Source organism: Setaria viridis, chromosome 8, assembly GCF_005286985.2.
Source record: "Setaria viridis chromosome 8, Setaria_viridis_v4.0, whole genome shotgun sequence".
Lineage (NCBI taxonomy): Eukaryota > Viridiplantae > Streptophyta > Magnoliopsida > Poales > Poaceae > Setaria > Setaria viridis.
In genome coordinates this window covers 13890765-13962158 of record NC_048270.2, presented here as the reverse complement: position 1 = coordinate 13962158, position 71394 = coordinate 13890765, and the positions used below count along the sequence as shown (strand labels likewise).

General features: G+C 46.6%; 3 protein-coding genes across 7 annotated transcripts in view; 1 reads left to right on the top strand and 2 right to left on the bottom strand.

Annotated features, from left to right (window-relative positions):
- Nucleotides 1-15850: 15850 nt before the first annotated feature.
- LOC117866951 (exocyst complex component SEC3A) lies at nt 15851-33493 on the bottom strand. Its single transcript, XM_034751258.2, has 26 exons — nt 33002-33493; nt 32836-32906; nt 32648-32728; nt 32360-32427; nt 32178-32280; nt 29479-29624; nt 29049-29166; nt 22267-22371; nt 21220-21321; nt 20921-21058; nt 20252-20380; nt 20088-20168; nt 19900-19974; nt 19554-19721; nt 19334-19469; nt 19167-19231; nt 18871-19041; nt 18701-18780; nt 18526-18604; nt 18260-18357; nt 17992-18100; nt 17817-17885; nt 17251-17316; nt 17067-17156; nt 16724-16850; nt 15851-16614 (listed from the first exon to the last, which is right to left on the bottom strand). Exons 1-25 carry the CDS (start codon nt 33183-33185, stop codon nt 16740-16742), a joined length of 2643 nt encoding a protein of 880 aa, XP_034607149.1. The 5' UTR covers nt 33186-33493; the 3' UTR covers nt 15851-16614; nt 16724-16739.
- A 23542-nt stretch (nt 33494-57035) lies between these two features.
- Nucleotides 57036-57572, bottom strand: LOC117834324 (uncharacterized). The gene has a single exon (XM_034713929.1). The coding sequence runs from the start codon at nt 57570-57572 to the stop codon at nt 57036-57038; it is 537 nt and encodes a 178-aa protein (XP_034569820.1).
- Nucleotides 57573-64413: 6841 nt separating this feature from the next.
- Nucleotides 64414-71394, top strand: part of LOC117867091 (mitogen-activated protein kinase 14) — an 8104-nt gene continuing 1123 nt past the window's right edge. For 2 of the 5 annotated variants that reach the window (XM_034751422.2, XM_034751421.2), the window contains exons 1-9: nt 64418-64617; nt 66274-66681; nt 68574-68701; nt 68791-68850; nt 69375-69524; nt 69610-69765; nt 69856-70067; nt 70576-70677; nt 70772-70911. In XM_034751422.2, the coding sequence (XP_034607313.1) occupies nt 66285-66681; nt 68574-68701; nt 68791-68850; nt 69375-69524; nt 69610-69765; nt 69856-70067; nt 70576-70677; nt 70772-70911 (1345 nt within the window). In that variant the 5' untranslated portion in view covers nt 64418-64617; nt 66274-66284. Of the gene's footprint in view, nt 64618-66273; nt 66682-67406; nt 67480-67553; nt 68702-68790; nt 68851-69374; nt 69525-69609; nt 69766-69855; nt 70068-70575; nt 70678-70754; nt 70912-71394 lie in introns of those variants that run through there. The other 3 variants (XM_034751424.2, XM_034751423.2, XM_072295483.1) reach the window with 3 other exon arrangements.

Below are 71394 nucleotides of genomic sequence, written 5' to 3'. Positions count from 1 at the left end.
CCATTCCGCGGCGTCATCCAATGTGAAGAGGGGCCTCTGCGGCTTGTCACGGGATGACCAACGCAGGACAGACCCTCTCCATGCTTTGGGAACGGGAGTTGCCAAGGCAGAGGCGGGAGCCGACCTCGACGCCGCCATCAAGACGGGCAGCACCATCCCGGAAGCCGCCGGTCTCACCGACGGTCCCGACGCATGCGCCCCTGCCCCCGTCGAGGCCGCCGCGGGCTCGCCCGTCGGCGCCACCACCTTTGACGCGGGTGTCGGAGCAAGTGTCCCTGTGGCCGCCTCGCCCTTCGTCGCGACCACCGAGGCAGGCATCCCCGCCCCCATCAGGACCTCCGGAGCAGGCACCTCCGCCTTCGCCGCCGCTGCCGCCGTGGCTTCCCGGGCAGAGGTCCCCATCTCCGTCACCGCCTCCTCCTCCGTCGCAGCCGTCGGGACGGGTGTCCCCGCCTCCTCCGCCACCGCTGTCCCCACCATTGCCGTGGGGGTAGACTCTCCTTCCCCCATCGTTGCCACCGTCCCCGACCCTTGGGGTGCAGCCCCAGAACTCCTCGGGGCTGGGTCCCTGGCAAGCTGCTCGCCCGCCTCGTCCCCCACGGCCGTTCGGGAGCGCGTCTCCCAGATAACAAGCACGCTCGACCAGGGGGACAGGATAAACTCCTCCTCCTCCTCTTCCTTCTCATCGTCATCGTCATCGTCGTCATCGTCGTCCATCATGATCTATCCTTGTTACCTCCGCTGGAACTCCTTGGCGGCCCTCTTCTTCTTCTTTGCCATCTCCTTGTCCTTGCGGTGCTTCTGCTTCTCGGCAAGGAGACGGTTCTGCTGCTGCCGCTCGGCATCCTCCGGCACCGGCGGGCGCGAGTCGATGACCCGGGTCAGGCTACCCTACAAACACAAAAAACCCCGTGTCAGAACGATGGACCAAGAAACACGAGAAAAGGAAATGGGCGCACAAAATCCTTACCAGATCGATGAAATTCTCATCCGGGCGCATCGGAGGGTGGCCAGGCACTGGGTAATCGGCGTCCTTGTCCTCCAGCGCCTCCCGGATCCGCTACCGGATCTCAGATCGGTGGGTGCGTTTCCATGCTACCAAATATGTGTTACTGGAAGATGGCTTGTTCTATCGAACAATCGATGGCGTCCTACTCAAGTGTCTAGGAACGGAGGAGGCTAAGACTCTGATGGGAGAAATCCATGAAGGAGTGTGTGGAGCCCACCAATCGGCACATAAGATGAAATGGATGATTAGGAATAATGGGTATTACTGGCCGACGATCCTCGAAGACTGCTTCAAATATTATAAAGGATGCCAAGATTGTCAGAAATACGGGAATGTCCAGCGTGCACCCGCATCGGCCATGAATCCCATTATCAAACCATGGCCGTTCAGAGGTTGGGGAATAGACCTCATCGGCCAAATATATCCTCCGTCAAACAAAGGGCACAAGTTTATTCTAGTGGCCACTGATTATTTCACCAAATGGGTGGAGGCAATCCCGTTAAGGGCCGTAACATTGGCGGCTATGGTTGACTTCGTAAGAGACCATATCGTCTACCGTTTCGGCATCCCCCAGACTATCAAAACCGATCAAGGGACAATGTTTATATTGGGAGAATTCGAGGAGTTCACGGCCGATATGGGAATCAAATTGTTAAACTCATCTCCATATTATGCCCAAGCTAACGGCCAGGCCGAATCCTCCAACAAGGGGATAATAAAGTTAATCAAGAGGAAGATACAGGAGCAGCCAAAAAAGTGGCATCTATGTCTGACTGAAGCTCTATGGGCATACAGGATGGCTTGCCATGGGGCCACCAAGTTGTCCCCTTATCAGTTGGTGTACGGTCACGATGCAGTACTACCATGGGAATTGAGGGCGGGGTCGAGACGCACTTCGCTCCAGGACTAGTTGACGGCCGACGACTACTCCTCACTCATGAAAAGGGAACTTGATGACTTGGCTGGCCAACGATTAAGAGCTTTGATAAGCATCGAAGAAAACAAGAAGAAAGTGGCCAGGTGGTATGATAAGAAGGTCAAAGTCAAACAATTCTCTCCGGGGGACCTGGTTTGGAAGTTAGTGTTGCCGATTGGGTCTAAAGATCCTAAATTCGGTAAGTGGTTCCCTACATGGGAAGGGCCGTATAAAATCGGCAGATGTGCTCCAGGAAACGCTTATATTCTGGAAACAATCGAAGGAGAAGAGTTTACTAGGACCCTGAACGGAAGATACTTGAAAAGGTACTACCCTAGTATATGGGTCGGAGCATAAGGATCGACCACGATGAACAACACACAGCCGATGCAAAAGGATTCGTCTAAAGAAAACACGTAATCGTCCAAATCGGCCGATATATTTCATTCGGTACGGACGGTGGGTTACACAGCCGACAAGGTACAAGTCGCCCTTAGAACAAAAAATAATTAATCACGCTTTTTCTTATGCTCTCTCTCAGCCCGACCTAGTGCTATCAGAAGACAGATGTACTCTTCTTCTATCGCTTTCATCGAAGCCTCCGCTTCGACTTGACGGGGGAGAGGGTGACTCCGGTCCATGGCCGGGCGTGATGTTCCTGCTGCTGCATCTTCGAGGACAATTTGATGGGGAAGCAGATGACTTCGGTCAATTTGAGGTCACCGGTGGTCGTTGCCATCCAGGAAATCCCAGATTCAGCGGACGTCAGCAGGGACGTGCTCTCGAAGTTCGTTGCGATGAGCCCTGATTAAGTCCTTGTCTTCTTGCGACAGCGGTTCGTCGGAATGCACGAGTCCGATGGCTCGTTCGAGTTCAGGGCTAAGACGACGCGGCTGCGGAGAACAACAATATACGTATAGTCGCCGAAAAGGTGATTTCCTTCGGAGGAGTCAAACTAAGAAAGAGAATGAAGGCAAATCTTTTACCTGATTAACAGAAGAGGTAGAAGATGAAGAAGACATGACTGAAAGGCGCACCGACGAAAACAGGTTGGGAAGATGAATCCGAGCTAGACAGGTGCTCTCGGAAAAGGTAATAAATAAAGGGGGCGCCACGAAGGACGGTCAAAGGGGGCATTAAATGTTTGTACAAAAACTGCCAGTACTTTTACAGGTTGCCCAGAAGGGCATCGATAGCTGCGACCGCTCGGCGCCGGATCTGATCGGTAGAATCCAGGACCCATTGGTCATCCTCTGCCGATCCTGGAACTTCTGACATGTGGCGGTGGAGTCTGAGGGCTTCGTGAGCCAGGTGCTGCCTCTCCCGTTTCAGATCGGCAATGACGGAAGGGAGTTCTTGAAGCCTCTTCTCTTCGGCATCTATTGCTCTGGTCACCTGCTCCATCTCCTTGGCAAGCTCTGCCCTTTGGCGTTTTAGGCGATCTATCGTGCCGACGATCCCTGGGCGAGAATCTCCTAGAAAGTGAATCCGTTGATGCACCTCTTGAGCTTGACGCTTGTACGTGTCTTCTTCTTCATGAGTCTTGGTCAGCTTGGCGCGATCGGCCATGTGGCGCAGGGCCCTAAAGACCGGAATCCTCATCGACTCAATGTATGCGGCCGGCGCCAAGGCCTCTTCCGCTTCTTCTGGTACTCGCCCGCTGACGTCACCAAAAAGTTGCCGAATCAGCGAGGCGTCTTCTACTAATCGGCCGATGTCCTCTTGAAGAAGGGATCGGATGCTTGCGAGTTTGGCACGAACGTCATCAGGAACAGAGCTCAAGGTGACCTGGCGAGAGGCGACTTCCTCATCATCAGAGAGTGCGACCGAAAATGAGAAAAGGCTGTTGTTGGGGGTGTCCTGTTCCTGTAAAATAGTAAGTCAAGAAGAAGAACAAGTCAGCCGATGATGATAGCAAATCGGCCGAGTAAGGGGGAGAAGTCTCTTACCTCCTTAAAACGAATTTCTTCAAGCAGCGTTCGGGAGGCTGTTATCCTCGATTCAGGGGCTGGTTCCGTTGGTTCGTCATGAGTAGAAGATTCCACCATGATTGGTGCTTTGCTCGGGCCGGCATCCTGAAAGATGACCATTGGTTGGTTAGATGGGGTGCTAAGCGTACCGGTGATCTGTGTCAAAAGATTGAAATAAGAATATTATCCAAATACTAGGAAAATCGGTTGAAGGGTAGTATACCTCAGCAGATGGAAGTGTGAGCGTAATGATGACCGATTGGGTTGCTGCCGATTGTTGCGAGTCCATAGGAGTGATTTGTGCAGTCTAAAACAAGATGAGTCAGTATGAGGATGGCAATCGGCAGGATGAGACAACAAGTTTACCTGCATAGCCTCAACCAGTAGATGCAGCGGCCGCCCCAGCTTGCGTGATGACTTGAGTATCCACTTCTCCAGCAGCTGGAAGGGGCAATGTGGCCAAAGTTTCTGCCGATGTGATCATAGGAGGGTCGGCCGGTTCTATACGAGTTTGTACTCGGCGACTGGTCTTCTTGGTAATCTTCTTCCGCGCCTGCTTCGATCGGCCGGCAATCACATCCACGGAAGGGGCATCATAGCCGATAAGGGGGAAGATGGTGTATGGGTGATGATCCTCTATCGGCCGGCCACTCTAACTGTGTGTTGGGGGAACGCGGTTTTCAGACTAAAGTAACAGCAAGATGTTAGTGCACATATTTAACCGCATTAATAAAGGAATGAAGATCGGTTAGGGGAAAAATACCTCGGCGTTCGGATCGATGTTGGCTGGATCCAAGAGATTGCAGTATGTCGATGCGGAGGTGCAGAACAGGTGTTGTTTCCATTCGGCCCACCATAGCTTGAATTGTTGGACAGCAAAGGGGGCTACTATCTAGTCATTCAAGTCTATGGTGCTGGAGTCTGGTATCCGATCTCGCAGCCGACTATAGTCAAGGCCCTTGGTGAGCTCATCTCTGAACTTTGCTCGGCCGACAAAGTATGCCTGAATCGGCAGTTGACCCATGCCGAATTGCCGTGCTGCAACAGAGGGGTTGTAGAATTCATATGTAGGGGCATCTTTTCCTGAGAAGAAGTTGGCCGGTAAGATCCCCGGTTTAATTAACTCATCTGTAAGATCTTCGTCGAATCGGCCGGTGGTTGAGTCGAAGCAAGAAGGGAGTTCAAAGATTGGGTCATCTCTCCGATAAGGGAACCAGACGGTTGCATCCTCATTGAAGCCGTTATAAAAACACCGGAAGTATTCGGCCACCTTGGTCGCAGAGTACGAGCAACCAGAGAAGGCTGATGCCGCTTCGCCGAAAGACATACACCGACGTCGGACAGTGAGATTCTCTTCCGATTCGACGCTGGGGAATGTCATATTTTCCACTCGCTGCTGGGAGATCTCGCTCATATACAAGTTCAATCATAAGTTAATGAACCACCAGGGCCCACCTGGGTTTCCAATCGGCTCCCCTTGGGATAGCTTGATGCCGATTTGGTGAAGCATGTGGTAGACTGCTCCCAGTAAGTGCTTTCCAAGAGGAACAGAAGTCCCTATTGATAGTGCTTCGGCCAGAGCTTGGGTATTGGTAGATGGACCAGCTGCTCTCCCACAGAAGAAGTGCTTCTCTAGCCACATCATCAGGAAGGCCGTATACTCTCTGTTCTCGACAGATCCAGCCCTTTTGTTGCATCTGATGAAGCCCTTCCACCCGCCGATTCCCCTTGTGTCCAGCCGATGTGATGTTGCGGCTATAAGGCGGAAAGGGGTGTCCGGGGAAGAGATGTCCAGGCCGGTCAGCAAGACTACATCGGCCAATGTGGGGGTCATGGGTCCGTGTCCAAACAGGAATGCGTTGAGAGCATCGGACCAAAAGTAAGAAGCTGCCATCACTAACGGCTCATTCCGTTCCATTTGGGACAAGGATAGATCGATGCATTGGCCAATTTTGAGCTCGTCCCATTGGACCTTCTTGGAGGCGGCTATTCGCTGGTACCATTCCCTCCAACCAGGAGTTTCGTTCGGCCAAGACCTAAAGGTACCCGACCAGTGATCTAGGTCCATAGTTGATTGTTTGAAGGGGATCCTATGGGTTTCCAAGTTGATTAGGTCGGTTGGATCTGGGTTTCCCATGGGCCCGAGGCAGATAAGGCCGAGGCTTTCTGTAAGGCGAATGGTGATGCGATGCCTAACTGCCTAAAAAAGAAAAGGGGGTGCGAGGGTAAGAAACATATCTAAGGTAAATGCATTGCTAATAAAGGAAAGTTTTGGTAATGACCTCCGGGATGAAGCTCCTCGTAATCGGCGGAGTCGCCGGTGCAACTGCAGATGATGAGGCTGCCAATGGGATTTCGGATGAGGCTTCAGCTTTCGTCGATGGAGCTCCTTCTTCCGTCAATGAAGCCGCCGTTGTCGCTACTGGAATCTCCGCCGAAGGCACCATTTCTGGAGCTTCACGCGTTTGTGAGGTGCCTGAAGGTGCCGCCATTGGAAAAGTAGGAGGGAATGCGAAGGGAAGGAGGTGCTGGAGAATTGGAGGATTGAGGAAAGTGCTGAAGGGGGAAGAAAGCCCGTGCGCTGAAGAAGAAGGACGTGAGCTCGTAAGGAGTACGGGATGTGCTGATATTTAAAGAAGGTCTGAGAAGGGGTAAAAGCGGAATTTTTACCACGCCGGCATTTCGAGTTTTTTGGGAGTAGTGGTTGTCGTGGGCGCCCGTTTCAAAAAGATTGCAATCATCAGGTTGGAGACCGCGAAACGGAAGGATATTTTCATGGCGTCTGTTTCGGATGGGAAGTTGAAAATAATTTCGAAGTAAAGGCTATGTTTTACTCCGAAACTGGGGGGCATATGTTGACGCCAGATTTTGACACGAGTAAAATTGGCGTTATGAGAAGAAGAGATTGGAAGATGCGGCGAGATACAAGGGCAATGATTGGAAATCGGCCGATTGGTGCTACAGTCAAGGATCGGCCAATTGATGCTACAGTCGAGGATCGGCCGATTGATCCTTGGAGTTCCGCCTCGCCCGACCCCTGAGGTTTGGGATCGGACACGCCCGACCCTCCAAGGGAGGATTTCCGCCTCGCCCGACCCCTGAGGCTTGGGATCGGACGCACCCGACCCTCCAAGGGAGGATCTCCACCTCGCCCGACCCCTGGGGTTTGGGATCGGACGCGCCCGACCCTCTAAAGGAGGATCTCCGCCTCGTCCGACCTTAGTCCCCAGGGTCGGGATAAGTCTGAGCCCTCGACGTGTGGGTCCTGATCGGTTACCCCCTTGCCAAAGAGGTGATCGGCCGATTAGGAGGTTAGAATAGTTGGGCCAATGTGGGCTTAAAAAAGATTATGAAGATGAAGAAGGAGTCAGCCCATGAAGCGCGTGAAAATAGTACGAATCGTACTTGTAAATATTCATTTTCCGTTTAAACTTAGGGATAAAGTTCTAGTCGGATAGGAAGTCGTTTTTACGGGGCTATAAATAGCCACCCTTATGGATCTGTAATCATCATCAACTCAATACAACAAACTACTTTTTCCTCATACTTACTTTCAAGCAGGCGATTTCGCCAAAACTTTTTCTTCCTTTTCACGAGTTCGTACGAGTTGGCGGGGCTGCATCAACTTGACCTCCGGCTGATCTTGTAAGTTCCGTTTATCGAGTAATTTCTAAGCTTTAACTTCGGGCGCATCGCTGTCGTTTCGTTTAGATTTATTCACCAGTTATCGATATTTACTAGAATTCTAGGTTTTACCTGTTGTTCTAGTTTTATCACCAATTTATCCAGCTAGGGACTGGTACTTTCGGCTTTTCTTATACTTTGCTGTTTAATCTACCTATTTCGTGCATAGCCGATCAGATCTGTTCCTAGTGTTGCTGTTGTAGCGTTGTTTAGATTACTCTAGTAGTTTCTTCATAAATGTTGCCCGGTAATCGGTTGTATTATAGCCGATTTCCTTATTACCGCAAATCGGCTGATTCGCTGATAAGCTTTCTCAAGATCGGAACCTTAGCCGATCGCAACCCCTGGGAACTAACACGTTTCTTTCCTTGCCAATCAACAAGTCAGATTGGCTGGCACGCCGCGCGAACCGCACCAGGGCAATCACCCGAACAGGAGCTAAGAAGATTCTCCCGGGTCGTGTGTCCGATGCTGGGAATTCGGTCAGTTGATTTCTAGCGCCAACAATAACTATCCTGTCACGGCGTAGCGTTTGATAGCCCCTAAGTATGTCGATCCACATCTTGAATACATGCGACAATCTCAGGTCTAAGGACAAAGCGTATATGTTGTTTAAAGAGAGAACTACTTCTCGTGTTGGGTCAGTCCTAGCACATGTCACCACATGTGTCCACATTATTAGTTCAACATCTCCATGTCCATGACTTGTGAAACATAGTCATCAACTAATATATGTGCTAGTCTAATATTCATGTGTGTCCTCACATGAACTCCGACTAGGGACAACTTTAGAATAACCATACAAGTAAAGAGTTTCACATACAATTCACATAATTGCAAATCAATTCAAGTAGCCTTTAATGGATATTCAATGAACACAATATACAAATCATGGATACAAATGGAATATCATCATCTCTATGATTGCCTCTAGGGCATACCTCCAACAGTGATTTCTTGTATTACAAAGATGGTTGGTGATGAAGAAACCCGAGACAAGATATTTGGAGAACTCAACATGTATCAAATTCAGCAAGGGAGTTTTGGGCATGAAATTACCAAAAGGCAGCAAAAGAACAAGAATTTCAATACAGGTGAACAGCTGAATATGTGAACTTAATTTGATTGTTGAATATCATATTTTTGTTGTAACTTGTTTAATATTTATGCAGCAAAATGGTGGCTGAACCATGGCACAAGCACACCAAATCTTAGGAAATTGGCAGCTAGGATTCTGAGTCTGACCTACAACTCCTCAGCTTGTGAGAGGAACTGGTCAGTATTTGAAAAAGAAATTTGTGACATGCAGCTTTGTGTGCATGCTATCTTTTTTAATTATAATGTTTCTTCATGGAATTTAAATCTGACCTGCAGCCTTGTGTTCACTACTTGACTCATAGGTTCATACAAAAAAGTGCAATAGGCTATTTCATGAAAGAATGAGAGATCTTGTGTTTGTTTAATTTAACTCTAAGTTAAGGAATAAGAGAGAGAAGAAGGATAGAGATCCCTTGGAGAAGGAAGTAGATGATGTTGTGGCACATGGTGATAATGAATTCATTACTGGTATTATGCCTTTGCCAAGTGAAATGGAACAACAATGTGCACAAGAATCACAGCAACACACACCACAAGAAGCACAAGCACAAGCACAAGCTAAAAGGAAAAGATCTGTGCGCCCTAAGAAGAGGAAAGTCAGGAGCCTGCAGTCTTTGATGAGAAATGGTCTAGTGCAGCCTGAAGCTCCATCATCTGACTGAGAAGATTGTGATGATGGTATTCCAATGCAGACTACTGACTTTGATAAGTCTTCCTCTCCCTCACCCTATGTCTCTGAGTCTGATGAGTGATGACTAGAAGAAATGAAGATTGCAATATTGCCTCATATTAGTAATTTAGTATCCACTATCCAGAACTCTTGATGACCTTTGTGTTGTACTGTTGTCTTTATTCTAGAATGTTGTACTTTTGTGAAACTGATGTTTCAGTATTCTGTTAGCCACTTAGCCTGTGATGTAATGTACTCCTATGAACCTGTAATGTACCCCTTTGAACTGGTTATGTATCAATTGGTAATGGTTATGTAGTTATGCTAAGGTCATGTCTTTTTTTCTATTTTTCTTTTGCAAAAACAGCTAAATGGCATAGCTGCAGCTATCTCCCGCTATAGCTGTGCTTAACTGTTCAGAAGGCTAGCAGCTGAGAGGCATAGCCGGCGATTTAAAACCTTGCTCAAAACACGTTCGAGTATCTCTGATGCGCGTTCCACGAGTAACAATGAGTTACAATTTTTTATGTCACAGTTTTATCTAAATTTAGTACCAATTCAAGGATGTCATTTTTGTTAATAGATTAATATACCCAAAGCATAAGAAGCCCAACTACTCATTGCTACGAAGAGAAGTTATGTGCAGAGTGAACAGAATAATAATGAACATATTCAGATAGTAAGGAAGTCAGAGTCAGACATACTTAATAAATAGAAATAATATGACGTATTATGCAAGGAAATTAAAAACATTTCTGGTTTATATCAAATTTTGGAGTGTTGAAAAACCAACACACATTTTATCATCTTCAACGAGACTCCAATACCCAGGGGATGTAAACAATTTATGTGGACATTGGTAATTTTTTGTCACACACAAAAGTTATCAGTGCCATGAGCTACGAAACCTTGGGACCATCCTAACAATAAAAAGTCTTAGCCCTTGTTTACTTGGCAAATTTGGGAGGTGCCAAATTACTGTTACAGCACTGTAGCACACTGTAGCGTTTCGTTTGTATTTGTGAATTATTATCCAAATATTGACTAATTAGGCTTAAAAGATTCGTCTCGCAAAGTACAACAAAACTGTGCAATTAGTTTTTAATTTCGTCTACATTTAGTACTCCATGCATGTACCGCAAGTTTGATGTGATGGGGAATCTTCTTTTTGCATAGTGTCAAAGTTGGGAGTTGGGGGTGAAGTAAACAAGGGGTTAATAAGTTCACTCAATCCCGCGTCTTGATTCTGCCATTTCATATTGTCTAGCGCTAAAATAGAGACAAATGCAGGATATGAGAACAACCCAATTTGATCTCGAATTAAGTGAATTGACGGTTATGCCAATAGGATGAGAGCCCACGCTCACACGTCTTATGACATGTCAAGTGGCAATACACACATAGGGACGCAAGACTCGGTGCAATTCAACTTAACAAGAGACAAATCCGGTAGTCCTAGTAGGTGTTCACAACATGCCCAAGATCGAGCAACACCAACCGTACAAATTGCACATCACCACATGAACCATAAAAGAGCAATTTTAAACATTACACAAGTTCAATAATTAAGGTTACAAGTTCATTACACACATGGTTCAAATCTGAAATTTAATTTAATGTGCTCCAAAATATAAGTATTGGACTCATAACAACCACAACATGAAAATAAAAGTTAAGGCTTAAGTTTTCCCAACATCTAACCCATAAAAAGAGCACTACTATGCAGCGGACATGATAGAAAAATGCAAAAGACACGATGGTGTAGTTGTCCAAGAACACCATCGAAGCAACAAATGACCGCTCTAGTCACTCATCACCCACCCTCGGATCGGCGGGGTAAAAGTGACCGAACACGGCCTCCGGTTCACCTGCAACTTTAGTGAGCGATAGCAACATAAGTACAAAAAAAGTACTCGCAAGTCTTACGCAATTATATAACAAGGATCATGCATAGGGTTGAGCAAGGAGTAAGGCTTTAAGGTTAAGTAAATTTTGCAAAAGCCTATCTCATCCTATTCTTAAATTTTGACCATAAGCAAGTGAATAACACCCGATGGACAGCTAGCAAGTTTTATTAATCTTGCCCAAACCCACTTCAAATTTTAGTTGGAAATAATTGCATCATCATGATAACATAGAGCATAAATAGAAGAATAAGTATTAAAAGCATCCGATAACTCTACGATGAATTCATGGGACTTGAGATTGTTCATAACCGAGAGCGCGGCAATTCAAATTGATTTAACCTTGCAAGGGTGTACTTTTTACCCACAAAACTCGAGGACCTTGCGGCTCGCACACCCAGCCAAAGGTGTGCAAGGGGGTACTCATGCCAACCTTTCCCAAACCGCCTCAAACTATGAGTAAAACATGCCTAGCTTGTGTGGAGGACGACCTAGGTCCACCGGGGACACTCCTAGGCTCCTCTACATAGTCCAAGGACCACACATCTAGGGTCATGCCTCATAGAGCAACTCAAGTAAGGTATTAGGCTTGTTCTTCCCGTATTGGAACATGTGGTAGCACAAAAAAGGGTGTTCAAACTAACGTCAACAACGGACGGTCCTTAATCGACTCGAGCAGCCTATGTCACCGAGACTCCATTCTCGTGATCCTACGCACCGCTCAAATCTCGTAACCAGAATAAACCATCATGTTCATTTATTCAACAACATTAAAGAGCCTTAATAGAATCGGTGTTGATTAACCTATAACCATTTCCCTTACCAAGTGGTCATTCTATGACTAAGCATGGCTAAATAATTACAAGATTAATTTATTATAACCATACTACTCGAGCGACAAGGTATGTGATAACAAAGCAAGGGAGGTCATAATAACAAAAACATAGGTTCTAATAATGCAATAAGATAACCCACATGCAACCCATAGCTAGACATAGTAACAATTTCATTTCAAAAAGTAGGAGACAAATATGCTTAGCTGCTTGCCTTGATTCTCCTCGGGCTCAAACTCGACCTCTACACCGGCCTCGGCTTCAGGCTCAAGGGTCACGTTCTCCGGCAAACTGCTCTCTAAAAGAATGAAATGTGTGCATGCATTAGAGATGATGCTATGAGTGCAAATGCTCAATTAAGCACAAATGATGCTCATGTTAACATGTTAAACTTGTTTCGCAACTTTAGGTCGTGACACTGGAAGACAAATGAGAAGGGTGGGAAATGCAAATCAGATGATGACAATAATGTAATAACAAAGCCAAGACCGGATGTAATAGTTTAGATAAACTATTCCCCCTTGGGATTGGAGGGGATTGAGATTTCCTTATAATCGCCTTCTATCCCCCTCAAATCCACATGGGGATTGAGTTTATCCAAACAAGCCCTAATGGAAGTTGCTTGCTAACAGTTCTTTGCTCGCGCACCTCATTGAAGTCTAGCAGAGTGGGTGACAATACTTAGAGGCTTGTTCGGTCTAAGGTGTTGGCTTTAGCTGAATCCCTATCATCTCTTGCCATATGGTTCATCTAGATTTCCTACTTCAAATTCGTTTAAGTAAAATTTATCGATCTACCTGCTAGGAATAGTGTCCGATGTTTGAAATCCTAGTACCCGTCTCTCTATAGTATTGCTCGTCAAAGATATACTATATATGTTTGCAGAAGTTATTAACTCATCACCTTTTAAATATATCCTTTAAGAGGGCTTTAGTAGTTGATAAGTTACAAAAATGGCATAACCTGATATCAAGATTAGTAAATATAAATTTGAAGGAGGGAAGATACATGTATATGGTCTTTACATATTCTCAGTACGTTCGATATATGCATAGCATCTTGTCAATAGTGAAATTAAAGTCACTCAAGAAATTTGCCACACCAAGTTACCATTAAAAAATCAAGATTTTGTTGCGGTACTCAAAGAATAGCGTTATACTAACAAAAGATAATCTAGCAAGAAGGAATTGTAATGGTAGTAAATTTTGTTGTTGCTTATGAGGGCTGTACATATTGTGCTTGGTATTATTCCTCCTTTTAACACCAATGATCTATTCAATAACCAAAACAGGGGGCAAAAACCAAACTTAAACTTATTGATAGGGGTGGTGGCTTTGGACAATTTGGCTAACAAGAAATGATATAGTTTTGAATAAATGTCAATTGAAAACTTTTATGCAGGTCTTATTTAGGGGAACCTATTAGCTCCGACAATGGGCGCAATTATAGTGTCGTGATGAGCAAAAGGATATGATGATGCAAGCATGCCGGGCTTGGGTGCTTCATTTCTTGGCCTCCCATAGATGGCCTTTTAGTTCACGGATTGGTTTTTAATCATGTGTGATGAACATATGAACAATAGTCGAATGAGCATGTAGCACATAATAAGTGTAATAATTTCGAATGAGCATGTAGCACATAATAAGTGTAATAATTTGTGGGACTGATGATTCCTTCTCTACGATGTGGTTGAAGCAGGATTTTTTTATCGATAATGTATCTAAAAGAGGACTTCTGGCATTCCTTTTGTGGTCTCCACTGGATGTATGCTTCCCCTCCTTCAATCCTATTGCAGCTTCTTTGTCGTATCATCACGCCCAAGAAAAGTTAACCTAGACGATTGTCGACAATGTTGCTAACTTCAAAGAGATATTCAGTGTGTGTAGCGGGGAGGTGTGTAAAACACAACAAAAAGGTTTGTAGCTACCTGGTAGTGAATTATCAGATATAAGGGGAGCGGCCTCTGCCGCCATCAACTTAGTTGTGCTTATGGTAAATAAATGCATGTACACATCTAAAAATCTGAAAGTACGCATGCACGTAAATAAGGAAATGCATACTGATCGTACAACTTCTTTCTATTAAGAGACATAGAAAGCTCAGTACTACATTAATCCATACAGTGACTTCAGTTACCCAAAGGAGTATATATCGCTGGTTATCATCCATGCATTACATGAAAAAATTATAACAGACATTTCGACTTACAAAATAAGAATCCAAGATCATCCGTATATCGAGAAACATGACTCCGGTACAATTATTTAATTTCTATTATATGCTGTAGTAATTTCATTAGGATACGATGGGTAAACAACGCCACCAATGTAGGTGTAACACTTAATGTATGGGAACAATTACCTACTTGTAATTGTTGTACCTACCTACACTACTCCACATACCTTCATCACCGCCGGAGCCCCCGCCGCGCCGCTGAAGACCCCGCCGTGCTGCCAAAGCCCCCCGTCATCCCATTGTCACCCCATTGTCACCCGGAGAGAGATTCATCACCGCCGGAGCCCCTGCCGCGCCGCTGAAGACCCCGCCGTGCTGTCGAAGCCCCCCGTCATCCCATTGTCACCCGGAGAGAGAGAGAGAGAGAGGGAGAGAGGGGGGGGCGAGGCGACATACCGAGGCTGAAGCGGGATGCGCCACCGTCGAAGCTGGATCTCGCCGCCGCCGCAGCTGGATCCCGCTGCCGAAGCTGAATCCCGCTGCCACGAGGTCCTAGATGAGCAGGGCGCCCGTGCGCCTTGCCTAGCCCCCCCCCCCCCCCCCCCCGCTACTCACCACAACCACGAGGTGAGGGGCGCGTGGATGGGGGAGGAGATGGGTGGTGAGGTCTTCTGCGGAGGGAGAGGAGCCGCTGGCAGAGGGAAATGTGGAGGGAGTGGAAGAGATAGGGGCAGCAGAGGGGAAAGGTGGAGGGAGGGGAAGAGAGAGGAGCCGACGGCGGAGGGAGATGTGGAGGGAGGGGAAGAGAGAGGTCCGGCGGAGGGGGAAGGTAGAGGAGAGATAGGGCTGGCGGAGGGGAAGGTGGAGGAGAGATAGGGTCGGACGCGAGGTTGTGGTTAACTTCGGTTGATAATTTTTTCGGGTCCGGATGCACTCCCTGCAGCGATGGGTTTGTGGTTGAAACCGGCGGTGATATAAACTTTCACCGCCGGTTTTAGTATTCTCTACACCTGCTAACTCGATAACCGTTGGTGAAAGTGTATCACCACCAGTTGTATTAAAACCGGCGGTGATAGGCCGACTGGGAAGGCCTTTTCTATAGTAGTGTTAGCTCTAGAGGAGGGGATTACCACCTCTCCCTTACCTGTATCACGAGGGATTTCTTGGAGGCTCCCCTCATTTGGTTTCCTCACTTTAGCTTTTCCTCTCCACCTCTCTCCCCATCTCCAATTCAGTGTTATCAAGATAATGCTAAGCTGGGTGCCTGAAGAACGTTGTCTCAGAAATCTAGCACAAGGGGTTACGGTGGAAATGTAATTTATCTAGGCATCATGCACGAGCCTGACAGAGCAATGATGATGGCAGAACTCACATATACCACATAAAACATATAGAACCAGTGAAGTACACAGGACCATGTACATGTAAGCACATACAAATGCTACACAGTCACCGCGAGATATGTACACACAATATGCTTAGGAGGCTGAGAGCCTGAAACGAATATAAGTTGATTTTTCCATTTGGCTACGCTATAATATTGTTGGACCAACATCTATCACTGTTTTATGTGAAAAAATATGTCCTGTGCAGCAAAAAAATATTAAAGTTGCGGAGGAGCTCATCATACTGTAGCAATTATCTTGTACCAAGCGGCAAGTATGCCCGCTACATCACTTTTTTGTAACAACAGGCAGCACCGGATTGCAACATCTGTTACATCCCGCATTGGACTGCCAAATCCAGTCATGCCGGTGGTTTATTACATTCGTATGTAATAGCAATTGATTCAAAATGTCTAATAAAAAATGAAAATTGGGCTAAATATCAACAGCTAACGAAGTCCTAGATGTGCTGTATGAGTGTTAAGACCACCATTCTTCACAGGTAAAGATATTTCTGTCATCAGAGTTTAACTTCTTCAGTACAATCCGACTGTCAATGCGCCATGTTTGTTTTCTTCCCTAGAAGCCAAATGTACTATCTAACCTCTGCAACCAAATACCCCGGCAAGGGAATCTCCATTTCCTTACCAAGTGATAATTCTCCTCCAAATCATCTGTATACAAGACCATTTTGGTTTCACATGCCTTATATTTTGTTCATCTCTGTCAACAATAATAGTGTCTCAAAGTTCCACTCCAATCATCATGTCTAATCTTGACTTGTACATATTATTGGCAGTACAAAGCACAAAGAAACAAAGTGTTGAGATTTAATGTCAATGTCAACCATAGTTCATTTACAGTTACTACAGCCATGAATTGGATATCTGGTTCAGCAATCACATACTGGATAGGTAGTTCAGTCAGATCACAAACCTGAGATGATGAGAATCAGGTCTACTTGTGTGACCTGGCACCACAAAAGCAAACCATAAGAATCATTGCCATATTCATCAATTAATAATGCAATAAAACTTGTAGCAGGATGAAGCAGCAGAAATCAAAGCACAGAAAGTCACCTTGTGACAGAGACTGCTACAGCGAAGCTAGAATATCTCTCATTTCATTCACAGATGTCACTTTTTCATCAGGATATATTTTCGAAATCAACTTGAGGAAGGTTGCATATTTGTCAAGAAACTCTTTCTGCAACAACCGACACATCAAGCAAGAAAACATTAGCAGGGTGTTTCCCTAACTGTAAAGAAACTAATATGGTGTTTTCTCATAGAAGACGAATTAGGGAAATATCAAATACTACAACAGGTACAACGCTGCTGCATCTCACTAGCTTTGACAGAGATTAAAAATAGCTCCTTGTTGATTTTACACTTGGAGATTTACAGTTGTGAAAAAATATACCTTGCATTTTTCCCATAGTGAAGGCAGCAATTCCTCAGCAGTCATATTCTTCTGAAGTTTTCTATACATTGCATTTATTGTCTTGTCAAGCTGTCAACCAGATAAAATTAGAGTAAGGGACAATGCTTTATGACTACTTCATGGAAGTTCATAAATGTAAAAGATGAATTTACTATCAGCTTACTCCAGCTAAGCTAGACTTCAACATCTTGCGAAAATCAACTTTTGACATTCCAACTTGGAAAGGTATCTGCTTGCAGTTAGAAATATCCAACAATGAACACTTCATTCTTCAACAAACAGAACATACTGGGGACTAAAGCTATAGGGTTGGGCTTCAAATAACTTCGTGAGCAAAATGCATCAGATAGGAAGCAGGATTTAATCATGGACAGTATAAGAGAGATTACATAGCATCACATAGCATAATCCTAGAACAATGGTTCATTGGTAAAAGCATCAAGAATATTTCAATATGGATATTTCTATGGAAGCACGTCTTAATTGATTAACATGTCACTTGGTTGTGCTACCTAATTGATTTTGCTCCTCAAGGCATAGAAGGCACACGATCAGGACATGGAACATAATCTGAAAAGCACTATAGAATATTGTTTTAATATCATAGAAGTCCAAGCTAGTATAATGGCAGTGAATTTGAAAGCGGAAATAATGCAGCTCTGAGATTAGGTCACTACATTACATAAACTTTCAGGTAGGTAGAAAACAGAACCAAATCTCATGACTCACCTCTTCAGGGCTCATGTTGTACATTAGTTCCTCAATTTTCCGAGCGAACTGGAATAGTTTTTCAAAGTGCTGCAAAAAGCAAACATGCATAAGTTCCATAACATGCAGTAAACTAAATGTTAGTTTATACTTTGGCAAGGGGGGATGGAACCAAAAGGAGTTACAGTTAACTTACAATATATATGACCAAATTGATATGGCGTGAACAAGCTTGTTCGTAGGCTTCACTAGCTTGATGATAATATTTAGCAAGCGTTGGCACAACATTTGCCAAGTCATACAAACTGCACATCCAATTAATTATATCAAATTAATTAGTTCTACAAAACATTAGGTATGTATGTAGAGGATAAGCATCATTATAGGCTGCAAATGCCATAAACAACATTAGAGAGTAATACAAATGTACATGGTAATAGAGCACCGTGAGAGAAAAAATAAACCTGTGCTGAAAAGCTGCATAGTTCTCCAAAAGTACAATATCAACATATTTAGGTTCCACTTGAGCAATTTTCTCCAGTATCACAAACATAATACTCACCTGTTTCATTCACAAATCTGAGGTTGACAAGGAACATGGTTGGTAATACCAATGTAAATTGCAGTGATATAAAATGGTCAACGTTGGTGTCAAATGCATCAGAGGTTGAACCTTAAATTTTCAAATTACTTTTAACATTGAATAGTCAAGGTTACTGTAAGTCCTTACAATTTTAGTATATGCCTGGTCAACTAGATCCCTGGATCCATTGATATACTGCTCCATACGTGCCGCAAGTTGTGAGAACCTATATAAAAGAAAAGAATATGGCATATACCACGTAAAGAACCATGGCGTTTATGTTTAGATTTTAGAAATATATTTTGACAACATAACAACAGACCTGGGAATATAGGGCACAACTCCAATTTGCCGCACATTGCGCTCATACTTCTCAATCTGGTAGCAGGCATCATCTACAAACTGCACTGACAAAAAAAATATGAAAGTGTAAGGAGCAAATGGAAGAACTCTCCAATGTAGAAAATGGCTAGGCTATTAGTAGAGTCAAACCCTGCTAAACAAAATTGTTATTCTTGTCTCCAAGTCATCAAGCAACACATGTACATATCCAGACACCTCTGCTTTCTGACCAGAAAGATACCGATCAGTTATTCCATGCATCGATATACAACTCAGTGGATCTAGCTTGAATGCCCAGTCAACGAGTGCATAAAAGTCTTCCTGAAATTGAACCATAAAACAAATGAAGCCTCAACAATGCAGTATAAATTTATTAATTTAGCTATCTTCTTATCGGTATTTATAGTCTAGATTATAAATTTGCAAGGAAACATAACAAGGTCAACCTGAATACCGTCAAGCAACTCCTGAAGGCATTCGTTGAGCACTCCCAACTCAGCTGGATTGTTACCTGGAAAAATATGAACCAACCTTTACACCTTTCTGAAACAAAAAGAAAAATAGATCCACATCATGAAACATTGTTAACTTGGCAGGTGGTGATTTATCTTACTTGCTTTGCCAATGCTTGAAGAAGCCTCTAATGTGACCGAAGGAGTACTAGTTGCTTCAGAATTAGGATTACTTGAGGAATCTGATTGAGAAAGTGTAGTGACTTCAAAGCACATTAAATGTGCAAGGAATGAGCTCTAATCATAGATGTTGATGAACAGAGTTAGGATACTAGTATTATTAATGTTTCACAGAAATAACACAAAGAAATACAGAACAACCTCATCAATAATAAGTGGAATGAAAACAGTAATCATCTTTGTGTATGCATCTGCAGGACTATCGGTAATACTTGCTGGCTGGTTTGCACCGGCAGGACCCTCAAACAATGGTGTGCTGCTCTTTGATGCTTTTGAACTATTACGGAGTTCATTAGAAAATTCACGGGACTACAAAACAAATGTGAGGCTGCTATGTCAGTCCTTTGTTATTGTTGTGATTTGTAAATATTGGCTCCTAGAAAGTCTAAAACAATTTTATAATGTATTAAGCACATATCAATGATTTTAATTAACTTTCTGGATTGAGGAGAAATTAAAGAAGCAGCAGAGTACTTGCAGAACACACCTCACGTCGAATTAGCAGGTTCAATGAATGGCAGTAAGCTTTCCGTAAAGGTATCATACAACTCTTGTCCAAACTCTTGACAATATAGTATAAAGGAAGAATTAGAATTTACTAATTTTACTACATAAAACCATTCAGTCCTCGTTTTCAGAAGGCAAAATTTTCACACCAAGATATCATGCAAAAACCTTGATGTGTTGTAGAAGCCGTGCATATGTCCTGCATTTGTATCTCATATCAGCATGGTCAGGCCTCTGCAGATGACCTCGCTGCAAGTGTTTAGGAGTACGATCACACAGATTCTGGTTTTATCCCAAACTTCTATATTTGCAGATACTGAAGTGAGATTTACCTGAGAGAAGTTTCCTTTGTCATTTAGCATAGAATCAATCAAACTAGGAAAGTAATTTCTTAAAAATTCTGATGCCCTCCGAACAAATGTGCACTTAAGAAGTACAAATTCCGCACGTTTTTCCCTGACCTGTATGATTTATTGCAAATAAGATGAAATTTGTTAAGCCACACCTTTATTTCAATACTGCTGAAAATTTACATAAAAAGTGCCCATTATGCATAGCTCTATAGCCATGGAAGGGATGGCATATTTTGATTCGAATAGAAAGTACCATCATGAGTGGAATCAATTTTGAGGATAAATACAAAGGAAGGAAGGCAAGAGAGATTTTCCTTCTCAGTTCTGATTGAATCAAACTTCAACATTATTTTAGTAAAACAACTTTAGTTGGCATTCTTTATGTAAGATAGATTTAATTACACACAAATCATTTTGACTTTCCATATGAAAGAAATTTAGTTGTGTGGAAAGTTTTTTCTCTGCTCAATCTACTTATCTTTCATGTTCCTAGAAGTCCTTCAAATGCTGCAGGAGCAGCATACTAATACTTATATCTGATAAAGAATAAGTTAAATCTCAATTGCGTTGCATATTAAAGGAAAAGCTCAAGCATGTAAAACTTCAATAGGAAACGAAATGCTGATGGTATTAAGATAGAGGACATACAGCACGCAATTTAACATAGATTGGATCTAGATTGGATGCTTCTAGGTTCTTTATAGCACTGGTTAACCAGTCACAGGCTTCAATGTTCTTGACCATATTTCCCTCATCAAATGATCCACCAGTTAATGATGCCTCATACTGCAATGCAATCAATTGCATCAGGAATTTCAGTATTATATTAACATGAATATTAATATAGGGGAAAGAAGTTTGTCAAAAATATTTTTTTTAAGTTCGTTGAAAATTAAGTTTGTCAAGAAAAATATAGGGGAGAGGAGTAATAGGTATAGAATGCACACTTCAGGTGGAATCTGCAGGAGCTCAAGCAATTTGTCAAGCTCATCAATCAAAGCCACATTACTGTCAGATTGCAACTCCAGCCTGTTATTACGCCATTCTATCTGCAAAACAATAAGGTATATGTGTTTACCATACTTACTTTTAAACGTCAGGTTGACAATTTTTATAAATAATGTTTCATTTTCATAAGATAAGTGATGTAATCATGACCGTGCATGAACTCAGAATGTTCGGCACCATTGAACTTAGTGATATCTATTCAGCGAGATAGTTTAAGGCATTTTGAATTCAGATTCTGACAGATGGTGCATATCTATGTAATTTATAACATGGAATGAATGAACTAAACAATAAATAAGACTTAAAATACACACAATGACCGAACCAATATACCCCAGACCCTGAATTGCTTATGTGAAACCCCCACTTTGGACAGTTCTACGCACCACCTGTAGTAACTCTCTTGCACAGTTGTCCTTTCTTCCTCAAAAGAATAATTTCAGAGTGTTACACATTTTGATACTCAATTATTAGATGTAATATGCTACTACCAGTAACTTTGATCTCCCAATATGAAACCCAAACCCACCACTACTGCAGACTACAGAGGCTGCATTAAATTTTGACTTGTGTGCCACATTATCATATTGCATAATCACCTTCTACAACCCCAATGTGTACTATTAATTGGAATTCTATGTTTCTAGTCACCTGTAATAAAATTGAAGGGAAAATCCATCACAGGTCTAAAAACTAAAGAATGCCACTTACAAATGAACAATACTTAAAACATCTAAGAATACTGTCCTAATGTCTTCAGTTGGGGTAACAAATTTGTACAACCGACATGTACTGTTGTATAAGCTAGCCTGTAACAGACAATTCAAATATTGTTTGGTTCAACTCTTATTAGCTTCTTTCCTTCAGACAACCCTAGAGTTTAATTTTTGGACAGACGAGGCATTAAAAAGTGAAAATATTTTCATCACAACAACTAGGAAATATGATTTGGACATATACATTAGTAAAAGTGAAAGTAAGCGTACAGATTGTATATCCTCCCTCATATGCCTGAGCTTTATATTGAAAATCCCTAGCCATTCATCCATATCTTCAACACATATACTGGCTATTTCTAAACCTTGCAATACCTGCAGAGAAAAAATACACCTGTGATGTATTGGAATTCTACTCAAGAATAAAATAATTGTATAACCAGTAAAACATTTTAAGAACAAGATGAAAATTTAAAGCAAACATATTGAGAAGAGCCTACCAAAGGTTAAAAGTTTGTCATATGATTGGTAATCAGTTCAACTTATATATTTCACCATAGAAGACAAATGATGTTCCTGTACAGTGTTGTGGCCCAAATTTGAGAAAGGAGAAGAATGTAGGAAATATAAGCACAAAGTAAATGGACCTGGAAACAAATACTTCAGCTCAGGCACCACTTGGATGTTAGCAATGCCCAAATCGAGGCCTGGGGTAGATGAGGACCTCTCCTAATATTCCTTCTATGATTCCAAATTGTGTTTTACCCTAATGGATGCAATCTACTATCTTTACGTGACTAAAAAGTAGTATAACTCTATCTATTCTTACTGATATATCTTAGAGAAAAAGTTCCAATATAATTAATGTAAAGATAAACCTGCAGCTGAACCTAACCAAACAGATATCCTAACTAACTACTGGAAGAATGGATGAAGTCTTTTTGTTTCCGCAATCCTTTTGGGGAGCTTAAGAGGAAGGGGAGGGAGGATAGCATCTGGTTTGTTCAAAAAAGTTATTTCTCTTTGAATATTTATCCACCAATATGTGCAAACCCTGAAATGGGTAAGGGCATCCAGATTCACTTGCAGTTTATAACATCTAACAAGTTATAAACTTCAATGTTAGAAAGAGTCCTACTCCTGTAAGGATTAGGTGCTGCACCTGGAATAGTCCTGCGCCTAGCTATATTAGTGCCGGCCGGACTCTGTCTATATTGATTAGGATAGAGATATGGGGAGGAGTCCTGATCTCTTAGGTTTCCTTTCGCCTAGGATCCTCCTTCCCTATATATGTAACTGTATTGTCTCTTAGATAATCAATCTACTATTTCCACGCATCTCCTTTGCTTTCATGGTATCACGAGTTTAGGGTTCTTCTCCTCAACTCCGCTTCCGCACCAGCGCGCTGTTCCCGGCGCAGCTCCAGCGCGCTTCTCCCCGGCGCTGCTTTATGGTCGGCGCCAATTCTGGCGCTACCCCTGTTGACCCTGGCACGGTCCAGGACCCCAACCTCGTCGCCGACGCCGCCGCGGATCTCCAGCACGCTGAAATCATTCGCACTGCTGACGAGGAACGCGAGCGCGCCGATCAGGCCCAGCACGTGGCAGCCCTCGCCCTCACGGCCGACGCTGACTGCGAGGCTGCCCTCGCACAGCAGGAACGCGACGCGGCTGATGCTCGTCTGCGCGATGCCCAAGAGCGCGCTGCCCGCGAGCGTGCCGCCGCTGCGGTCCCGGCGCCCGAGGATGACGCTGCCTCCCCTGTGACGTTGCGGACGGCGCCACTGTCCCCCTCCTCGACGTTGCCCTTCTCCAACATGAAGCCGCGACCCTACTGAATCTGCACGCTCAGGCTATTGCTGTGCAGAACATCCGGGCTCTCGTGCCGCTCCTCCTCGACGTCAACTCCACCTTCTACGCCCGGTGGCGTGAGTCCTTCATGCTCACCCTCACCAAGTTCTCCCTAGAGCGCCACGTCCTCTCCGACGATGTCGCCCCCGCCTCACCAGATTGGGTGTGCAAGAACGCCATCGTTCGTACTTGGATTCTCGGCACCATCAGCGACGACCTCGCCAACACAGTGTCCCACCGCGGCGTCCCTGCCCGCGTCCTCTGGCTCGCCATCGAGTCACAGTTCCTCAGCAACCGCACCACCCGCGCTCTCTACGCCGACTAGGAGTTCTGAGCCTTCTCTCAAGGGGATCTTCTTGTTGCTGAGTACTGTCGCCGCTACAAGAAGCTTGCTGAGGACCTTCACGATCTTGGCGAGCCCGTCTCCGATCGGACCCTCGTCATCGTCCGGGGCCTCAACGAGCGCTTCCTCGCGCTCGGCCTCCACATCCGCCGCACGAACCCACTTCCCAGCTTCCTGCAAGTCCGTGATGATCTGGCTCTCGAGGAACTCACCATGGCCAAGGCTGCCCCTGCCACCGCTCTCGTCGCGGTGCTCGGCTCCAGCGGCTCTGGTGGCCCCAAACCGCCCACTTCGCAGTAGCCTCCCCAGCGCCCTCAACAGCAGCAGCCCGGGGGTGGCGCCGGCGGCTCCGGGGGTGGCATAGGTGCCTCGGGGGGCGGCTCCAGCTCTGGACAGCAATAGCAATGTTGGAAACGGGGGAAACGCGGTGGCCAGAAGTCTGGCAACAACAGCAGCAACTCCGACAACTCCTCCAGCGCTGGCGCTCCAGGCCAGCCTCCCTCCGGCTACAGCTATGTCAACCCTTGGACGAGCGCCATCTACATGTGGCCTGAACAGCGCCCGCCCTCCGCCCCGCGCCCGCCAGCTGGGACTGCCCAGCAGCAGCCCCAGGCCTTCTTCGCCGGCCCTCCTGGTCAATGGGCGGGCCAGTGGGGGGTCCTTCCTGCTGCCTATGGACCGCCCCCCAGTTATGTCAGCGCCCCTCCCCCAACGGCTGGGTGGGACCAGCAAACCTTGGCCGCCAACTTCCAGACCATGTTGCTGCAGCAACCTCAACAGCACGAGTGGTTCCTTGACACTGGTGCTTCTAGTCACATGACATCGGACACTGGTATAATCTCCCCCACTCCTTCCTCACATCATCTTCCATCTAACATTGTTGTCGGCAATGGGCATCTCATCCTCGTTACCTCCTCTGGCACTGCTCATTTATCTCATAACTTCCGCCTTAATAATGTCTTGGTTTCTCCATCCCTTATTAAGGATTTGATATCCGTTCGCTAGTTCACCACTAACAACAATTGCTTTGTAGAATTTGACCCTTTTGGCTGCTCTGTGAAGGATCTGCACACTCTACCCATTGCGGCTGCCTACTTCTGCTCTCCATGTGTCCACATCGTCTCTTTGGCACTAGCGGCTTGGGCATCGGGCCATGAGGCTCTCTCCAAACTAGCGCATTCGTCGGCTATCTCTTGCAATAAAAGTGATCACAGTACTTTGTGTCACACTTGTCAGCTAGGTTGTCATGTCCGCCTTCCTTTTCATGTGTCATCCTCTCGTGCCACTCATCCTTTTCAATTAATTCATTGTGATCTTTGGACTTTTTCAATTAATTCATTGTGATCTTTGGACTTCACCTGTCATCAGTGTCTCGGGTCATAAGTATTATCTGGCTATTCTGGATGATTTTTCTCATTACTTGAGGACTTTTCCCCTTCAGCTCAAGTCTGACACTACTCTACGCTCACTAACTTCTTTGCCTACGTCCGCACACAGTTTGGCGTCACCGTCCAGGGCATTCAGTGCGACAATGGCCGCGAATTCCATAATCTCCGCACCCGCACATCCCTACAGTCACACGGTATCTACCTGCGCATGTCCTGCCCCTACACCTCTGCTCAGAACGGTAAAGTTGAATGCATCCTTCGCTCCATCAACAACGTCAACCGCACCTTGCTGATTCAGGCGAGCATCCCTCCCATCTATTGGGCCGCGGCGTTAGGTACTGCCACATACCTCTTTAACATCCTTCCAACCAAAACCCTCTCCTTCTCAACGCCACACTACACCCTATTGGGATCTCCACCCTCGTACAAGCATCTTCGTGTTTTCGGTTGTAAGTGCTATCCTAACCTCACCACCACCACTCCACACAAACTTTCCCCTCGTTCTGCCCTATGTGTCTTCCTCGGCTACTCCCCTCATCACAATGGCTACCTTTGCCTTGACCATCATTCCAACCGCATCATCATATCGTGCCACGTGGTCTTTGACGAGTCCACCTTTCCATTTTCGGAGGCGTCTTCTCCCCCCACGCGTGCAACCTTTGATTTTCTGGATGAATTGACTAATTCGGTTCCAGTTCCCTTCGAGCTGTTGCCCCCTTTGTTTTCTGCAGGTTCAGGACCACTCCCCGGTGCCTCCCAGGGCGCTTCCTAGGCCAGCGCCCAGCTCCCTACCTGGCCCCGCCATGTCGGCTCCCTCGCCAGGTGGCCCGCTGCGCCTGTCACTCTCGCCGGCCGACGCTGCTGCCTCGTCGTCTCACTGCATGACGCCCGCAGGAGCGCCCCCAAGCCTCCCTGCAGCCCCGTCGCCCCTTCCTGGCTCTTCCCCAACACCAGCTAGAGAGGGGTGCCCGTCCCTGAGGCCACCTACGCCCCTGGTCCTCCCTGCAGCCCCGTCGCCCCCTCCTGTCTACTCGTCGACACCAGCTAGGGATGTCTCTACGGCGCCTCCACAGCTCGTGCCGGCCCCTGAGCGGTTCCGCGGACTGGTTTACTCGCGTCGTGACCAAATCTCATCGTCGCCGCCCGTCCCTACACCACCCCCGTCGTCTGCTGTTCCTGCTGGCGCCGTGCCCATCACCCCTGTGATAAATCAACACGGCATGATTACCAGGGGCAAGCGCAGCATCAGGGTCCCTGCTCTCTTCGAGGCCTCAGCTCTGTCTCCAGTACCACGAAGTTATCGTGCTGCTCTCGCTGATCCGAACTGGCGCGCCGCCATGGAACTTGAATATTCTGCCCTCCTCGCCAATAACACTTGGGATCTCGTTCCTCGACCGCCGAGCTCTAATGTTGTGACAGGCAAGTGGGTATTCAAGCACAAATTCAAGGCTGATGGTTCCCTTGAGCGATATAAAGCACAGTGGGTGCTCCGCGGCTTCACTCAATGGCCAGGCATTGATTTTTCAGAAACCTTCAGTCCAGTAGTCAAGCCTGCAATAGTCCGTATTGTTCTCTCATTGGCTCTTTCGCATGGTTGGCCGATTCATCAACTCGATGTCAACAATACCAACCTGCATCAACTCGATGTCAACAATGCCAACCTGCATGGGAACCTGACCGAAATAGTATTTTGTATTCAGCCGTCTGGGTTTGAGGACTCTGCCCGTCCAAGTCATGTATGCCGCTTGAACAGATCACTCTACGGCCTCAAGCAAGCACCTAGGGCTTGGTGTAGCAGATTCACCTCCCATCTCCTAAAGCTTGGGTTTGTTGAGGCCAAGTCGGACACCTCCCTGTTCATATAGCGCCACGGGGAAGATCTGATCTATTTGCTGCTCTACGTTGATGATATAGTTCTGACCGCCTCTTTAGCATCTCTCCTGAAGCACACCATCGGTGCTCTACAGCAAGAATTCTTAATGAAGGATCTCGGTCAGTTGCATCACTTCCTTGGCATGCATGTTCAGCAGACCCCTTTGGGTCTCTTTCTCTCCCAACGATAGTACATGATCGATATTCTTGAGCGAGCTGGCATGAGTGATTGCAAGCCTTGCACCACTCCGGTCGACGTCAATCCAAAATTGGCTGCAGATGGTGCCCCACTGAAGGACATTATAGATTTTCGGAGCCTGGCAGGAGCACTTCAGTATCTGACTTTCACTCGTCCGGACATTGCATACGCTGTTTAGCAGGTTTGTCTACATATGCACGACCCGCAGGAACCACATCTGGCTACACTCAAGCGCATCCTACGCTGTGTTCGCGGCACTCTTCATTTGGGATTGCTTGTACGCCCCTCCTCTCAGTCCGAGCTGGTTGTCTACTCCGATGCAAATTGGGCAGGTTGTCCAGACACTCGCAAATCAACTTCTGGTTATGCCGTGTTCCTCGGGGACAATCTTGTGTCTTGGTCGTCCAAACGTTAGAATACGGTCTCTCGTTCCAGTGCTGAGGCTGAATATCGGGCAGTCGCCAATGTCGTTGCTGAAGCTACATGGCTCCATCAGCTGCTGTCAGAGATGCATGTTCCGTTGCACAAGGCGACTCTGGTTTATTGTGACAACATCAGCACGGTATACATGTCTTCCAACCCTATCTAGCATCAGCGTACGAAGCATGTGGAGATCGATCTTCACTTTGTTCGAGAGCGTGTTGCCCTTGGTGATGTCCGCGTTCTTCACGTGCCGACGATGTCTCAGTTCGCCGACATCTTCACCAAAGGACTGCCATCTTCAGTCTTCACTGAATTTCGGTCCAGTCTCAACGTTCGCTCCACGGACGCTTCAACTGCGGGGGGTGTTAGAAAGAGTCCTACTCCTATAAGGATTAGGTGCTGCGCCTGGAATAGTCCTGCGCCTAGCTATATTAGTGCCGGCCGGACTCTGTCTATATTGATTAGGATAGAGATATGGGGAGGAGTCCTGATCTCTTAGGTTTCCTTTCGCCTAGGATCCTCCTCCCCTATATATGTAACTGTATTGTCTCTCAGATAATCAATCTACTATTTCCGCGCATCTTCTCTGCTTTCATTCAAATGTAAAGTCACACGGCATATGCATCATGGCCATTACCATGTCAATTTACCATACATCTAGTTCACTAATTCTCGAGCCATCCAGGACCACAAACTATCCTAACAGCTTAGACTGAAAATTGATAATTACACATTTTTTAATGTAACATAAGTAGTCATATTTTTTTTCCAATGAAGAGGTATCTTGTAGAAATATAGAAGTAAAAAATTTGGCTTAAGAGTTACATCTAAATGTCTCCAAATTTATAAATTTTATATGCAGGCAGTAATGAAGAATCCAAAATTTATATGGTATCTTAATTAAATGCAGGAACAGATATTACATAATCTCTAACAGGTAACCGAAAGGCATTTACAAAATTCAGTAGAATGCATACCTCTTCTACCACTGATTCTGTTTCCATGAGGGCATAAACGTTTGCAGATTCTAGAGCTACAAGTTCCCTCTTCATTCTTTCTGAAAAAGCCTCTGCTTCACCAATGGCCATGACATAACTACAAAAGAAAAAACAAAGTTCACTGCATCAGTTATATTGTAAAGCAAACGTATACCCTAGGTAAATAAAGAATCCATCTATACTCATGCCAAAATGAAATGATTACAAGAACATAATAGCAATTACAAGATTCCCTGAAATTTCATGGAACAATGAGCTGATATGAGACAGAGCAAATTAATGTATTAGGTCCAGCATATCCTATCAATTGGTACAAGATGGATAATCTAAATGATCAGAATCTGCAAGCACAGAAGGTGGGGTGCCAAGTACACGTCTGATGTAGGTTAGTTCATATTCGATAGCTTACTTGCCAAGAAGAGCCTCAATGTCCTCCTCTTCTGCCTGAGAAACGAGGTCCTTCTCAACAGTAACATGCGATTCAGCCTCTAACACTACTGATTCAACTGGCCCATCTTTGCTGATCACTTGTGTAACTTTTGTTGTAGTGTTCTCCTGAAGTACAAGGAAAGATAAACATATTCAAACAAGTAGAACACAGGCACAGCAGCCTTTGCAGTCATTACCGTTGTTAACATCAAATGGAATCAGTGACACAGGATAATTCAGCATGTATATATGTACTACTGCTGCAGAAAATATGATAAAGATAATTACATAAATAAGGACTAATTGCAAATCTGTTGATACCTTTTTGCATACAGGGGACTAACCTATGTCTAAACAAGGCCAACAGGCTTTGGGCTGGGTTAATAAAACAATTCTTTCAATGAAGTATTTCATTGAACACCTTCCAGGCAGCAACCTACGCCGATGGCTAGTGAGATACCAGACAGCAGGGCTGATTCATCTCCCATCCAGTAGCTCCTGGGCTAGATTGAAGGGGCGAAACAAGGACTACAGGCGCCATGGGATTGCAGTACTAAACGGTGCGCGGGGCTGCTACCTGTCAACGGCTTGGTGAGCGATGCTGGTGTTAGTGAGGGTGCTGGCAGCAGGCATAGTGTGCGGCAGTCACCTAGGGATGTGGCGGCTCCACGACCCATGCTGCTGCCACTGTGTTTGCGCCCCACGCGGCGTCGCGCGACCGCGCCGCCACGAGGCACTAGTGAACAGGCGAAGGGAGACATGGTGTCAAAAGTTCTAGGCAGACAATCTATTTCTGGATTTTATATAATTCTTTTGATCTATTATTAATTGTATAATTTATTTTTCTCATGGGAATTAATCTATTTTTAATGAAAGTACTATGTTTTTGTTTGCTATGTTTTTTTCAAAAGGTGCTCACAAATCGTATACATATGTGACCCTACCCCTACGAGCACCTCCGAAAAACTGGATCAACAGATCTTGATTAGTTATTGTATAATTTATTTTTATGAGAATTAATCTATTTTCTATGTGTTGAAGTATAAGTGAATTGTTCATCTTTCCCCATCAAACTTAAACTTTTGGGTTGAACTGGTTGGTGTATGAAACTCAAAACTATGCTCTATATTACTGTTCGCTATATTTTTCTTGAGACTTAGTTCTGTGCAGATACACATACGCACACTCGCACCTAAAAAAGACACGCACGCAACCCTACCTCTACAAGCACCTCCGAAAACTGGGATGGCAAATCTTAAGATTCACGAAGTCACCGTTGGTTTCAACAAGGCACTTCCCCTTAAACATATTGCCATTAAATTCACAAATAATTCCAAGAAAATGCACACACCTTTGATGGTCAAGGCCCCATCCCGGTGGGTAGGTTCCACCGTATAAGGAACCTAAATCGCTAAACTATGCTCAGTTCTGTACGATTCGATCGCTATGTCTTGGTCATTGAGCAGTTGCAATTTGTCATTTTAATTTAATAAAGAAATTTGTTGTTGGGACTTGAAATCTTGCGTGGAATCACAACACAAGCTAATAATTTATAGTTTAGAGATAGGGAATTTTTCATTAATAAGGTCTCTAAGCTTACAACACATTATTACCACATTCCATAATATAGTCATCAACGGATTTTCTTTAAGAATCCTCCAAAATACATCATATACATTTTTTATAAAAAAACATTTTGATATCTATATAGCCATTTCAAACTGTTATTTTGGTAATTTAGCCACTGCAGATGATTTATCAAAAGTCCATTAGATATTTATTTGGTCATTCACTTGGAGATGTTGACTACGTCCTCTAACTTATAGGGCCATATCACTGACCTCTCCAACTGACAGATGGATAACATTGACTATGCAATTTTTACCCATTTGTATTGACTCTTTTTTACGTAGGGTCCTTATCAAGTTCTTCTCAATATGATAGAGGCGATCCCACCTTATAATCATCAAGCATGTGCATTAGTAGTGTCATGGGCAGTCGGAGGCTGGTGATCCGGATTGGTGGTACGGTAGTAGACCTACTAGAATTAGGTTTAGATATGAGATTAAATCTATTGCTTAGGCATTAAGTAAGCCTGCCTATACAAGAAGAGGATTTGTACCGGTTGAAGGCAAGCAACGAGAATGAGTATGTACTTATTTATTTTGGTGATGTGAGTATCACAACCACCTGATCTGCCAATTCTTAGTGGCAACATTATATTCCCTCATCCTCATCGTTTCTCACTACATTTTCACATAGTATGTTTTCAAATACGTTTTGTAAAAAATTATCTTGGAAAGTTTCTGCAGGATGATTGCGAACAAAACATGACGCAAATTTTTCAATCACAATTCTTGTTGCAGAATTAATTAATTTATTTTGCAATCACACTTCCCTAACCAACTATATATGGTTGTGAAAAGTATCCCATTTATCAGGTGGCTATCAAAGAAGTACATGATATTTCAGTGAAATCAAGTTGCAGTGATGTCAGAAGAGAATTTTGACGATGCCGTGGAAACCATGTAGGACAATGAAGATAAAGATAGGCCAATTATTTTGTCATTGTAACCAAACATCTTAAGCGCATACTACCAGTATTTTGTCATTGTAACCAAACACCCAAAAAAAGACATGTTTAGGCAACCCCCTATTTATTAATTAACTGACACATACCTTTGCCCAGATGGCCATCTCGACCACATCCATGCCGACAACTTTGGGGATGCTACCCAAGTGCTCTTTGCATATATTGAGGATGCACATCAGCAGACGGTTCCTGCAAAAGATAAATGGCATATTCACAACCTTCAACAGTGGTGACATACAGGATGGGCGCCGAACCGTAATGGCATCACCTGTCCTCTTTGTTGCGCATGGTCCATTGCGGAGGCGCGACGCTCTGGCTTCTCAGGTTGTCAAACCCCTGGGAAAATTTTCAGAAGCCACAGCACCCGATTTTGGTCATGACAAAGAAGGAGAAAATATATATGCAATGAAAAATTTAAAATATCTGCTTCACATACAAACCATTTATGCAACTTATTACAACCAGTTAATATTTGTAACTCCAATTCAAAATTTCCAAAATACTCTGGATCCATTGATCTTCTGGTATTATATTACGGGAGTGTGGAGTGGCATACCAAGAGGAAGGTGCAGCCGCTGGGATCGTTTTGCACGACCTCTATCTTGTGGAGATGCTTTATCTTGTACACTTTTGCCGGCTGATGCGCACAATCAGAATGCGATCAATCATCCATCTTTATACAACTTTCCGATCTGAAGAAACAACCAGAAAGAACAAGAACGAATGCGACTGAATTAAGATCACCTCGAGGACGCCGCCATTGGAGTACTTGAGCACCCGCAGGAAGGCCTTGGTCCGCTGCCCTTTCGCCTTGGCTGCGCCATCATCAACGGGTGGAGGAGAAGAGGGAGACGGTCAGGAGCGCATGGATGCAAGGATGGAGAAGAAACGAGCTGAGCAGGATACTGACTGGTGACGGCGAGGACGCGGGGCTTGGCCATGTGGCGGGAGGCGAGCTTGCCGGCTTTGCCCCAGACGCCGCGGCCCTTGGCGACGCGCATGGCCATCATCACCTTGTCCCGGTCACCCTTCGCTTGGATGCCGGCCTCGCACCCCCGCTTCAGCTCCATATCGTCCGCGCTCGAGCGCGCCATGGCGCCGCCGCTGCTGACGCCGCCGACCGCCGCTCGGCCTCAACGTGTGAACGGAAGGATATATCCTTAGTTGCGTCGCCGGCGGCGACGCTCCTGACGGCCGACAGGCTTCAACTGGATTCAATCAAACCGGGTTGTTGCCGGCGGATGGGAGTGCAGTGGGGTAAGGATGGAGAGGATGGGATCGGGATCAGGCGGACACATTCCAAATAAAACTCTTGGTTTGCCATTTCCAGCCCTCACCAAGACCTGAAATGGTTTTCCTTTTCCCGGTAACTGACGAACCGTTCGTTTGCTGCATGCGCCGGGCCTTGCCCGATTCCTCCTCTCTTTTCTCTATCTATTCCGGGCACCAGTTGATTTGAGCCACCATTCGAGGTGGGAGAGAATGGAGCGCATGCCACGATGTACTTCAGTTGGCATGCATGATGCAGTTCAGAACTATATTGTTTTCGAACTGATTCTTTTCTACATTTTATTTCAGCCACTTTTTTGTCCTGCAATAAACATCAAGTTAAAATCATCAACTGCCATATACATTTAGTGCATATATATTAATCAGGTAATCAAGGTTCCACAGTCTGAGTAATCCCTCCTGATTCCTAAAGAAAGTGTTCACAACCTACTGACAGCTCTTTGAAACAAGCCCGTGTATTTGCTCTCTTACAACACCATGTACTTTTTTTAAGCTAACTATGCTTGTGCATATGGGTCATAGGCTAGAGTAGCCTCCTGCGTCACCTGGACCATAGACACTAGGGTTCGTATACCCCGGCCCGCCTTCTCTTCACTCTATGGGGCACCGTCAATTAGATTCACTAAACTCATATAGCCTTTTGTGATGAATACCTCGTGACAACGGATAAAAACGTCATAAGCTCATTCCCTTTTATAATGTTATGTTGGGAGAGTACAAGTTCGTGACAAAATTGAGGTATTCATCGCCAATACGACCAATCTGAAATCGTCAAAAAAATAATTCCAATGTTGGATTGTGACGAATGTTCTTTCATTGTTCCGTAAGCTATTCTTTAAAGCAAAAGTGTATCCCACTATAAACTGATTTAGTAGTCCTACATTTATTTAGGTGTAACTTAATTTTTTAATGAATTGCATCTCTAGTAAATACTAGCTACCACTACTAGAGAGAAAACTTCTCATCCTCCGCAAAAATCTTGGACAGAATTGGACCCGAGGCTTAAAAATGCTTTAGTACCAGGTTTAAATTTCATAATCCGTGGAGACCCCTTTAGTCCCGATTTGTAAACACAAACCTAGACTAAAGACGGGTTTGTGTTACAAACCCGGACTAAAGCCATTAGTCCCGGTTTGTAACACAAATCAGGACTAAAATGGTCTTCATAGGTTACTTCAAAAGGAAAAGCATATCTTACTCCATCACACGTGCTGTGAAGGTGAGATGGATTGCGCGAGGCTTGAGGTCGTGGGTTCGAATCCCACGCACCGCGCAAACACATATTTCACATGAAAAATCACGTACCTTGTGAATTTCTAATATATTTTTGACGCAACCAACCGAGACTAGTTTGTCTTTAGTCCCGAGCGTCTCTCCAACAGAGACTACAACTCAGTTTTCCACCTGTGTGCATGCCCGTACTTGATACAGTAACAGTAAGTGCAACATCACCATGTAAGCTCCAATAATTTACTCATCACATATTTGCATTGCTCGTAACCTCGACCATTTTTGTTTACTTGGGCACTCGGCAGTTATAATAATTTCTTTGCGTTCGATTCAAACATTTGCAGGACAATACAAAAGTAGACAGAAAGCGAGTAAACTAACAGAAGACAACAATGCTCCACTATTAAATTCAACAAATTGACAACCCGCCTTGTCCTGAAACAGTAGAATAAACCAGATAATTGTTAGATATATGGGCTTAATAAATATTAAAGGCCCATTAACGTTAGAGGGGTACATCATCTATTAGTCCTATATTGCTAATAGACGAGGGTGTGGGGAATTTTCCTCCTTATAAATAGGGACCATCCCCCTCATGGAAAAAACGCACCATAGACTACTATACGGGAAGGCTCCTAGGTTCAGGTATCCCTAAGGTCGTCCATACGAGTTAGCTTTTACCTCTTCTACATTGCTGCGTCGCCACTATAGTCTTCTCCATTCTGTTGCGTCAGCGTGTACCGGCAAGCGGGAGAGCAGATCTCTGGAACTAGTCGTCCTTGTGATCCTACACGGGAGAGGGTGACAATGTGGGAAAACGCGCATTTAGTCCTAGTTGGATAGGACCATAAATCCCGAAAATCAAACCAGGACTAAGTTTTCAAGACAAAAGAGGGGTCCTTTAGTCCTGAGTCATTCACCCGGGACTAAAGACCACCTTTAGTCCCAGTTGTTATTACCAACCAGGATTAAAAAGGTTAACAAAAATAAAAAAAAAGTGGGCTGGCGGCCTCCGCCCGCGCCGCGCCCGCCGGCCACCAGCCCGCCCCCGCCTACCGCTCACCCTGCCCTCGCCCACTGCCGCTCCTTACTGCCAGTGAGGGGTGAGCAGAGGGGGAAGAGTAGGGGCAGCAGAAGGGGAGGGGGCAGGAGAGGATGGTAGAGAAGAGAGGAAGGGGAGGGGGCTACAGTGGCACAGAGAGGAGAGCGGAGGAGAGGGAGGAGAGGAGGCGCCGATGGAGGGAGAGAGGAGGCGCTATGCAAGGATAAGTGAGGGAGGAAGGGTAAAGAGAAGATAAGGTGGAGAGAGGAGGGGCATGTGGGACGGGTGACGTTTTGTCCCAGTTGGAAACACCAACCGGGACTAAAGGCCCCTCTTTAGTCCTGGTTGGTATCCAACCGATACTAAAGGGGGGCCTACCAACCGGGACTAAAGGGGGACCTTTAGTCCCGGTTGGTGTTTCCAACCGGGACAAAACACCCCCTCGTCCCACTAGCTGTTACAACCAGGACTAAAAGGGGGGATTTAGTCCCGGTTGGTCTTTACAACTGGGACTAAAGCTCCCCCCGTCGGTGGCCTTCGGTGGCTCATTTTTTGAGCCGGGACTAAAGGCACTTTAGTTCCAGGTCCAAAGTCAACCGGGACAAGAGCTCCTGGATGGAAGGTCAGTTCTCTACTAGAGTGAGTAAGGTTTTTGGGAAGCGTTCCGCACCACTGCTCAAGTTTGTCATCTTCAACACCCGCTGCTGTGATCCATCACCGCTCGTCATCACGGCTTCCCTGGCACGTGTGCCGTGATATGATCTTTTTCTAATCATGTTTTCTGAGATCATGATTATGTCGTTCATGTCGCCTAGTATGTTAGTGTTTTGCATGATTTGTAGGTGGGAGAGATCGCAAGACCAAGAACTCAAATGGTAACACAGAGATGTAAGGTTTAGATAAGTTCAGGCCACCGAGGAGGTGTAATACCCTACGTCCTTTGTTCGGGTGCATTGTATTGCTGGTGTATGATGCAAAAGGGAGCATTACCCTCAGGGGGCGTCCTTGGCCGCCTTATATAGCTAATGACCTAGGATTACATGTCGGATAGGATTGAATCCTAGTTAGTTGTTACATGGAAGCAATCTGAGTCGGACTATAACATATATCCCGAAATATCCAGGTAGATTCTATTTGCCTGACCTCCTAGCTTGTGCTTCATGCGTCTTCATGCCTTTCCCCGCACGCCATGGTTGGGTGGAGCCCACTTATCAGGCTGGCCAGTATCCTGTTCGGTGGGGACCCATGGGTACCCTTATCCCTCAAGCCCCCGAGCAATGTGGCCGACCTGAAATAGGCACCCAGCCCCCGAGCGCGAGGACTGGTGGGGCCACCGAGGCACTCCAACCTGAAATAGACGCCCATTCCCTGAGCGCGAGGATTGGCGGGGTCGAGTAGGCACGCCAACCTGAAATAAGTGCCCAACCCTAGAGCGCGAGAACTTGGGGTGCCATGGGGGCACGCCGTAAGACTTAACGGAAAACCCACGGATTCCGTCCACTGCGCATAACTTAACAACACTCCATTGTTGCTAGGTTTATGTCGTCAACTCCTTCAAAAGCTGAAGGGGCGCGGTTTCCTTTTCATTTCAACTCCTATCACCCCCAAACACTGCCATCGCCATACTCGCAAACCCTAGGTCGCGATGCTGCGCCCATGGGCCAGATCCTCCCCCTCTCGTCCATAAGCACTAGCTGCCGCCGCCGCACCACCATTTCGCATTGTATGCGAACCAAGAGGCCCGCCTACATTCGATTTGCGTCTCAAGGAGTGGATACCGAAGAGATGGTGGCAGAGCAGGTGCCGATTCCGTCAACTTATTGGGTGAAGTCTGTGATGACGGAGGAGAGGATCCAAGCCCTTGTTGACCATGGCTTGCTTGGCCCCAAGGCCCTCCTAGACTAGAAGGCGACCGCGGCTTGCTTGGCCCCAAGGCCATCATGGACGGACAAGGAGGCCATCATCTTCGTGGCGTTCTTCGAGCAGGGATTCGGAATCCCAACTGGGGATTTCTTCCGTCAGTTGCTCAACTACTACAAGATTGAGTTAGTGCATCTGAACCCTAACTCCATCTTGGACATTTCTTTTTTCATCCGTTTCAAGGAGGCATTTCTTGGAATCCCCCCCCCCCCCCCGAACTTCAATCTATGGAGATATTTGTATCAACTAAAAATTGTGTTGATGAAGGGGAAAACAAGGGTGATTGATGGTTGTGGGTTTTCACTACAGCCAAAGAGGAGTCTTAAGTATTTTGATTTGAAGTTGAAGGACTCAAACAAGGGGTGGTATAAGGAGTGGATCCTTGTTGCCAACCAGAAGCCCGAGCTGCCTCCCTGCACCGGGTACGTACTTGTGACGAAGCTAGAATGGTTGAATCAACCAAGCTCAAAGGAGCAGGTCCAAGTGGACCAACTGTTGAAGGAGATCGCTGACCTAAAGAGGCGTGGGCTCACACCTGCAGCTGTAAGCATCAATTTCAGCTGGAGGCTGACGCAGCCAATCAAGGATAGAGTCCATCCAACCTACGAGTTCTCTGGTGCAATGGATCCAACCCGGGAGCAGCAGTGGAAGGTGACTTGGGATGAAGTCAACGCCCGAGTGTTTGAGTTCTTTTGTGGCGTGAACAAAAACAAGCAGTGCCCCAAGGCCTACTCCATCAAGAGGCTAGCCATCCTATTAAAAGCTTGGTTGCACTAGTTAACTGTCGTACTCTGCTTTACTGTGTGTCTTTTCTTATCTGATCTTGTGCATCTATCAGAGCCGAGAATTTGAGTTCTACTGTCCAGCACTGCTCCCTAGGGGCACCGAGCAGCAACGACCCAAGATCCGTCAGACTGCCGAGGCCAACCAACCGCCTGTTGCCCTTGATTGGGAGTCGGATTCATCCATTGATATCTCTGATGAGGATGTGGTACACCAAGGTGGTGGTGCTAAAATTGAAAGCGCTACCCCTGTGGGGCGGTGGACGCTCCAGGCTGTCCGCAAAGTGTCCGAATCCAAGGCGCTCGAGCTGGAGAAGCAGAAGAGGAAGAGGGCGGCCACGAAGCCAAAGGCACCGTCCGTGGCGGCTGCTTCCCTTGCTAAAACCTCATCCAGGATGTTGAGCGATGACTCTGCTTCACCCAGTCCTGCTGCGAAGAAGAGGAAGGCCGACCTTCTTGAGACTACCATTGCCGACGTGGAAAAACTCATGGAAAGGCTAAAGACAGAGATCCGCGTGGGAAAGCTGAAGGAAATGGCCGTCCCGCCACTAGCGCCCCTCCGTCCAAAGTTTCGAGTGAAGAAAAGCACCATGTAAGTGTATTCTTGTCGAAAATTCTTGCTTGGAGTTTGTTCTTAGATTGCTTTGTTTGTTCCTCTTGTCGTGCCATCCAAGCAGGAAGTCTGTTGAAGATGACGAGCCGCCTTTACCTCGGGTCGTCACATGAAGCCAAGCTAGTGTGTGTGGCAGCGCTCGCTCTCAGCCAAGTGTGGTTCACCCCTGGTCGAGGTAGATGCGCAAGCAAGCCGAGCGGAGGAGAGGGTCCAATGGGATCCAACTTTGCTGTCGAGCATTGATGAGGGTCCGTGGCTACTGCGAGCACTAAGGCCAAGGAGGTAGATGCTACTGGCACCGGGTTTGGCAATTGGGCGGATGAAGGGCTTAGGGATTGCCTGTTACCAGACCAATTGGCTGAAGACTTCGACGTCAAGATGCCCAAGCAGGGAGATCCTTCGACACTGGATTTTGGCGGCACCAGTCTTGATGAGGGAATCCAGGAAGACAAAAGGGAGCTCGCCGAGCTGAATAAAGCGTCGTCGATGATTATGACATGTTTGTATGTAAGTACGCCAACCTGCTTTGTTTTGTTTTCATTTTCTAAGTACTGGCTTTTAAGTTTCATGGTGAATCTGTATGTGGAATCTGGTTGCACGCACGCACAAGAGGGCGGACACGATTCACCATGCTTGGAGTATCGCCTCAAAGCCAAGCGCCTAGAGGACGAGCTGAAGAAAGCCAAGGAGGATGCCAAGGCAGGGCTTAGCCAGAAGGATCAGTAGATCGAAGAATAGAAATAGGGCACCAAAGTGGTCCAGGTGACCTTGACGCCATGTTAAAAGGTATCAGAATCGTTGCTTGTGAGGGATTTGGCTTGGACGTGCTGTTAGGGTCCCTTATTCCTATGTCCTTGTTGCTTTGCAAATTGCCTAGGAGAAGAAGGAGTGCCTCAAGAAAGATCTCATGGAGTGTGAGGCTGCCAATGCCTGACTGTAGCAAGACCAGGATATTGCCATGCACCGTGAGTATGCCGTGTCACAAAAACTCGCCTATGCAGCCGGCTTGCACAAGGATATGGACCAATGCTTGATAGCAGCAATGCATAGCCTTCAGCATGATCAGGTGGTGATTGCAAGGTTGGAGGTGGAATTGGAGGACCTGCGGTCGGCTGCCGGCTATGTGATGGACATGATCCAACCCAACGTCAACCCGAGCAAGCCAACACCGCTGCTGGATCGTCTGAAGAGCGCTCCTGCTCAGCTCAAGGATCAGATGAAGGAGACCATTGTTGAGTGCGCCAAGAATGTCTTGGCACTCCTGAAGATGCACTTTCCGTGGCTAGCCGGGGAGCACATTGGGATGGGAGTTGCCGTGGATTTTGACCCTGATGCCCTACTAGAGTTGCTCGAGCAGTATCACCAAGTGGCGGAGGATGTTGTCAAGGAGTTGGACCTGTAATAAAAAAACTTGAAAGTGTATCAACTTGTATTGTGAGATGGGAAAAACTAGTATGTTAACTTTATTTGAAAAAGCTCCTTCCCTCCTTTGGTGTATACTATAGGACATCATATGGTTTATGCCTATAACCGCTAAGCACCTAGCCTTGCCTTGCCAGCACTCTGCTGAGAGTGGATCTTGAGCTTGTAGAGGGGGTGAATGCAAGGTTGTCTGGGTTTTGCATGCTAGGACACCTTCCACACGAGTTAGTTGTATGACCTTGAGAGGGCTAGGAGAGAAAGATGAGACCCGAAGGTTGGCGCATAGTGGGGGAAGCCCCCAAGCATAAGAGCATTGGTGATGGTCTGTCGATCAGGTCGAACAGGCCCCGAGCGTGAGGAGGAGCTTGGGTAAGAGAAAGCGAGAAAGGAGTAGGAACCTCTAGGTTTTATTTATTCAATGTAAAAGGTATAAAGAGTATATAGCTTATATTTCCTAAGGGTAGAAGCGTCGCAAGTGCTGGATGTTCCATGGGTTGGGGATGCCTGAGTCGTTCACCCATTGCAGTCGGTATGTACCAGGCTGGATGACTTCTTTGACGATGAAAGGGACCGACAGCTTGTGCATGTCCTTTCTAGATTGGATCTAGCAGAGCACCAAGTCGCCGATGTGGAATGAGCGTTCCTGGATGTTTCTATCATGATAGTGTTGAATTTGCTGTTCATGCCTAGCATATTGGAGCAATGCAGCCACATGGTGTTCTTCTAAGCTGTCAGTGTCGACATGTCAGCTCTTTTCAGCCCCGTCTTCCTCATAGTATTGGATGCACGAGGCACTGAAAGCTATGTCAGTTGGCAGAACTGCTTTGGAGCCATAGACCATGAAGAACGGGGTGTAACCGGTAGCTCGGCTCTTCTATGTGCAGAGACTCCAAATGACATCAGGGATCTCACAAAGCCATTTGGTGGAGTATTTGGATGGGTCGTCGAAGATGCGTGTTTTTAAGGATTGGAGGACCATCCCATTGACACGTTCGACTTGGTCGTGGCAGCGCGGGTGTGCTACCGAGTTGTACACATCGATCAAGTTATCTTGGAAGAAATTCCAAAATTCAGATCTTGTGAACTGTTTTCCTAGGTCGGTGATGATCTTGTTAGGGACACCAAAGCGATGGGCGATCTCTTCCATGAATTGGGCGGCCTTGGCTGACTCTTTGCTGGTTACGGCCTTCATCTCGATCCACTTGGTGAACTTGTCGACAGCCACAAAGATGTGGGTGTATCTGCCCGGAGCTGTTTTGAATGGGCTGACCATATCGAGACCCCAGCATGCGAAGGACCAGGAAGGCGGTATGGTACAGAGAGCTTGCGTTGGGAGGTGTTGTTGCTTGGACAAGGACTAGCACCCTTTGCACTTTTGGACAAGCTCTTTTGTGTCGGCAATGGCTGAGGTCCAATAGAAGCCTGAACGGAATGCTTTCATGACTAGGTTGGCCGAAGTGGCATGGCTCCCGCATGAACTCGAGTGGATTTCATGGAGGAGTTCGTTGCTGGTGCTACGGAGGATGCACTTCGTTAAGATGCCGGTAGATGCGGCCTTCTTGAACAGCTCCTTGCCTACGACGACATAGTTGGCACTACATCGTGCGAGCTTTTCGTGCTCAGCTTTGTCTGTAGCGCCTTGTTGTCGGTGATGAAGGCGACAAAAGGTGTATGCCAGTCTTCCTCCACCTCAATTATCATGACGTCAGTGTTTGCTGGGCCGGCTTGTGGCTAAGCGGGGCCCTCTTCAGCCTGGCTCGGATCCTGTATTTTGATGGATGGTTTCCATAGATCTTGAATAAAGACGTTTACTAGAACTTGCATCTGCTTGGAGCCGAGTTTAGAGAGGATGTCGGCGGCGACATTGTGCTCCCTGGGGATGTGATGAAACTCGAGGCCATAGAAGTGAGCCTCAAGTTTGTGAACCTCTGCTCAGTAGGCGTCCATGGTTTCCTTGGTACACTCCCAAGATTTGTTGACCTGCTCTATCACAACATTGGAGTCACCATAGGCCAAGATGTGCTTTATTCCTAGAGAGGCGGCAATGCGGAATCCGTGGATGAGAGCCTCGTACTCGGCCCCATTGTTGGTGGCCTTGTAGTGGATTTAGACGATGTACTTGAGCTGATCGCCTTTTAGGGATATGAAGAGCACCCTTACGCCGACACCTTCAAGGTTGAGGGTGCCGTTGAAGTACATTGTCCAATGCTCTTGCCTCTCTAAGGAACACGGCTCTTAGATCTTAGTCAATCCAGCGACAAAGCCGACTAGGATCTAGGACTTGATCTCATGACGTGGGCAGAATTCGATGTCAAACTCCCCGAGCTCCACAGACCATTTGATGACTCGGCCGTGGACATCTTGGCTGTGCAGTATTTTGCTGAGTAGGTAGGAGGAGACCACTCAGATCTTGTGTGCTTGGAAGTAGTGGCACAACTTGTGAGAGGTAATAAGGACTGCATAGAGCAGCTTCTGGACCTATATGTAACAGACCTTCGAATTGCTTAGGACTTCACTTATGTAGTATACCGACCTTTGCACCAGGAGGGCATGGCCAGGTTCTTCATGTTCCATGACTAGTACTATGCTTACGACGTGTGTTGTTGCAGAGATGTATAGCTGTAGCGTTTCTTGGTCTGTCAGGGCCGTCAAGACGGGAGGGGTGGAGATTAATGTTTTGAGCTTCTCGAGGGCCTTGCGGGCCTCATTGCTCCACTCAAATTTGTCCACCTTCTTGAGCATTTTGAAGAAGGGGAGCCCCTTTTCTCTGAGTTTGCTGATGAACCGGCTTAGGGCCGCCATCATGCTTGTTAGCTTCATGATGTCCCTCCTGCCGATAGGTTGCACCATGTTTCTGATCGCATCGACTTTGATAGGATTGGCTGCAATGTCTCGTTGGCTGACCATGAAGCCCAAGAGCTTTCTGGATGGGACACCAAAGACACACTTGCCCGGGTTGAGTTTCCATTGATACCTCTGGAGGCTATCAAAGGTTTAGGCTAGGTCGACAATGAAGTGTTCTTCATCTTTGGTCTTGATGACCGCATCGTTGACGTAGGCTTCTACATTCTTGCTGAGCTATTTCTTAAGGAAACCCTAAATTGCCTTCTGGTACGTAGCTCTGGCATTTTTCTCATCCCAAAGGTCATGGTGTTGTAATACTAGATGTCATGGACAATTATGAACGTGGTCCTATCTTGGTCGGCAAGGTTGAGAGCAATCTGATGATAGCCTGAGTAGCAGTCAAGGAAGCATAAGAGGATGCAACCAGCCGTGGAGTCCACGACCTAGTCGATGCGAGGAAGAGGGAAGGGGTCCTTAGGGCAGTGCTTGTTGAGATCGGTGTAGTCGATACACACTCTCCATTCACCGATTTTCTTTTTTACAAGGACTGGATTTGCTAACCAGTCGGGGTGCTTACGTTCACGGATGAAACCTGCTGCTAAAAGCTTATTTATTTATATGCTAATGGCCTCCTTGCAATATTAAGCAAAACGGCGAAGCTTCTGCTTAACCAGCCTTGCAGTCTTGGTCAGCTCCAAGGAGTGCTCAGCCAACTCCTGTGGGACATTGAGTATATTGGATGGTTTCCACGCGAATATGTTCAAGCTGTCCTGAAGCAAGCTGGTGAGCGTGTCTTCCTATTTGGGAGAGAGGCTGGCCCCGATAAGAGCTGTCTTGGAGGGGTCTTCAAGGGCGAGGTTGATCTTCTTGACTTGATGGTCGGGCTGCAATGCTAGGGGCGTTGGCTCCATCTCTGGGATCTTCAGCTGGTCCTTGTTAACCTTCTAGGACTCGGCAAGCATCATGGTGGCATTGGATGAGTACTCCAGGGTTTCGGTGAGCTGCACGGCTTCTGTGTCGCAGTTGTAGGATGTCTCGATGTCACCGAAGATGCAAAGGACGCCTTTGGGAGTTGGCATCCTCAGGACAGGGTAAGTGTGGTTGGGTATCACCATGAACCTTGCTAGCATGAGCCTATCGAAGATAGCATCGTGGGACATCTTGAAATTGGCAACCTCAAAGGTGAGGTACTCGGTGCGGTAGTTGTCTAGTGTGCCGAATGTGACGAGTAGGACGACCCTTCCGATAGGATAAGATCTGTTGGGGGAATAGTCTGGCAGTCCAGCTGGGGGTAGACCAAGGTGGTAGATTGTGTGCAGGAGATCGCCGCACCTAGAGCTAGATGGATGAACACAAGGACACATGGGATTTTACCAGGTTCGGGCCACTAGATTGGTGTAATACCCTACGTCATGTGCTTAGGGTTCTATTCTCAGCGTATAGTGTATCGAATATGGCTTGATTTTTTGAGCAGGGTCCCTGCCGCCCTTATATAGTCTGGGGGCAGAGTTATAGATCCAATTCAATCTAAACCTAGTCAGTTACAAGGAAATCTACTCCCTTTTGGTACAAGTTATCTCTTTAAATATTTAAACATTCCTATCTTGAACTATATCTCTTGATGCCGATCCTTCATCTTGATCCGTACGCCAAACCCTAGTCCCCCTCATATGGGTCGTGGCACCCCCCTTTGGAGGAAAACTAAGCCCATCTGAATGGTACCCTGGGTTTATATTGCCCACAGCAGCCCCCGAGTGCTTCTTGGCCGAACAACAATCTGGACTGATCCTTTATCCGAGTGATTTTCTTCATGTCCGAGTGGTTCTCGTCAAGTCTAAGTGGTTCTCAACTTTAAGCTGAGTGGTTCATGCCTCAACTCGTGGTTGCTGGGAGGTCGAGGAGAGCTTCTCCCCTTGTCTTCTTTATCATGCACGCTGAAGGCGAAGTGTATACACTTATCCCCCGAGCCTTGGGAAGTTTAGCATAAGATTGCTAAGGGTCAATGTCAAAGGATAGATATCTTGTTTTGTAAAACTTTTCGATACACACGATGAAGGCGAATGTATACACATAGCCCCTGAGCCTTCAGAAGTTTAGAATAAGCTTGCCAAGGGTGAACATATGCCTTCCAGCCCCCGAGCCTTAAGCAATACCATGTTCATCTCTCCAGATATGAACATATGCCTGCCAGCCTCTGAGCCTTGACTAGATTCAAAGAAACCAATCAAGGGTCTCAAGATAGGGGTTCTTACTGGCCTACGATAATCTCAATGGGTGCAGCCCCCGAGACTCAAGTGGATTTGAAGAATCCAGTTGAGACTCTAAAAAGGACTTCCTCTATACCTATCATCCCTCCGGGGAGAGGATTCCTCGAATCATTGATCCAGTGCAATGCCCATACCTAGCTCTAGCTTGAGTATAGATTTAGCCTCTAGGCGCACTGCGTTCCCAAGGGGAGCCAGCACGGGAGGCATGTCAAGTTTGCTCTTGCAAATCAAGACAGCTTGGCCTTGTGCGGCACATCCCATGGAGAAACCCTCATGAGCTAGAAGAGATCCCATATTCGGAACCATGCCAAAATAAAATCGAGGATGGGTTATCTGCTAACCTGGCCCTCTTTATGCTGAACTCTAAAAGTTCGCGCAGTTCTCCATCTCTGAATGCTTTCAGAGACCCACTTATAGGAATAATCGTCCCTGAGTTTCAGGCCGTAAAAGCCTATTTTGCGCAATGACACATGAAAGCCCATGGCGCAGTCCAGCAAGGAAACCCTAGGCGGGCGCCACGAGAAACCAAAGGCGAAGGGCTATCTCGTGGTCTGTTGTGATATCTCATGCCCGTGGGTTCTGGCCAGCTCACCGCACTGATGTGGTGGGGATAACGGGATAGGTGGGCCACATGGCCCCCTTTTCCGTCCCTCCGTTGTTAGACAGTGGCGGTTGGACTTCCAAGGTGCTGCACCACCTTCCTATTGAAGGCGCATGCGGGTGAGTGATAGGTACTTGCCCTTCGCCACCCCTTCATCTCCCTCCGCCATTGCCAAAGATTCTCCATTGATTCTCCGCTCGCTCCACCACGCCCAAGATCCGTTCTTGCATCTGCCACCACCGAAACTACATCAAGCCCGCACCGCACCCTAGATCTACCACCCTTCTCCGCCCGCAGCCCCCAAGCATAGCGAGCGCTCATCTGCGCCTATCCTCTCCTGCCAGCCCCCGAGCATCGCAAGGGACAATGGTGCCCAAGTCGCACACTGGAGGCAAGAAGGCGAAGGGGGAGAAGGAGGACGTGAGGGAGGTGACACTTCCATCTTGCAACTAGGAGTGGCTGGCATGGTGCTCCTCGTAGGAGCAGCTAGAGAGCCTCATCTGGGATGGCGTGCTACTGGACGAGGTGACGGATGGGTGGTGGCTGGCGGCAGGTGAGGAATTCCTGACGCCCGAAACACACAAGGCCGGGGTGTTCGAGTCTTTCTTCCTGCGGGGATTCGGCCTCCCCACGCATCCTTTCCTCCACGGCCTTCTTTAATTCCATGGGATTGAGCTTTGCCATGTCAATCCCAACTCCATTCTCCAAATCTGCATCTTCATTCACCTCTACGAGGCGTATCTGGGTATCAAGCCCCTTTTCAATCTTTTCTGATATTTCTTTCATGTCAAGCCCTTCCCTGGCGACACGAAGCCCAAAGTCATAGGTGAAGCCAGAATCCAACTCCGGGAGAAAATCTCTTAGGAGTATCTTTTCATTCTGACTCCATCTACAAATAAGGGTTGGCACAACGAGTGGTTTTATGCCACCAACCATGATCCTGCCGTCCCCTGCAATGTCGATGTCCGTCCCAAGGTGAGGCGTTGCTGGACCGAATCTATCCTAAAGAAGAAGATGGGGGAGGTGCAGGAACTAGTGGCCCTGATCAAGGACCTCAAGTATCGTGGCCCTCACCGGCGTTAGGGTCATGATCAACTACCCGACACGCCGCATCCAGCTAGAGAAGGAGTGTGCCCATCTGGCGTTCGAGTTCGCCAGGGACATCGACACCATGTGGGAGGCACCGGAACTGGTGAGGAAGTGGAACCTCTACCGTCGGCTGGAGAAATTCTTCACTAGCGGCATGAGGACAATGAGCTGGGGTGTCCCCCGCCTTTCAGCCTTGCAACTCTTCATCTAGAGGTAAGTTTTCCTTTTTTTAGTTTATTTTGCTAGAGTAGCATATGCGCCCATTGGCTATGATAAACATATGTTTGTCAACAAATATGTTTCTCTTGTTTGTTTTCTTGTAGAGTCCCCAGGCCTTTGTCTCCATCACTCCCCTCCCCGATCATCCTAGAGCCAAAGACATGCTGACCGGGCGGATGAGGGGGCTGGAGGTGGAGAGGGCAAGGAAGGCTGCTGTAGAGGCTGGCACTAACTGTGACAGCCCCCAGGCCTCCTTTGTGGGCTAGGATGATGCTCCGCTGAGTGGTGGGCGGTGGTCCTGGAAGGTACCGATGGTGCCATCAAAGAAGCGGCGGCGGATGTCGACCCAAGGGAAGGTGGCTGGCAGCATAAGGCTAGACGAGCGCGCTTTGCACCATCACTGCCTCATGGTGACTGATGACGAGGACTTGGATGATGAGGGGGCCATGCCATCACTAGATCCAACTGCTATGAGGACTCCACCCCACGCGCCCTGCCCAGCTGCTACTGGAACTCCTTAAGCTTAGGTCAGTGCTTCTTCGGCTGCTGCCAGTATTTCCCCGGCTTAGGTCAGTGCCTTTCCTTCTACTGCTCCTGCGCAGGCGGCTATGATGCCACCTTTTCTTCTGTGGTTCAATGTGTCCCTACGGATGCGCACCTTTGCGCGGTGAGTGGTTTGGGCCCAAGGATTGTATTCTCCATTTTTTTTTACTTTGTGGTCTTCTGTTTAACTTGTGATTTTGGTTGTAAGGCTTCATCTGACTAGCTTTTGGGGATGCCACAGCTCCTGTGTCTTCAGCGCAGATGCCGAGCCATCCCTGAGCCCTGCTCCTGACACAGCGCCTACTGGCACCACACTAGAAGAACCGGCGGCACGGCCAGAAACCCCCACGCGCACCAACTACTCCTGCCAGCCGCCAACGTTGAGTTGGGGATGACTCTTCTGCAGCGTTGGAAGCTCTAGTGGCGGTTTACGCAGTGGCCACTGGTGGCACAGAGGCTGTTGTGGAGGAGATCCACCGGGAAGTCCCACCACCCCAGGTTAGTCCACCGTGTCCCCTACGCACTGTCTGAGCTGTCGCCGGGGGCTACGTCGGGGAGGTGGAGGAGGACCTTGAGGCGGAGCGATAGGAGAATGAGCAGCTCCTGCAATCGCTGCATGCGGTGTCCAGTTGTCTCGAGTAAGCACTCATTTCCCATGTTACCTTTCTTTCTTACTCGCTTTTTGATTCTTATCATCATTGTTGCAGTGGATCGTTGCGCATAACAAGCGCAAATTCGAGATGCTAGAGGAGACGATGCTGTCGTATGATTAGAACCATGAACTCAGGGCTCGGCTAAGGCGCCTTGAGCAGAAAGCGACCGAGTGGTAGTACTCCACCAACCAGGAGATCGAGAGGCTGCGGGTGGAGTCATTGGTGCTTCATCAGGTAGCCGAAACTCTCCACAGTAGCCTCAAAGTACGTTTCCAACTGCACTTGTTTTGTTATTGCAATCTTCTGCGCTCATTCAACACCTCATGTCACTTTGCAGCCCCTAAGGAGGAGCAAGCCAGCTCGCATCAGGGGATGGAGGAGCTCTAGCGGAAGGTGTGGGACTTGGCGAGGAGGTCGAGCAAGCTCAGCAGAACCAAGCCAAGGCCAAGAAGGATATGGAAGGTAATAACCTTGCAGTTCGACTGGTTTATTTTGTAGTTGAAGCTTGACTGCCATGAGAATGATGTTGTGTAGAATATCGTGCAGTCTACAAGTGGGAGCAGGAGAGGGCGAACAATCTTGAGGCAGCGGCGCTGCCCCTCATGGAGATCCTCGATCTACTCCCTATGCAGGCATCGACCTCTGAGGCACTCAGGGCACCCATTTGCAGGCCGCCCAGCGTGTTGGATCGCCTACGTATCACACCCGAGAGGTTTTAGTCCTACCTGCAGACGATCAGCATCACGAGCACTAGTCATGTGCTGGCGGTGCTGAGGTCTCTCTTTCCTCTATCCCCCTTGCAGCCACTCGCTGCTGGGTACGCCCTTGGAAGCACCTCTGGACGAATTGATAAGTTGATGTAGGAGGTGAAGCCAGTCGCCCTCGCCCTCGCCAATGATGTCATACCTGAAGATGGCGGCATTGAACCTGTGAACCAGTAGCCAAAAATAATGTAGGGTGTTTTAGATAATGAACTTATGTCTTTTGCCTCAGTGGGATGTCCAAGTTGAACAAGTTTTTTTAAATATGCTTTACTCTTTCATTCCCTTTGACTTTAATTTGCCTCGTAGTTAATCTATTATAGGGATCCATAGTCCTGCTAGCCTCGGTTTCCTGGCATAGAGGGCGTACCCTCCTGCACGCGTAGTACCTTAGCGTCACGAAGATATCTAGGTCCCTCGGTTTGAGATGTGTTCTACCGAAGTACTTTATGAGTTTTTAGGGTCAGAGAAGATGAGCATTTATGAAAGTAAAAATGAAATTGTGTAGCCCCTAAGTTTTGAGCTTGAAAAAAGAAATCAAAATTTGGGGTGGAAAATGGGGTCAAATAATATCGACTGCCAAATCTCAATAACTTTATTGATTATTCGAGAGATAAAAATAGAAGATACATAGCTTTATTATGGGAAGAAGCATCGTAGATGCTTGATGTTCCACGGGTTTGGCACGTCTGTGCTGTCCTCCCTCATCTGAGTAACTTCCTTAACGATGAATGGCCCCTCCCATGGAGCTGCCAGCTTGCAGATGCCTTTCTTACTCTGGATGTGTCAAAGCCGCAAAATCCTCTCGCCTTAATGTTCTTGTCATGGTCGCATTGCAGTCCACTAGGGGTTTACCCAAGTGGTTGATTTGTAGGTGAGGACGATTGCGAAACCAAGAACTCAAAGGTGATCGCGAGAACACAAGGGACACGAGGGTTTTAGACAGTTTCGTGCCTCCAGAGAGTAATACCCTATGTTCTGTATGCTTGGTGATTTGTATTTCTTGAAAGGTTCGATGCCCTCGGGAGGCGCCTCTGGCCACCTTATATAGGCTGACGACCTAGGGTTACAATTCGGTTTGAATCTAATCTACTCGGTAGTTACATGGAAGGAAACCTGAGTAGGACTATAATACGCGTTCCATGATATCTGGGCAGATTTGAATTGTCTGGTTGCCTTATCTTGTACTCCAAGTATCTTCATATCCTCGGCCTGCATGCTCTAGTCAGGCGGGCCTAGTTGCCAGGTCTAGACAATATCCTGGTTGGTAGGGACCCATGGGGTACCCATATCCTTCAAGCACCTGAGCGATGTGTAGGCAAATAGGAACTTGAGGTCATCATTGTGAAGCTTGAATGTAGTCGGTTGAAGCTGCGATGGTATCATGGTGATGGAGAGGCCGCGCAGTGCTCAAAATAAGAAAATCTGAGTAAACGCAGGGCCAACACGCAAAGCGAAGACGAGTGCCGAGTTGACAAATGTTGACATCCAGCAAATCAAAGCAAAGGATACAGAGGGCGTCGCAAGATGCACTCCGTAGGAGTAGCCCCCAAGCATTGAAGTGATTAGTATAATCGGCCCAATAGCAAGTCCAAGTGCTTGAACACAAGGACAGACAAAGCCATGAAGGCATGTCGACCAGAAGAAGGCGCCTAGCCCCTAAGGACGAGGACTGGCGGAGCCGCTAAGGCACACCGACCTGAAGTAGGCGACCACCCCCGAGGATGAGTATTAGCGGAGCTGCGGAGGCACGCCAACTTGAAGTAAATGCCCAGCCCTTAAGGATAAGGACTGGTGTGATGATAGATACATGACAAAGATGCCTGTTCATGAGAGTACTGCACCACCTAAGCAACTGCAAGATTCCTGTCAGCCCTTATGGATCACGCCAAGCGTCACATGAAAACTGTGCAATCATATTGGATTGGGAGAGTCTTTGTCGTGAGCCCTCATGGACCCAATGTAGCACCTTGGCTGTGAACTAGAGACCATGCTATAAATAGACCAGCATTCAGCATGAAGAGCCATGGCCCAAATAATAGCACTTGTAGATTGGAAACTTGTAGTCTTTGATATGAATAGCACCCAACTGGAAGCTCGATACTTTAAGAATTCTCATGAGGAAAACTAGGATGCTCCTTCCCTTCACAGTCTCTTTAATGAAGTCAAGAGGTAACAATGCTAGAAGAATCCTCTTGATGAGGTTGTATCGTGAACCCGGTGAGCTTCTCGGAGATACCGTTCTTTGGGAGATGTTCCATGTAACTTTTTTGTATTGTAGCTTCTTAGCCGATATCCTAGGATATCAGCTATCTTATAGTTGCCACAGGCATTTGTAACATATATTGCCAGTAATCGTTCTAGGGAATATGGTTGTAACGGAGTATATATATGCCCCTACATCCGAATGTGGGGACTAATAGGGCTGCGAAGGTACGCTGACTTGAAATAGGGCATCCAGCCCCTGAGTACGAGGATTGGTGGAGCTGCGGAGGCACCTTGACTTGAAATAGGATGTCCAGCCCCCAAGTACAAGGACTGGTGGAGCCATGTAGGCATGCCGACCTAAAATAGGCACCCAGCCCCTGAGGATGAGGACTGGTAGACCCGCGGAGGCACGCCGACCTAAAATAGGTGCCCAGCCCCCAAGGATGAGGACTGGCGGAGCCGTGGAGGTATGCCGACTTGAAATAGGTGCCCAGCCCCCAAGGATGAGGACTGGCGGAGCCAAGGAGGCACGCCGACCTGAAATAGGTACCCAGCCCCCAAGGACGAGGACCGGTGGAGCCGTGGAGGCATGACAACCTGAATTAGACGTCCAGCCCCTGAGGACGAGGACTGGTAGAGCTGCGGAGGCATGCTGAACTGAAATAGGCACCCAGCCCCCGAGTACGAGGACTAGGAGAGCCGCGGAGGCACGCCAACCTAAAATAGACGCCTAGCCCCTGAGGATGAGGACTGGCGGAGCCACGAAGGAAGGCCGGTAAAAACGTAATGGATAACCCACAGATTCCGTCCCGTGCATGCCGCATTAACAGAAAACCCACAGATTTCGCCCACGCGTGTTGTGCTGCAATAACAGGAGGCCCACAAATTCCATCCGTAGGGGGCCACAGAACCATTTCACTTCAATCTTGAATGCTCGAAGTGCCACCGTCATAGTCCACTGAGCTCATCTCCTCCGCACCCACGAACCCTAGGCCGCGCCGCATCAAGTCCCAAAGCTGCTCGGGCGCATTCCGCCGCCGCCACCAGAGCCACTGTTCCGCCGTATGCGCATTAAAACCCTATCATCCATTAGATCCAAATCACAAGGCTTAGAGATTGAAGAAATGGTGCAAGCAAACATTCCAGATCTAACGATGCTGTCGGTGAAGTCTATGATGACCTAGGAGCGCATCTAGGCGCTCGTCGACTGGGGCCACCTTGGGCCGCAGGCGCTGCTGGATTGGAAGTCGACTGCCAGCCAAAAGTTCCCATCGGAGGACAAGATAGAAACAGTGGTCTTCGCACCGTTCTTCAAGCACGGTTTCAGGATCCCGTGTGGAGACTTCTTCCATGGTCTACTGCATTACTACAAGATTGAGCTAGTACATCTGAACCCTAACTCGATTTTGGACATTGCCGTATTTATCCATCTATGTGAGGCGTATATGGGCATCCCCCACATTTCGACTTTTAGCGATACTTGTATTAATTGAAGCACGTGTCAACCAAAGGGAAGCATCCATGGTTTATTTGGGGGTTGTGGTTTCTCACTGTGAGCGAAGAAACTCCAGGAGTACTTCGACTTCTAACTGAAGGATTCCAACAAAGGTTGGCATAAGGAGTGGTTCACCATTGCCAATTAGCAACCTAAGCTGTCGTCGCGTATGGGGTATGGGCCAGTTGTTATGCCCGAGTGGTCAAACTAATCGACCTCGGAAGAGCAAGTCCAGGTGAATCTGCTGCTGGCGAAGATTGCCGAGCCAAAATCATGGGGACTGACAACCGGGGCTATCAGTATTAACTTCAGCCGGAGACTGACGCAACCAATCAAGCACCAAGTGCACCCAGCGTATGAGTACTCAGGGCCAGAGGACCTAACCTGGGAGGTCCAGCGCAAGGTACCTAAGGAGGAAATCGCCAATCGGGTGTCCGACTTCTTTGGGGGTGTAATCAGGAACAAGAGCTGCCCCAAGGCTTATTGTTTGAAGCACCTGCCATCCGACCCGGTATGACTTGTGGAGGCATTGATTCTGCATACTTTTTGTATTGTTGAATTGTTTCTGACTGTGCTTGTCAATTGTCTAGGACAATGAATTTATATTGTTTCCCCCGGCACCACTTCCTAGGGGGCCTGAGCCACAGCGACCCAAGCTCCACCCGACCGACGAGCCCAGCGATCCGTCTGCCGACCTTCAGTGGGAGTCTAACTCCTCCATTAGGTCAAACGAGGGTGTGGAAGAGAAAGTTGCCAGGCCCCAGATACCGTACTGGTTGGGCATCGGACATGACAGGCCGTGCAGAAGCAACCCACCTCCAAGGCGCAGAAGTCGAGCCTCACAAAGAGGAAGATGGCTGGCAAGAAGGGGAAGGAAAAGGTGAAGGCCGCCCCGAGCACGACCTCCACAGCCAGGTCAGCTAGTGATGTGGACGAAAAGTCCGACTCACCAAGCTTGCCCGTGAAGAAGAAGAAGTCAGAGCTCCTTGAGACCACTATGGCCGACACGGAGCGTCTCAAGGAAGTGGTGAAGTTGAAAATCCGTGGTGGGTCCAGCGAAGATACATCGGCGCCACTACCACCATTGCGCCCCAAATACCAGGTGAAGAAGAAGAGCACCCTGTAAGTGCAATTTGCTTATGCTACCTATATTGTAGTTACTGTTGCCACCTGATTTGTTTGAATTGCTTGTCACACTAGCAATGCAGGACCGACATGCTAGCCGATGATGTTGGTGCGCAGCTGACCAGTTGCTCGGCCCAAACCGAGGGGGTGAGCGGTCAGACTATTGAACAGTTGCCACCTCCGGGGACCGGAGAAGACAAAGAAGGTTGCATTGGAGAAGCCGTGCCAACTCCCGTGCTGCAACATGATGAAGCCGGCTCCAGGGCTGTAGATGTTGCCATGGTCGACTCTAAGGTCGAGCAAGTTATCGATGAGGAGGCCAGAGCCAATACTCAATAGGAGGAGTTGCCCAGGGATAACCCACCGCCAGAAGGATCCAACAGGGGTGGTGACGTCATGTACAAGACACTAGTGCCTTAAAATTCTCCAGGTTAGGCTTTGTTGGAGGTGCAGTGATAGAACAGAAGGCTCTGCCGAGCTGCGACAATCTTCGTTGAGGATCACCAAGTTTTTGAGTGTAAGTCTACTGATCAACCGGGAGAACTTGTTTCTGAAATCCAGTATGTTTGGAGAGCTCTGACTGTTAGGATGTATGCAGAGTCTGGCTGAGCATGCACAAAAGAGGGTGGACACAGCCCACCAAGCTGAGCACTACCACCTGAGGGCGGAACAGCTCGAGGCTAACCTCAAGAAGGCCAAGGAGGACGCTGTGAAGCACGCCAACCAACTCCTACAAAAGGATATTGACCATGCTTTTGAAAAGGAAATTTTCACTTCGCACTTGAGAGGTATGTTATGCCAACTCATTGAATCATGTTTGTCCTTGATATCTTGATGCTGATGTATACTTGTTCGAATGAGCAGTGCCGTGATGAGGGAGCAAAGGCTCAAGTGGCACCTCGAGGAGTGCGAGGACTCCAATGCACGCCTTCAGCAAGATCATGATACAGCGGTTCATCGTGAGTATGCAGTATCGCAGAAGCTAACCTATGAAGCCAACGCGTGCAAGGAAACCGAGTGCTACTTAGAGGTTGTTGTACGTAATCTTCAGCGTGACCAACATGTGATTGCAGGGCTAGAAGTGGAGCTGGAGAATCTGTGGAAGGAGGCCGGTTATGTGATGGACATGGTCCAACCAGGGCCAACCCAACTGCACCAACACCACTGCTGGATCACCTGAAGGCCGCACCTGGTCAGCTGAAGGCTTTGCTGAAGGATACTGCGGTGCAGTGCATCAAGAAGGCCTTCGCACTGCTGGCTACACACTTCCCATGTCTAGCCCTAGAGCGTGTTGCGATAAGAATTGCGGCTGACTTCAACGCGAACTTGCTTCCGGAACTGGCTGACCAGTAACAAGATGTAGCAGAGAGCATTGTAAATGACTTGGACCTATAAATAAAACTCTGTAGTGTATCAATTTGTGTGATGAAATATGTGATGTAATGAACTTAATCGTATGCAGTCTGAGAAAAAGATACTCCATCCCTCCCTTAGTGTATACGACAGGACAGCATGTAGCTGAGGCCTGTAGCCGCTAAGCACCTAGCCTCGCTTGACCAGCGTCCTGGTGAGACCGGATCTCGAGCTTGTAGGAGGGGTGAGCGCAAGGTTGTCTCAGTTTCTCGAGATAGGACGCCGACCACACGAGTTAGTCGTATAGCCTTGAGAGGGGGAGGAGAAAGGATGCGAGACCTAAAGGTCGGCGCATAGGGGAAGCCCTCGAGCTTGAAAGTGAGTGGGCTGTTGAACAGGTCAAACAGCCTCCTGAGCGTTAGGAATAGCTCGGGTGTAAAGAACAGTAAGGCAGTAGGTACGCAAAGAACCATAGAGGTTTTATTTATTTGATATAAAGGAAAAATAGAGTCCATAGCTTTTGGATCTAAGGGTAGAAGCGCCGTAGATGCTTGATGTTCCACAGATTGGGGATGCTTGAGCCGTCCACCCACTAGAGACGATAGGTGCCTGGCTAGATGACTTCTTTGATGATGAAGGGGCCCTCTCAGGGGGCAGCTAGCTTGTGCATGTCCTTGGTGGACTGGATCCGGCGAAGCACTAGGTCACCAACGTTGAAGGACCGTTCCCTGAAATCCGATCGTGGTAGCGCCATATCTGTTGCTCGTGGCGTGCATGCTGGATGAGGGCCACCACGCGATGCTCTTTAAGGCTATCGATGTCGACCCGCCGACTTTTTTCTGCCTCGCCATCCTCGTAGTACTGGATACGTGGGGCGCCAAAGACCACGTCGGATGGCAGGATGACCTCTAAGTCGTATACCATAAAGAAAGGGGTGTAGCTGGTAGCCCAACTCTTCTGTGTTCGTAGGCCCCAGATGACATGGGGTAGCTCGTGTAGCCACTTGGTGGCGTATTTGGACGCGTCGTCGAAGATGCGGGACTTGAGGGACTGGAGGACCATCCCATTTGCATGTTCGACCTGACCGTTCCAACGCGGGTGCACTAGTGAGGAGTAGTACACATCGATGAGATTGTCTTGGCAGAGATCCTAGAACTCAGAACCTGTGAACTGCTTGCCATGGTTGGTGATAATCCTATTTAGCACTCCAAAGTGGTGCATGATTTCCTCCACGAACTAAGCGGCTTTAGCCGACTCAATGCTGGTGATAGCTTTGACCTCAATCCACTTGGTGAATTTTGTCAACTGCCATGAAAATGTGAGTGTAGCCATCCGTAGCAGTTTTGAAGGGTCCGACTATACCTAGCGAAGGGCTAGGATGGTGGGATAGTGCGCAGGACCTAAGCAGGTAGATGTTGTTACTTGGAGAAAAATTGACACCCTTTTCATCTCTGGACGAGCTCCTTTGCATCGGCTACCGCTATTGGCTAGTAGAAACCAGAGCGGAAGGCTTTGCCGACTAAAGTGCCTGAGGCAGCGTGGTTGCCACATGTTCCTGAGTAGATCTCATGCAGGAGGTCGAGGCCCTCGCTGCACAGAATGCACTTCATCAGGATGCCTGTGGATGCAAATTTCCTGTAGAGCTCCTTACTGATGACGACGTAGTTTGCACTGCTCCGAGCTAATTTTTCATGCTCTATTTTGTACTCTGGCGCCATCTGGTCGATGATCAAGGCTATGAATAAGGCGCGCCAGTCTTCTTCTGCCTCAATCATCATGACGTCAGCGGTGGCTGGATCGGCCGTGGCCTGAGCGCCAGTGCCGTTGACCAGGTCCGGTTCTAGGACTTTGATGGAAGGTTTCCGGAGATCTTGTAGAAAGACGCCAGCTGGAACCTGCGCGCGTTTGGAGCCAAGCTTGGAGAGGACATTGGAGGTGACATTGGAGTCCCTAGGGACATGGTGGAACTCAAGACCATCGAAGTGGGCCTCAAGTTTGCGGATTTCTACGTAGTAAGTGTCCATGGACTCCTTTGTGCAATCCTAGTTCTTGTTGACTTGCTCGATGACAATCTTGGAGTCGCCATAAGCAAGAATGCGCTTGATTTCGAGGGAGACGGCGATATGGAGGTCGTGGATGAGGGCTTCGTACTTGGCGCCATTATTGGTGGCCTTGTAGTGGATCTGGAGCACGTACTTGAGCTGCTTGCCTTTGGGGGATATGAAGAGGACCCCCACGCCGGCTCCTTCAAGGTTAAGGGCGCCATCAAAGTACATAGTCTAGTGTTCTAGCCTCTCCAGACAGGTCGGCTTCTGGATTCCGCCCACTCAGCTACAAAATCAGCCACGATCTGCGACTTGATCACATGACGTGGGTAGAAATCAAGGTCAAACTCGCCGAGCTCCACGGACCACTTGACAACTCAGCTGTTAACATCCCTATTGTGGATGATTTCGCCGATGGGGTACGAGGACGCCACACGGATTTTGTGCGCTTGGAAGTAGTGGCGCAGCTTTCTTTATGAGATCAGAACTGCGTAGACCAATTTCTGAACTTGTGAGTAGCAGATCTTAGAATTGTTGAGGACCTCGCTGATGTAGTACATCGGTCGTTGCACCATGTGAGCATGGCCGGGCTCTTGGCGCTTGACAACTAGTACGGTGCTGACAACATGCGTCGTTGCATAGATGTAGAGGTATAGCATTTCTTGGTCGGCCGGAGCCATCATGACGGGAGAGGTGGTGAAGAAAGCTTTGAGCTCCTTGAGTGCCTTGCAAGCCTCGTCATCCCATTTGAACTTATTCGCCTTTTTGAGCAGCTTGAAGAAGGGCTGACCCTTTTCTTCGAGTTTGCTAATGAAGCAACTAAGGGCTGCCATCATGCCAGTAAGCTTCATGATGTCCTTCTTGTTAGATGGTTTTGCCATGTTTCTAATTGCATCCACTTTGACGGGGTTGGCCTTGATGCCGCACTGGCTGACCATGAAGCCCAGGAGCTTTCCAGACGGGACACCGAAGACACACTTGCCCGGATTGAGTTTTCAACGATAAGCCCGGAGGCTGTTGAAGATCTCTACGAGGTTGGCTATGAAGCTTTCCTCATCCTTGGTCTTCACAACTACATCGTCGACGTAGGCCTTGACGTTCCTGTGCAGCTGCATCGTGAGGCAACCCTGGATTGCCTTCTGGTAGGTGGCGCCAGTGTTTTTAAACCCGAAGGTCATAGTGTTGTAGCAGTAGATGCCAAAGGGCGTTATGAACGCTGTCTTATCTTGGTTGACAGGATCAAGGGTGATTTGGTGATAGCCCGAGTAGTAGTCAAGGAAGCAGGGCAGGATGCTCCCAGCCATAGAGTCTACGACCTGGTCGATGCGCGGAAGAGAGAAGGGTCCTTAGGGCAGTGCTTGTTGAGGTCAGTGTAATCGATACACATTCTCCATTCACCGGTTTTCTTTCTTACAAGAACTAGATTTGCTAACCAGTTAGGATGTTTACATTCACGGATGAATCTGGCAGCTAGGAGCTTATTTAATTTTACCCTAATGGCCTCCTTGCGATCTTGGGCGAAGCGGCGAAGCTTTTGCTTGATCGGCCGTGCAGTCTTGCTCAACTCCAAGGAGTGCTTAGCCAGCTCCCTAGGGACACTAGGCATATCAGATGGCTTCCATGTGAATATGTCCGAGTTTTCCCAGAGGAAACTGGTGAGCGCGAGTTCCTATTTCTCAGAGAGGTCGGCCCCTATGAGGGCCGTCTTGGTCGGGTCTTCTAGACCGAGGCAAATTTTCTTGACCTTGGGGTTGGGCTGCAGCACTGTGGGCATCGGCTCCGTCTCTAGGATCGTGAGTTGATCCTTGTCCATCTTCTGGGCCTCGGCTACCATGGTGGTGGTCTTGGCTGAGTACTCTAGCGCTTCTATGAGCTGAACTACCTCGGTGTCGCACTTGTATGATGTCTCGACATCGCCAGACGGAGAGGACTCTGTTTGGGGCTGTCATCTTGAGGATGAGGTAGGTATGATGCGGGATCGCCATAAACCTCGCCAGTATGGGTCTGCCAAGGATGGCATGGTACGAAGTCTTGAAGTTCGCCACCTCAAATGTGAGGTACTCCGTGCGGTAGTTAGTTTGCGTGCCAAGGTTGACCGGCAAAACAACTTGGCCAATCAGACAGGATCCTTTGCTGGGGATGATGCTGTAGAAAGGTTCTTTATAGGGCTGGAGACGCTCGAAGTTGAAGTCCATTCACTTCAAGGTCTCGGTGAAGACGATGTTGAGGCCGCTGCCACCGTCGATCAACACCTTGGGGAGTATGGCCCGGTATATGGTCGGGTAGACCACCAGCAGGTAGGACCCGGGATCTGGGATGTGGACCCAGTGATCTTGCCTAGAGAAGGTTATGGATTGCTCTGACCAACGCAGATATTGAACTGGTTGCACGGAGATAAAGTGCACCTCTCGTTGACGCAGCTTCTGCTTACGGTTGCTATAGAAAGCGCTGGAACCGCCCACGATGATGTTGACCTGCCGCTCCAGTCGCTGGAACTCCTCATTCTGGTCGGCAACGGGGCGCTGGGTGTTTGGGTGCTGCTAGTCGCGCACTCCTCTTGGTGCTGGTCATCACAGTCATCGCGATTGTCGTGGTCATCACAATCATCACAGCAGCGGTCGGGTCGTCGTTGTAGTGGTCGTCAGAGTGGCGATCGTCGCGGTCGTTGCCATTATCATAGCGGCAATAGTCACGCCTGTTGTCGACTTGACAGTAGTCATTGCGGCGGGGTTGCTTGTACTCCACCAGGGCGCCGAGCTCTTTCTTGAGGACTACGTAGTCCCGAAGATTATGACATGTGTCCTTGTGGAATGGGCATGGAGCGCTGAGGGTTTCGTCAAATTCTTCCCGGACGAAGGAGATCGGTCTGGCTAGGTCACCTTCAACAGCGAGGACCTCAGGGCCCTTTTTCGAAGTCAGGATTCCGGTCGCGCTTGGTGTTCATCATGGATCGGCTAATCGTAGTCATTGCTCTAGCGGTGCTTGATGCCCTGGAACTGTACTTTCGCCTCCTCCTCTATGTCTTCCTGTTTGTTGATAACTTCCATCATTTACCCGACCGTCTTAGGGGCAGCTTCATACAACTTGTAGAACATGGGGCAGTTCGTTAAGTTGGAGCAGAAATACCAGATGATGTCACGGTCTTCAATGCTAGCCAGCCAATTGCGGTTCTCGAAGAAGCAGTTGACATACTCTCGAATAGTTTCGCCCATCCTTTGGTGGATTTGGCCAAGTTTCTCCCTGTTTCTAGGTCGGCTATAGGTAGCCTAGTAATTCTGGGTGAGAGCTCTAGCGAGCTGACCCCAACTATCGATGCTATTCGCAGGCAGGTTATCCAGCGACAGGAGCAGAGCGAGACCCATCACCACCGGGAAGTAGGCTGCCATCTGGTCGTAAGTGCCGTTGGCGGCTTTCACCATGGTACTGTACGTCTTGAGCCAGATGGTGGGGTCGAAGCGACCATCGTACTTTTCATTGATGGTTAGCTTGAATGTGGCCGGCCAATCGATAGCCCTGAGGCGTGGGGTGAAGGTGGCAAAGCCATCGATCGTTGTATCGTTGTCATCGTCGAGGTAGTACTCGACGGGTGGAGCCCTGGGGCATTGTTGATTCCACCCTTGGCCTCCTTGTGGACGATAGTTGTTGTTGTTGTCGTTCATGTACAATACATCCTCCTGAGTATTGGGATAGTTATTCCCTGAGTGTCCAGTGTTACCACAAACCTCACACATCATGTGAGAATCCAAGGCTTGGACATCATTGGACACGGTAGCTTTTTCCTTGGTGTAGTCATCCAATCAATTCATAAAGAGGTCCATCTTGGCGGTAAGCATGTCCACTTCCTTGACGGTAAACATACCTTTCAGATGGGGCTGGAGTCGCTCATCGCTCCACCCTTGATTAGAGAGCATCTTCTTGATCAAATTTGTAGCAGCTTTAATAGTTAGCGAGAGAAGGCTCCTCCAGCAGCAGCATTAACATGGCCCCGGGATGTCGGGTCAACCCGTTGTAGAAATTCTGAAGAATGAGCCACTTATCCATCCTGTGGTGAGGACAGGCTAGGATGTACTCCTGAAGCCTTTCCCATGCCTTGGGAATTGACTCAGAGGCTACTTGCTAGAAACTCAAAATCCTTCCACGAAGGGCGGTGGTTTTGCCCATTAGAAAGAACTTCGCTAGAAACGCTGCAGAGCATTTATCCCATGTATTCACTCTGTGCGGCTTGCATAGAACCATTGCTTCGCTTTCCCAAGGAGAGAGAAGGGGAACAGTCAGAGATGAATAGCATCTTCACTCACCCCTCTGATGGTGAAAGCAAAGCTCTAGAAACTGTTGCAGATCGGCGCTTGCGTCCTCATTGGCTTTCACACAGAATGGGCTAGCCTGCACCATGGTAATGAGACCCACCTTGATCTCGAAAGCTCATGTTCCCCATCTCCACCTTAGGGCCTTTCAGCACCTGAGAGGTTGAGGGAGTGGAGTACTCATGAAGAATCTTTTGGGCCATCGCGTTTGATGTAGATGGTGCAAAGGAAGCTAGGTTGATTGCTGAGAGAGTAATGTGAGGAGGAACGACACGAGATCATACCCTTCTCACAAGTGACTCTGGATTCTCGGTGAAATTTGTCGGTAAGTCGAAACCAGTCATACACTACATGTCTTCACATCAAAGACAGAGAAGACAATCACTATCAACTATGAATATAAACATAAAAACTTTTAACCAGTGCCTTCCCCGGCAGCGGCGCCAGAAATGCTTGTTGGTATATTTAACGATCACGAATAAATCCGCAAGTGCACGGATATACTGTTGTAGCATTTCACCCAACAGTATTCCCAACGGTATCATATTTACCAAAGGAAGGCGGCTAGGTCAAAAGAGTTTACTATGCATATGAGTATATCATAAGATGGATAGAGACACTACTCAAGGCAGGGGTAAGATAATGATAGAAGGGTAGTATGACAAATACAAGAATCATCTCAAGGTAACTAAGTTAGGGAGAAGGACTAAGAGTTAGATCTAGGTTCATATGTACTTCCTACATACTTCACAGATCATACAAGAATAACATACATTCACATTGTATAGGACACAGGCCTATGCACCCAGGCACACATGGGAAGACAATACCCGTACCGGTTCCGCCCGGTAAAGTTACTGCTAATTTTCGAACTTCCCAAACATGGGGAATTACAAAGGACGGACGGGGCTGTCACCACCTGCCGGCTACCCCTAGCAGCCCATGGGGTAAACTCATATCCAATGAAGCTAAGCAATCCAAGCACCATGCTTGCATTGTTAACAACACTCTAGCCATCCCGAGCTATTGTGACAAAGACTGAAGCCACCATAAACATGGCCATTGAACCGATGTTGTAGCATAGGTCAACTAAGCTATACATGGTATATATGCACACAGAGTATGTACTGAAGCATGGTCTAAAAGTACACATGAGAGTATATACGTCTATACTATGATAGCAAGGGTATACGGGTAGCATACGAGCGTATAAGCCTAGCACAACACCATAGAATAGAATAAAATCAACCTAGGAATCTAAGATACAAAAGCCATACCCTAAACTCCAAGGATACCTGGAACCCCGAAGTAGAGCTACTCTAACCTAACTCCACTAACATGGAAACTAAGAAGGAGAGAGTGATTCAACTTGTGGTGTGTCTAAGAATAGAGGGGGTGCCTCTCTATTTATAGGAGTTCGGAGGCGGTTCTGCCAGGGAATCTCATGGGAATATCCCATAACTGACATAGGGGTCCTATCAACCGTCACCACGCGTCAGTTAGGGACGAGAGGAGCCAAGGGCGGGTCGGCCGAACCAGCCGACCCCCTGTGGGCCTACCTCGCAACCGCCTTTCTCCGGGTGACTACCTAGTGGGTTCCAATGGCGGTTGTGTATGTTATCTGGTGGATTGAGGCGGTTGTGGTAGTTTGTGGGCCCTTCAATCTATGGGATGCACATGTGGCAACCTTTAATTGTTTAGAGTTGTGTTTCTTGCTCCTTAGAGTGTGCTTTCTCCTCACTTTTATGATTATTCACCTACAACCAAATATTGTTAAAGGACAAGTGGAACTACATTATTCTTAACTAAATATGCATGTAAGAAATGCCAACCCTCCTTTACTCTTTGAGCATATTGACGGTCATATTTGATACTTAGCGACCATCAACAAGCACCATAAAGTCAAAACATACTAATATACACAGCATCAGCATACCACGACAGAAATAGGACAACTATTCGGCAATTCGCTCTCCATCTGCAAGAGAAAACACGTGATTTATCCATTCTTTCTCTTATATTTTTAAGTGAAATTTGAAAAACCAAACCTACATAAGACTACTGTTCCATACCTGCAACTTCAACATATATATTCGATTTTTCCCCTAGCATGTTGACCATTAGATTAACTTAGGAGGAGTTAGGTGATTTTTCACTAAGAAAAAGAAATAAAGCATCCAAATTCGAGTTAGAGGAAACTCGAACCCGGATAGTTAGAGTGTATAACCACACTTCCCATCCTTACTAGTTGAGGTAGACTCATTCCCGCCTAGCATATTGGCCATGTTGTATGGCTTCCATCTATGATCTATGACATTCATGTGCAATCCAGAATGCATTTATATAGTCGGCAACACGTAACCAAAGTCTCCACACACTATTATGCTTTTTTTTGCACGCAGGAATCATGTTATAAACGAAAGCTAAAGCAAGTGCAATCGGATGAGCATGGGCCGCTCACAGTCCGCCGGCCTTTCCAGCTCCCAACACGCATGGCTCAATAAGTCCAAAATCTAGACAAATGTAGGAAAAAAAGAAAAGAAAAGAAAGGGAAAAACCGCAAAGCTGCCGACTGCGAGCACGAGGCAACCGTCCCTCGTCCTCCCACCCCTCAGCTGGATCCTCCGCCGCCGCATCCTCAGTCCGCTTACCCTTCCGCAGCCGCCACAGCGCTGGCCCTCCCTTGCGGACGTGGATTGGTGCCCCCACCACTTCTCCTGGTTAGTAATCCCACTAGTCCTGCTTCCTTGGATGGAGCGCCGTGTTCCAAGATTTGGTTTTGAGAAGAATAGTACAAACCAAAACCAAATCTTTCTTTCTCCCCCATTCTTACTGTGTTGCGTGTTCGTGCCGGGTAACTAATCTGGCTGTATCCGTTGATTGGGTTCTTGCTGCTCTTAGGCGCACTAGATCGACATTGACTGACACCGTCGAGCTCCGGATGCAGTTTTCTTTTTTCCCCCCAGATTTTGGGGTTTCAGCTTTAGGATCCTTAGTTCGCCCGTGTCCACTTGACTCTTCGATAGGCATATATGCCTTTTTCAATATGTAGGATCTGTATGTCTTTGGTTGTATGCTCCGCAAGGATCAGTCCTTTGGGCAGGGGGCTTAAGCCTGGATCCCTTGATTGGTTGTTGAATTGCTGTCTATTATTATCCGTCCAGCTCCCTTGAAAGTTCAATGGGTACTCCGCATCGTTGACCCTGGCCTTCTGTTATTTCTGTATCTCCAGTGAGGTTGACGACTTGCTTTTGGTGGCTGGAAGGATCATTGTTGAACCTTGAACTTCAATGCATATGGCTATAGAATTATCATAATTTCTGTTTGTTGGTATTTCTATCAGCAGCTGATTGGTTGTTTGGATCTACTTTCTTGATATGTGCTGAACCAAAATGGTATATATAGATATTTGTCGTCTGTCAATGCTGATTGCTGAACCAATTTTCGTTGCACATTATTTATTGAAATTTTACACATAGCCATAAAAGACAGAAACTGATTAAATATTGTTTGTTTTTGTTGCAACACTGACTGATTATGTTAAATCTTGTTTGTTTTGGTAGGGCTGTAATGTGATCCCATGTAATTGTATAACAGTGTTGTAAAAATTCCATTCGGCTGGTGCTGCACGTAATCAGAATAAAATTACCTCTGTTCTTGTTGTTTCCATCCTCCCCTTCCATTCAACAGTCATGCCCCCCCATGTCGGCCTCGTGCCTTGTCCTTGTCCAGTTGGGCGACGACAATCAGTGTTATGAGGGAAGGCAGGGCCATCTCAGTTCCACAGTTCATCCAGGGATGAGTCAATTTCCCCTTCTTGCAGCATTGGATTTGAAATTCTTGTTGTTCACAGGAGATTCGTCTTGATTTTTTGCTTTTGGTTTGAGAAAGTTCGTGCCTTTACACCAAATTGATGCAAATCATTGATTTACTTTTCCGTCAAAGCTTTAGGGTTGCTTACACTGCTGTGCTATTTGCTCATTCTCACTTTGTAACCATTACAGAGTCCATCCAAACAAATCAATAGTCAGCTCAAACTGCTTTTGTTAGCACTGGTTTCCCATTCCCTTTCCGTTTGCGTTTACTTGGTCTATCCAAACAAATCAATAGTCAGCTCAAACCTTATTTGCTAGCACTACTTTTCCATTCCCTTTACATTTGCGTTTACATGGTCCAACCAAACAGTCTTAGATCTAAGAAAGGGACATTGTCATTTATAAGCTTGCAATAAAGAAATATCTTAAGATCCTTAGTGGCGCTGTGGTTTCTTTCTCCTTTTTTTAGCTTATCTGCAGGTATTTATGCATCATTAATCTAGAATGACTCTGGGAACAACATTGTTGAAGCTCATTGATTCACTATCTTGTGTGATGCAGGCATCCCCTGAATGGATTTTTTCACTGAGTATGGTGAGGGAAACAGATACAAGATAGAAGAGGTCATAGGAAAAGGGAGTTATGGTGTGGTTTGCTCTGCTTTGGATACTCACACTGGCGAAAAAGTTGCAATAAAGAAGATAAATGACATCTTTGAACATGTGTCTGATGCAACACGGATACTTCGGGAGATCAAGCTGCTTCGGCTCCTGCGACATCCGGATATTGTAGAAATAAAACACATTTTACTTCCTCCATCAAGGAGGGAATTCAAGGATATATATGTTGTGTTTGAACTCATGGAGTCTGATTTGCACCAAGTTATAAAGGCTAATGATGACTTGACTCCAGAACACTATCAATTTTTCCTGTATCAGTTACTTCGAGGATTGAAATACATACATACAGGTAATAAGTTTGTCATATGTAATTCTTTTTTTCCTCCATATTGTAACCGTTTTGCTTCAAGGGATACATTTGAATGGTCATCTGTCATCAATAATTTTTAGGCTTTTAGATGAATGCAATTTTTTGTATAATCTTTTTCCTCCCCACATGCTAAAAGGACAGTTTTAGGAAAAAAGATTTTGCTCCTAATTAGGTATTGTGTTCACTGTTCCAGGTGGAACGTGCCTACATACCCATGGTTCTTTGTGGAGTAATGGAATAGAAAGTTTTAGAAAATATATATAATTAGCTGGACTAACTACCTGGCACTGGAAAACTACACTTTGTTCTCTTTTACCTTTTCTTTTATCATTTTGATTGGTCACTGCAATTAATATTTGTGTGTTAGTGCGTCTCGTACAATTTAGAGTCCAGAGAGAGTTATTGGCATACCTAATTATCGCTGCACCATGAGAGCGACGTAGGTCCCATTCGGACGATTGTGACAGGGCCTAGCAGCATCCTCGTAGTAAGGAGGCTATGGTATCTTTTTCTTAAAAAATGAGGCTATGGCAGCTTCTTTCTCTCTCTCTCTGTTTTTTTTTTTTTGTTTTGATAGCTCGATAAATGTCAAGCCATCTCACTGTCTGGAAATGAAATAAGATTTTGCATTATGGAGCAAATCAAGCTTCTGCGTTGCCTGCAGGAATTTGATATTTTTCTTATTACTTCGTCATCTCAATCAGGTTCTCATGGTGGGGTTACGAGTGTAGCTGGTGCCCATGCAGGGAGCATTCGACCCTAGCCAGCCAAATTTAGGTGCTAAAGATCTCTTTATGTAATTTGTTTGGATAAGATTGATTACTTACCAAACAGTTATTTTTCATTTTTAGGCCCTATCTCCTATATGGGGTCAGGCTCTGTTGAAGGAGTCAAGAAGCTATCTGTCAAGTGCATCTGCACCCTCTTTGCAATCTTTCGCTCTACCATTACCCCACCAAAACCCTGAGGATTTGTTCCTCTATCCCCAGTTACCTATAGCTACACTTTGCCCACAGCACGTGTTGTTCTGTTGCTTCTAGAATTTGATTATATTTTAATACGAGGATAAAAATAGATTGTCTGGATATGTTTGGCACCTTTTATACACGCAACATGATTGTCTGGATAAAAATAGATTGTCTGGATATTTTAATGCTTGAGATGAGCCTTGCTATACACGCAACATGATTGTATAACTCTTCAGGGAATATAGGATTCAGATCACATGTGTAGTTACTAACTTATGAATCAATGGGATTCATGCACATGGTTGTAATGGAGTCATACAAACCTTTTTTTTCCACTATGGGTGAGCTGGAATGTCATTACTAGCAAGCAACGAAATTACAAGAGTCTTGAAATAGAAAACACCAGGTTTAAGCCATCTACTGTAAGACCCACCACTGGCCAAAACTGACGCACAAAGGGCCATCAGTCTTTTCCACCCTTTCCTGCTACCAACCAAATCAAAAAACAGTAGCTCCAGATTGAGTTTTGCATCACAATCGACAGATCGACAAGATAACTGGTGGCTAAAGCAGTCCTCTTCTAACAATCAGCCATAGGTTGTCGCATATGAATCCAATTATTTTATTATGCTAAGAAATAAGTGACTTGCAACAATAATAGGTATATTGTCATCTCGTTGTCTCAGATGAAAGTCCTTCATAAGTTATACTTTTCTAGTTGAAATAGTCAACTTGTACAAACAAATGATAAATTTTTTTATTACGAAGGAGGCTGTAAAATTAAATGCGGTATAAAAGTAGAAAACAGAAAGGTAAAATTCTTTTATAGATGGCACCATTGTCTTATTCTGGTCATAAGTGTGAATATCAATACAATGTATTTAACTCGTTGTTTTTTGACAGCAAATGTGTTCCATAGAGACCTAAAGCCCAAAAATATTTTGGCGAATGCTGATTGCAAGCTCAAAATATGTGATTTTGGACTTGCAAGAGTAGCTTTCAGTGATACTCCGACTGCCATCTTCTGGACGGTACAAAACAATCTCAACCCTGACCAACAAAAATGCATACAATACCTGCACATCTTTTCAACATTTTCTGTTGGTTGCTTTGTTTTTAGGATTATGTTGCAACAAGATGGTACCGAGCACCTGAGCTGTGTGGATCTTTTTTCTCCAAGGTTAATGATCTTCTAACTGATATAAGTCCTCACATTTACTTGAATGTCATTGATTTTTTCCTTCATTTTTCTTGAGGTAATTTATTTTGGTACTGTTAATCAGGTGAACATTAATAGGATCCTGTAGGAGCTCTAAATTTCATAATTTTTTTGTTCTACTTGATGTACTTGTATACATTGACTATGCTGTAAGCCTGTAAAATATAATCTTGTACATGTTGCACACTTTGTACCACTTAAATTTGTAGTGGTGTATGCTGTTATTTGATCAAAGCACATTAATTTTTCTCACATACTTCCCTGTTTAAATATTATTAATACTTCTATTATTACTATTACTAATGCCTCTTTTCTAGCCAGTTATTTTTTTGGTGACTCTTGTTAGAATAAAAGACTATTCTGGTGGTGGTGGTGTTATTTCTCTGTGCATATAATGGGATGCTGGATAGTTTAGCTTTTACACATGTTTGTGTGCTGTAGATTATCTGGAGCATTCGAACATTATATGTTTTGAATTGTTGCAGTACACTCCAGCAATAGATATATGGAGCATCGGCTGTATATTTGCAGAGCTTTTAACTGGAAAACCTCTCTTCCCTGGGAAAAATGTTGTACATCAACTTGATATAATTACAGATCTCCTGGGTACACCATCTCCTGAAGCAATCTCTAGGGTGGGTATTATTTCACGTATAAAGGAGTCATTAGTTGTGAATTACTTTCTAATGATTTTAGCTACGTGTACTCTTTGTGAAACAGATTCGAAACGAGAAGGCAAAGCGCTACCTGAGCAGCATGAGGCGGAAAAAGCCTATACCGTTTACTCATAAATTTCCAAATGCAGATCCACTTGCATTACGTTTATTGGAGAGGATGCTAGCTTTTGATCCAAAAGATCGGCCAAGTGCGGAGGAGGTATATTTTTTATTCTTCTTATTTGTACTAGCAAGTAGCATCATCTGTCCTGAATGTTAAGACAATAGCTGATTCACCTTACATGTTCAGGCCCTTGCTGACCCGTATTTCAAGAACATAGCTAATGTGGATAGAGAACCAGCCGCACAGCCGGTCACGAAGCTGGAATTTGAGTTTGAGAGGCGGAGGATTACAAAAGAAGATATCAGGGAACTCATCTACAGAGAAATTCTGGAGTATCATCCTAATATGTTGAGAGAATTCCTTGAGGGGACTGAGTCAACTGGTTTCATGTACCCAAGGTGTGTTGTCATGGAGTCTTTTCTCATTACTTCAAAACATTTGACTTAAGTTCCTAGTGTAATTCCTGAGACATTTATTTTGATATAAATTTAGGTTCTCTAGTTCTGTGTCAAACATTCTATGCATTTTTTTATCTTGCTACAATTGTTTAAATAGTTGATAAGTATTAGTATGGCACAGTGACAGTTAACTGTTTTGCATGCTAATGAAATGTGGATAAGTCATTTTAGTGTAAAGGAAAATGCACACTTGAGTTGATCATGGAAACACTTTATTTCCTTCTATTTTTAAGAAAATGTACAGAACATGTTTTTTTTAACCATGCATACAGTTTCAAACTCAATTTACTTGGATAGTAACAAAAAAGATCAGACTAGATTTGAAGTCAAAAAGGAAAAATGAACAACCACTGTCTTTTGTTGTGTCCTAGTGGGAGGGATAATGGTTGGTTGAACTGCACTCTGCTGTGTGCTTGTACAAAGCTCAATTGCACTATTATTCTTGCAGTGCCGTGGATCATTTTAAGAAGCAATTTGCATATCTTGAAGAACATTATGCAAAGGGATCAACAGCAGCTCCACCTGAAAGGCAACATAACTCTCTACCAAGGTAAGATTTCCATTTTGTGGGCTTAAATTAAATGGAAAGATAACATTTGACTGAGTGCATGTTTTTTTAATACTTAGCACTCATGCATAAACAGGCCTAGCGTGTTATACTCGGATAACCGAACCCAAAGCACAACCAATGTCACGGAGGATCTTTCAAAGTGTGTAATCAGAGATGATGCACGGAGAGCACAGCTAGATTCTTCCTCTGTTGGTGCAAATAGAGTTCCTCAAGGTTAGCGCTTGCAACCTACGACATGCTGTTTGCATATTGCTATAGCTCAATATTGTTTTCAAAAACTCCCAGCAGATTTAGTGACAGATTCTGCAATAAATTCCTACCTAGCATCATGTGTTTGGTTCATTAGGTAGTCATTGATTTGCTAATTTGCACATGGCTTATTCCCTGGTGTTGTGCAAATGGGCCATGTTTGCGTGTAAATTATACTTCATCAATATGACATTTTGAACATGGTCATTCCCAAAGAATCATATTTGTTTAAATTCCAAAAAATAATTTGTGCCTGCAACATGTACAGATGTGGGCTCATGGGCCCGCCATACACAATTTGTCTTATATTTGAACTTTGGGGACTACTTTTTTGGTTTACCTTTTTATTCATCAGTTTTGAATTTGAATGTTCTGTTCTATAATGCTCTTGAAATTTTGGGTCGCTGCTGGTGACCTTTTGGCAGGGTCAGATATTTTCTTCTGGAA

What these genes read in the sequence shown, in the direction of transcription:
- LOC117834324 (XM_034713929.1), bottom strand. Translation starts at nt 57,572, where the DNA reads ATGGACACTTACTACGTAGAAATCCGCAAACTTGAGGCCCACTTCGAT.
- LOC117866951 (XM_034751258.2), bottom strand. Translation starts at nt 33,185, where the DNA reads ATGGCGCGCTCGAGCGCGGACGATATGGAGCTGAAGCGGGGGTGCGAG. An exon ending in AGATGGCCATCTGGGCAAAG is followed by an intron (nt 29,625 to 32,177) that starts GTATGTGTCAGT and finishes CTTGTACTTCAG; the next exon opens with GAGAACACTACAACAAAAGT. An exon ending in TCAATTTGGTCATATATATT is followed by an intron (nt 17,886 to 17,991) that starts GTAAGTTAACTG and finishes TGCTTTTTGCAG; the next exon opens with CACTTTGAAAAACTATTCCA.